We start from the raw sequence: 72,089 nt of genomic DNA on the forward strand, positions 1-72,089 counted from the left end.
GCCATGCGGGCGGTCGGTAGGACGCTTAGCAGGAAGGATGGCAATAGGCCAGATATCCAGGCAACTATTATTTTCAATTATGTAGATGATGGTAACAAATTTTAATGATAATTAAAAAATTAAAATGCACCATGCAAATGAAATCAAATCAAGTTGTATTTAGTTTGTACTTGAACAAATTTTGAATGCAAAAGGACGCTTATGACTTTATTATAGAAATAATCATTAAACTTTGTTTATTGTAACTCGCGTAGGGTTTGGGGATATTTTATTAAAAAGTAATTATCAGTGTTCTGATTTTGCAGCCATTCAACTACTCAAGTAAGTAACTGTTTTTTTAAAAAAGAAACATATATCTAGATTAAAATAATAAAGTTCTTGTTATAAATCGAATTCTAAGAGGTAAAAAACCAAAAAAGTACCACAAGTTTGCAAAAGTCTGAATATATAATTCGACTTCCCTTTGCTTTAGCTTTTTTTTAATAATAATTAAGTTCTCAAACATAAATATGTTGACAAAGTTTTTAAATCGAAAGATTTCATTGCACATTTGTTAATAGGTTGACGGGTTGTCCAAAAATTTGTTTAATATTTTGATTTTATTTCTAAAAAACAATAGGTTAAGATAAATAATTTTGGTTTTTATTGCCTTTTTTTTTTTTTTTTTTATCAATATTTAGTTCTACAGGACATATGTCCAGCATCTGATCTCTGTGTGAAAGGATTTATCCCGTTTTAAGAAAATTTGCTGGCTAAGGCTTCATTAGCCGAAAACTTCTTAATTGTTTCATTAATGCAATGCAATCCGTTTGCCTGCCACTTAATTTAATTTTATTCGCTGTCGCCGCTGTTCAAGTTGTTTTTGTTGTAGTTCTTTTTTAAATAATTGTGCGCAATTATTTCACCCAATTTAACAGTTTCTACTGCCTTTCCCTTACCCGATTCGCTTTGGTATACAACATTTAAATGACGTCATTTATATTCCAGCAGGATAAGCACTTTATGCAAAACGAGCTTGCCAGAATAAAAATAAAATATTCAATTAAACCCGTTTCACTTGTCCCTTCATTTTTTTTTTTTTTTTTTTTTTTTTTGTTTGTCGTTTCGCTGACAGCGTTTATTAATCTCCTGTCATCATTTTTCATTTCTCTGTATGTAAATTAATTAATATAATTGTCTTAACCACAAGTCCTGCGCTTCCCTTTAGTCCTAATAAAAAAAAAAAGCCCACTGGTATAGGGTAACATATACACACCGAAAAAAGGCTCCACTTTCGGTTAGGGGAGCCCTAAAAAAGTAATTCATTATTTTGCATAGAAAACATACTACAGACCCGTCTCTAGGGACGTAAGTGTGTTAGAGGAACTCTTCAACTGGTCGCTGAATATTTATGCAGTAGTTATATGTTTTTTTACAACCGCAGACATGCAATGCATCTTTATGGGGTAGGAAGGATAAAATACACAAATTCTATCACGAAATAAAATTATTACTCAATTTGTTTCCTGCCTACAAGAGGCACTCAAGAAATAGTACCTTATTGGGACAAATCTAAGCTAAAGTTCTGAAGGAAACACGAATGCATCACTATCACTCTATCAATAAGAAACCAACGAGTCAAAAATATTATAATAGTTAAGCTGGTATTTTCACTCTCATGTCTAAAACCTGTGAATTTACATACATATGTTGGGTTTCTATTACATTTGCTTAGCAAAACGTGAAATTTGCCAACAAAAGGTAATAAAAAAATGGTAATGCCATGAACAAATTTTGAGTGAATGAATGCAGCCAGCGGTTGCAGTGCCACTTCACCACTCGATGCCGAGAGATCGAAAAAAAGCCTTGCCTACTTTCCAGCTGAAGTGCTGCGGTATGCTGCCTTTTGGAGTGCGGCATTTTTTGCCAATTTCCCGCAGCTTTTGCAAATGGTTAAAGTCATTTATTTCGAACAAATCATTTGCCAAAGCCACAAGGAGAGAAAAAACGGGGGGAATACTCACAAGTTAAAGCAAGAAATGGCAAACTTAAAGCCGAAGGCAATTTTTCAAAATATAAGCAAAAGAAACTTTGACTGACGCTTGTCGTTGTCTCGTTGCGAGATAAACTTGGTTCAATGCTCAAAGTTATTGAGGCGCAAACAGTTGGCTTGGCTTAACTCCCCTCTCCGTTCGTTTCAGCCATTTCCTCCCTGCCTCTCAGACTCACACACACAAACATATACACATAGTGGCAAACAAATGTCTGTCGCTTTGTATGCAGACATAATAAGACTGCTGCCATCCAGCCTTTTGTTAAACAACTCACGCCCTCCTGCCCCCGTCCGCCACCGCTCATTCATCGTCTATCAGCCATAGCCCATCCTTCCATTCGACAACCAGCACGGAGTTTTACTGTGTTGTATGATAAACTTTTCTAATTGTCAGTTTCAGCAAGTGACAAACGACAGAAATTATGTTATCTTCTAGGAATATATACCAAAAAGTTGACGTTACTCTTCTTGCTGCTGCTTCTAATGCTGCTGCTGGTTGTTGCCATCAGCAAAAAGTTGGAGGAAAAAATTTAAGAAAATTATCTTTAAATATGTTTTGTTTTGTTAGCTATTTAACCATTTACTTATTAACATTACAAAGCGCATGTGATGACTGCTGGCAAAAAAGGAAACGGCAAGCAAGCAAGCCCACGAAGCAAAGGGAAAACAAAAATTGAGTTATATTAAATTGACTTTTAGCTAAAGTAACAACAAAAAATACTTATTACAAATGCAGACAGACTTCGGTTCGTTTCATGTTGTATAAGTGTCAGCTGGTTTAGTTCTCAGGCCTAAAAAGAGTCATTTACAATATTCAGCACTGAGGCACAGTGGTCAGGGAGACGGATACGGGCCCTAGCCTATGGGTTGACATGAAAAATGTTTTTTGATTGATAACCAACCTCTGACAATGTTTATTTAATAAATGAAATGCCATTTATACACACAATAAGACCTTTTGCTTTTGTCTTAAGACAGTATGTAGAGTGTCCCTTCGAAAGGCTTTTGCACTATTTAAAAGAACGACAGAGTAAACTGTGGTGACTGTGATTATCTAGATGCGACTTTCCCTAGCACATTTTTGACAATTTTTGTTTTCTAGAAAAGTAACACTGGCATTTGAACTATATAAGATGATATCATCTTTCGATTTGGTGACCATTTGCAGTTGCCGTTTTTAGAATTAAGCGAATTGCATTATTAATCGTAATTAATTTATGGCAAACTGCTTATGAAGTATAAAATGTTTATTTTCTTAATTAGGTTAAATGATCTGCAATTAACACGACTTATCTGTTTAACTTAAAACTGATAAATTATAAGGACGAGCAATGCTAAAAACAAGGCATGCTGCTGATATTTTCGTATTTGAGAGGATTAATTCTGTTTATTTACGTGTACCGAATTATCGAAAGTGGAATTAACCCGTCTTATCTAATCAATTTATTTAGAAATATTGGTAAAGCTCCCAACAGATTTATTATCTCTCAATATTCCTGTTAATTTTTCAGAACAGACCAATGGACTACCCGCATCACGGAAGCAGGTACCATCGCCTTCTTGGATTGGATACAACACACATTCGGGAATTTACAATCCCTTCAAATGTAACTCTGCATCTTTCGAAGCCCAAAACTGATGGTTCTCTTTGATATAGGTTGATGCGTTCTTCAAGCTAGCAAAGAAACAATTACAGCGCTGTAAACTTGAATCTTGGTATACACCTGACTTTCCGACCATACACTTAATAAACACGATACGCTTATTTCTGGGGGACTTTCGATCAAAGGCACTGGTTTCACAATTATCCAAGCCCGGCCATAACAAACACAGCAATATCGTTGTTCATCGTTTTAGGATCGTTTTTCGTGGGTTAGTCTGTCAATGCTACCAAAGTGACTTTCACTAGTAACATCAATGTAAAGTTTGGGATCCTTATAACCTACAGGATCTGTCGATTCTCTGTAGAATTCTGAGCTATTGAACCTATTAGTAATATACTCTGTTAATTTTCTCACACATAATAGCATTAAGCAGCTGATAAGATCCCGCCCACGGTGCCGGCACACACTTTCTCACTATCAAGGTTTTTTTTGTGCTGCTCCTGCCACGTCACCCAAGCGACGGAACATCCTTAATAGATACGGTATAGATGCCCGTAGACGTGTCATTCGAATGCATTCGTAGGAGTTTTTCCTACAAATAACAAACAAAATTACAACTGAAAATGAAAGCTATACGCCTACCACTTAACAAATCAACAGAATTAATTGGTCTATCAGAAAGTATGACAACAAATCCATTTTTATGATTTCAAAGAAGCATTCTTGAGACACTTTGAGAATTCGGTTACATCAACTTTTTATATTTTTACCATATTTATTGAACATTTTATACAGGAATGTTTATATTCATTTTTCACTCTTAAATACTCAATGAAACTTTGAAATAAATATATAAAGTTGACAAAAAAGACAATAACAATTTATAAGGTGCATAAAATTTTGTTTAATTATGATTGAAAAGTAAATAAAAGTGTTAGGTAATTTATACCAAAGCTAAAAATCTTCAACATAATTATCATGACCTTGAATAAAATCTATTAGTTACAGGTAGATAGCGATTAATCTTAGGATTTTGTTGAAGAGTTTATTGAATTTGCTTCATTTGGATTAAAAATGTCTCATTTAATTGGATTACTTTAGCAGCAGCAACGATATCAGTGCATTTGCTGCAGTTAATCATCTAGAAATGGAACGGATGCGGATGCTTACACACACACGAACATATATATATATATATATATATATATAAGTATACACATGCGCAACATTTCCTGCAGTAAGCTTAATGTTCCCTTCGCTTAAATGTATGTAGTATATATGTATACATACATATTGTATATATTTCGTGCGTTTTCTTTTTTTGACAAATTAAAAATTTAATTCGTAATTTCGCAAGAACATAAACTGCTTTCCAGGTAAATAAATGAAATTAAGCTGCTGGCACATACACGCACATAGAAACAAGCACACATGTACAAATGTCCTTGGAAAGGACACAAAAAGGACCAGGCGGAGAGCTGCAGTTGTGCGTAATTTTGGCATTGCCTTAACGTTTCCTTGCTCAATGTTGTCTGTGCGTTCTGTTGTTTTTGTTGTTGCTTATCCAAGCTTTGGCAACAGGAAGTTCCTCCTTAACTGTGTCGCTGTCGTTGTGCTATGTTTGCTTTTCCGGTTTGTTTAAGTTGCACGCGCCAGCTACAGCGCTCAGAGTGCAAGCGTTTTAAGTTTAAATTGCTTGGATTTTGTCGTAGTGGCTGAAGGATGGAAGCATTTGAGGCAGGAGGCAACAGTCAGCAGGCAACACCCATCCCCCTCCTGGTCCGCACTTTTTTCACTTTGGCGCTGATTGAATTATTCCGCTTCACGCCATAAAGACGCTGCCATACAACAACAACAACTACAACATGAAGTGAATGTCACCGAAGAAGATGAGTAAGCGGACAGAAGTTTATTTTATATATTATTACAACATCAGTTTTGTGCAGCTACGTGAGACCCTTTCCTTTCGTTTCGTAACGTCTTTTTTCGACACATCAGGCACCCAGGAAGGGTCCCCGCAGAGATATCCTTGCGATTGAAAGTTGAATTGGAATTTCAGAAAAGCTTGCATACTATATAGTATATGAATACGTCATGTGCATATGTATGCTCACAAGTGTAAGTGAGTTCAAAAAGCAACGCGCACCGTTGCTAAAAATCCAATAAATAATTTAAAATACACTTAAACATAATTATTACTTAAATTACTTAAAAATAATAAAGAATGGTTTAACAAATGTCTCGAATTGGTAACTGTTTTAATAATGATTGCTTAGATGCATGTATATCTAAATAGTTAAAGTGGATATGATGAAGACATCGAAGCACAAGTTGATTATATATAATTTATGATGACAGAATCTTTTAAGTAAATATTTTTCCTTTAAACATAATTTATATTCCCAGTTTTAGTTTTCTTTTCAGCAACATCCAATCACAAATAAATTGATTTTACCCTGTTTTGGTCTCATTTCTACTTCAGCACTTCTTTAGATGTTTTAAGATATTAAATTCTAAAGGTTTTTTTATTTCGGCGATTCTCATATGCCTTTTCCATTTTGTCGCTGCAGGGTATAATGAAATTCTTCATCTCACTGCGGCACCGTAAAGCTTTTCATCCAAAATCTATCAAAAGCCTTAGCTCTCCACTATCCGCATTACGGTTATATCCCTCCTAGAAAAAAAGCCTCTAAAATTTCCTCACGTTTTGCACGTGGAAACTGGCAGGGTCATAAAATCAAATCATGTCCGGGAGACTATTGCCCAGAAGTATAAGTCAACTCTGGGAAGGCTCTTTTATTGATGTGCAAAATGCATGAAATTAGAATTTAAAGTGCAGTAAAAACCAAAGATTTAAATTTATATATCGCCGTGGCCAGTTTGCGGTTTTCCGTCATCACGATCTGAAAGAATTTTCAATGTATTTACATACATACATATATTGTACATATAGAAAGCAAATTATGAGAGGCTAACTCAATTACTATGGGAATGTGTAAAGTCATAAAGGACATGCTAATTGGATGCCATTGCGGACAACATTTATTTATATTCCCTTTTTTTATTCGCCAAATCATTTTAAAATAATTAAATTGAAAAAAAAAAAAAAAACAGAGAAAGTAAAAAAGGCAGCAAAAGGAAATGCAACAAAAAGGGTCATATATAGAAATATATGGTAGAGAAGAGAGCTCAGCATCAAATAAAAACCATAATTCGTCTATAAAAATATCATAAAAAAGTCGGCACAGAAATGGGAACACACACACTCATGTACACACACACACACATACACCGGGGAGAAGAGGAAGCAGAGCACTTCTGTTTTTCATGTTGCGGCTGCTGTAAACCGAGCCACTTAATGACTTCCGCCATAAACTATTTTCGGTTCAGCTAAATTCCAACAACTTTATTGCCCAAGCGCGCTCACCAAACAGAAAAAAAGGCCAAAAGCCTTCAGAGTTCGGCGAGGAAACGACAAAAATTGGCAATGTATATAAGTATACATATATATAAAAATATATACAAATATATATATATATATATATATATACATATATATACGGTATGTAGGTAAGGAATGTATGTAGAGAATTTTATGTTTGCACAACATAAACAACATTATTTCTTATGGTCCACAACGAGTCAAGGAAAAAGGCAACAGAAAGGAAAGGCAAAGAAAAAAATGTGCCAAAAGTAGAAACTGTAACCTTTATTCCGGCCTGGCCTTTCTCTTCCCTTCCCACCCAATATCTTAGGCCCCCACCTACCCACACAAGCGTAAATTTGGGGCCCAAGAAGATTTAATGATGCAAAAGTCTTAAAGAAATATCAATCGCCGTCGTAAGCTTTATATTTCACTTATCCTCTCGGAGAAACTTATAAGTTAATTATATAATATAGAATATTGATTATAAATCATCTATGTATAAGACTAAATTGAATATTGGAATTTATAATGATAAGGTTGAACAATTTCTTCTGCACCGAATTATACATACCCTCTTGTGTTCGTCCCTCTAGTTCAGTGTAAGACTGCATTCGTGCGTTCTGTTATAGAAATATAGTCAAGCGGATAGATAGAAGCGGAATATTTGTATTCTCCCTGACAAAATAAGTGAAGTGCGTAAATTCCAGAGGTCTTTTCCTTTTTAAATAACACAAAGCTAAGATCAAACTACTCTTTCACTTCAAAAAAGATGAAATCAAATTTTAAAATGCGTTCAATCTACATGTTATACCTTTGCAAAAAGAGTATATTAAGTTTTATCAGAGGTGTGCAACGCATAGAAGCATCTTCGACCATATAAGGTATATATATTTTTGATCAGCTCGAGGAGACGAGTTCATTTAGCGTTGTCCCTCCGTCCGTCTGGATCAACGCAAACTCTTCCTAGACCGTCAAAACTACAGAGTTGAATTACGTAGGCGTGTGTATATTGCACAGTTTGTTTGAAGAGTCACAAAAAAGCTTGCAAGGGTATACCAACTTAGGCGCGGTCGAAGCTAGCCCCTGCTTAAAAAGTTCAAACATTGAATATTATTCCAATCAGACAACGATAAAGTTGTAGGTAAGGTAAGTTGACGTCAATGCAACATGAAAATTACAGAAAATATTTAGTTAAAACAACACATACATACATAACGTTAAGTATTTGTTTCCAGCAAAGATCGCATTACTCAAACAGTTTTTTTCTTAAATTTAACACTTGCAGAGTATGTGCATTCCGGTGCATCTTAACACGTTTGACTATATTTGCTACTATTATTGGTAATCAAAGTCGTGCATTAAATCATGATACGTTACACCTTAATGTACATACTAATATACAGAAGTGTATACTTCTTATGGTTAAAGATGCTACTCTCTTACATATTAAACATCCCCATTTTTTATCAGTATCTTGTGCTTTGACATTTAAAGAAAACTGACGCTTTAATTATTTTGCTTTAATTCCGCCTAAATTAATACATTTAAATGAGAAAATATAGCAAACTTACATAATCTGATGTCAAATCTAATTTCTAGTTGATAAAATATATGTTTCAAGTTTTCATAAACTAAGAATGGCAAATGTCAAACCAACTTGTCCAAATATAAATCAATCAACTCGTCACACAAAATTTTTGAACAAAGAAATAATAAGCGTCTTTCATAGACATAGACTTCAGCAAAGATTTATACATACACATAAATGTGTATACATACACCTAAAAGTAATTTACTTAAATAACCATGAAAAGCCATAAAAACGCAATTCTATGAGCAAAATTTGAACTCATGCTGAAATTATAGAGATTATATTTTGGCTGAAATTCAAGCAGGAGAGAAGAAGGGAGAAGGAGAAAATCTGATTGATAGCTCTAATTAAATCTGCTCCAGCATAAAAACTTTTATTGAAAGCCATAAAAGTCATAAACTTTACTGAGAACAACAAACAGGGCGATGGAATAGTAGGAGAAGCAAGCAAATGCAATCATTTATTTAAAGTGTAAACTCTCTACTTTTTAAAGTAATTAATCCCTTGGGATTGATTTTATATTTCCGGATTTTATTTATTTTCAAATTAAGTGCACATGCGGTCTTATTCACTATATTCAAGAGAGTGTGCCCGTACCCCGCCTTAGCGTATTATACCCTTTTAGTGTGCCCAAATTCGGTTATCGGGGAAATTCACTGAGACGAGGAGCGGGCTTATTTAAAATACTCCTAATGTTTACATTCGGCCAATCCTGACATTTGATCGACCTCGATCATACTATTCAACAAACATACAACATACAATATACATATATACAATACATACAATATACATATAAATACTGCTTATCAGATACATATTACAAACAGAAACTCACAGTTTTATCACACGCATGCATCCACGGCTTGAGTCGGGCTGATTCTAAGATACCTTTGTAGGGCAATTGAGTAAGTTGACAATCGTCAATATCGGTGACTTCGTAACGGTCATTTGGAAGAACTCGATTTATTTTATAAGGACCACGGTATTTAGGAGCGAACTTTTTGCACGACCCGGGAGTGACATCTACATTGCGAATGGCAACAAAATCATTGACTCTATAGGATAATGGTGCCCTATGCCTTAAGGCGTACCGCTTTTCATTGCGCTCCTGCGATAATTGAATTTTCGCACTTGCCTCTTGCCTAGTGGCCTCAAGGTTACAGGGGTTTTCTGAACTAAATTTCTCGTCAAGATACTCGGTTAATTCGTCTACTAAGGGGCCTCGCTGATCGCAACCAAACAACAACATTGACGGAGTTTTACCGGTACTACATTGCACTGAGTTATTAATAGCGAACTCGACACGATTAACTAATTTATACCAATCGGCTTGGGCTAAAGGTTCTGACAGCTTTCCCAACATTGGGGTCAACTGTAGTATATTCATGCAAATAATCATTCAGTACAATGAGCTCAACTTGTTACACTCTGTTGCAAGTATAAACAATTAAACATATACGCACTAAAATATAATTGTGCACTTGAATATGTTTATATATATACATTGATGTATGTACATAAACATATTCACATAAATCTACAGCTAAGCATGATCATATATGTATGTACATTTGTATATGCACATACATATATTCACATAAGCAATGTATGCACAAGCGTAACATGAGCTAGAGCCAGGCCAGCGTGTGAACGCTGACCAAGCACTTTGATGCAAGCGCTCCAACAATATGTATGTATGTACTGACACTCTCCCTCTCTTTTGTAGCTGTCGCATAAGTCGCAGCATAAGAATATGTATGTAAACTTAGCTTAAGCAAAATAATAATTTGGAATAAAGAATCATTCTAAAAACGACTATGCATGGACACTGACGTGTTCATCTTGGATATACTATTTTTTTATCAAAGGAACCCGGTCTTGGTATATATATAACATGGCGACCGTGACAGGACCCGCTATCTGCTAACAAAAACAACAACTGCAATCTGCAAACCAAATGCAAAAATCAAACCATCAATCAACGTTAATGTCAGAAGAACAACAACTGCAAATATTAACCACAACACAAAACATGAACATTTTATTTATTTAAATGAAAATTTTATTTTAAATCAATTGGAATAAATGCCCAGAAGAAAGCAGAAGCAGCGGTTGGAACCATTTATAAATCAAGCGAACCAAAAGAAAATCAACCAATCAATCAACAAGGAACACCAATGAACAGTGAAGATATTCCCTTTGCGGAATCTGCTCCTATCGAGCAAAGGGATGCGCCGACGCTAGAAGAAGCGTTAGAGTTGTATCCCAACGATGGACCGCGCCCACTCACAATAGCTGAGTACCGGGCCCGCAACACCAAATCAACAGAGTCAAAGAAGACAAAAAGAGGAGGCCAAGTAAGAAAGCTACTCCAGCAGAAGAGGCTGGAAGTAGACCTACTGGCCACTCTGAAGACGGAGGAAGACCGACAACGCTGCATAGAGCGTATTGACATACTGAAAGCTGAACTTCGCCAAAGAGCGAAGAAACGCAAGGGGGCCGCAGAAATGCGCAAGCCTTAACTTGCCTTTAATTTAATAATAGTCATAATAACCTTAATAGCAAGTTGAAGCACGAAAGTGCAACTTGCGACTTACTAACTGTCCGATAGGCTTTTACTAACAATGTGGTTGGAGATTTTTTTTTTTAACAATAAATGAAAATGAAATGTATACCTGAATTGTGAGCCAACCACATTTTCTATAATTTTTCCACGTCTCTGGCTCGCTGTGCAAGACACAGTTGAGATAAATTTTATTTCTCTCTTACTTTTTTTTTCTCTTCACAAATAATTAAAATAAAAACCAGAGGGCCGGGGCTAACTTCGACCGCGTCAAAGTTTGTATACCCTTGCAACTTTTTGGTAACTCTATCCTTACCTATTAGCCATCAATGTGGAAGAACGTTTTATCTAAAAGAGGATTATGCTTGCGAAAGAAAGGCCTACAATCATAGGAAATAACGAAGATATTGATCAAAGTCACTGTTTCCCACCGATCGTTCCTATGGGAGCTATATGATATAGTCACCCGAACTTTATCAAATTCGGCAGTCATTAACATATATATTAAATTAAGAAATGTTTAATTTAAAAGCAATCGCGTTAAAAGTAACGAAGTTATTTACAAAAGTCACTGTTTTCGACCAATCGTTCCTATGGGAGCTATATGATATAGTCACCTGATCTTGATCAAATTTGGCATAGTCGCTTATAGGCGTAGTAAACTCTCTAATATTAAGTTTCACGACAATAGCTCAGAAAATAACGAAGGTATTGAGAAAGTCACTGTTCGTGACTTGCTCGTTTGTATGGGAGCTATATTATATAGTCACCAGATCTTGATCAAATTTGGCTTAGTCGCTTATAGGCGTAGTAAACTCTCTAATATTAAGTTTCACGATAATAGCATAGAAAATAACGAAGTTATTGAGAAAAGTCACTGTTCGTCACTTTGGGGTTTGTATGGGAGCTATATGATATAGTGGTCCGATCCGGCTGAATCCGAGATATACAACGCCTGCAGTATATACAAGCCTACGTTCAAAATTTCAGCTCTGTAGCTCTTACGGTCTAGGAGGAGTTTGCGTTGATCCAGACGGACGGACGGACGGTCGGACGGACGGACGGACGGACGGACGGACGGACGGACGGACGGACATGGCTAGTTGAACTCGTCTCGTCGTGCTGATCAAGAATATATATACTTTGTATGGTCGGAGATGCTTCGTTCTATGCGTTGCACACTTCTGACCAAAATTAATATACCCTTTTTGCAAGGGTATAAAAATACGCATGAATCCATAACAATCTTATTTTAATATTTCAAATAGAAATCAAATTCAGACATTTTATGAAAAAAAATTAAAGTAATTGCTAAAAAAACAAGTTTTTAACCTGTCTTTATGAACTTTATTTCATATTTTTGAATACTTATAAAAAATAAAAACAAAAATCCCATACGTATGTTCGATAATAGTATAAGTAAATTTGATGATATATCCGTTATACCCACAATGGGGTTAATCGAAACAAAATCAGTGGACTCCACTGCAAATGTCATAAATAAAATTGAATCATCAAATGCTGATATGAGATTAACGAACATACTACTTTTAATAATTGTCATAATATTGTGCGCATATGTATTATATAAGGCTTACCTATTACACAATAAATGTGTAACAAAAAAGAGCTCTAAGCCAAGCTAACGATCTAGATAAGATCTAAAAATACATATGCACACAAGCAATTATAAATCAAAACCTTTTTAACAAAAGATAAAATATATATATATATAAAAAAAAAAAAAAAAAGAAAAAATGACCCATTGTGACAGGTACTTTGAAAAAATAAACAACAGGCACCCTAGCATAGTCCAAGACTTAATTGAGGTTTTTAGGAGCGAGGGAAGTACCTCACCTCAACGCTCCATAAACTTAGTACAAATTAGGTTAGCTTACCTTGACATAACGGGCGAAGATTTCCCAGTCAAAGGAGGCACTAGGGTACAGATGAGTTTCATTCTCACGGTACCATATGTATGCTGTTTTTCAAACGCAGCGGGCACACTGCGTTTCTACCTAATGGAGGAACAACAGCAGTAAAGAACTAAATACATCCATGATCAGTTTAATAGGTTTAGGCAGTTAGTGTAGAATATGGATAAAGCAGAAACAAAACAGCTCCAAAAATATTTACCTTTCCTTGATTTCCTGATACAATCAGGTGAAACAAATCACAAATACAAGGAAATAAGGTATTGGATAGCCCACAACTACAAATTTCAAAAAAATATTGTAGATCTTATGGAAAAATCCATAAAAGTAGCTTACAGTAGATTGTTAGCTAAGACTCCTTTAAGAAAAGACGTGCCCGGATGGGTCCACGAACTTTTCAAGGACTCAATTGCGCTGATAAACATATCAGAATCGAGTGCAGAACCAATAGATTTAACAGACTCAGATGTAGAAATAATAGACATAGAATAGTAAAACCTTACACATTTTCATTTTTTTTTTCTTTAATTAACAACAGGTCTAAACGACAAATTTCTTTTTTTTTTTGTAAAATGGGTTCTCAAGAATCCAAAATAGAAATAGAAATTAATCTTAGAAATTAATCTTAACAAACTATGGTTACTTGGGATGATATAATAGGAAAAGCTAGAATACACGCACAAGAATTAACTAAATCTTGTAAGTGCCTCTCGCAGAATAGAGAAACATCCCAAGACACAGTAACCAAACACACGAAGATAATAACCGAGAATCTTCAAGCTATTAGAGCAGTATTAACTGAACACTATAGCAAACTAAAGATATGGCAAAAAGCAGCCGCAAGTGCGTTCTACAGTGATTACAAACAAAAAGCAATAACTGTGTTTAACAGACACAATATTGAATTTAAACAAACATCAGATTTGGAAACTTCAATAGTACTGGAAGAAAAAACGCAACTAATGGCTGATGAAGAAATAAGTCAAGAAGAACCATCAGCAATAAGTCTTAACAAGCCAATAATTCCCAAAGAAAACAACAAAATGACACAAACAGTGGTAGAATTCATAAACACAGCCACCAGGCTGCTACCATACTTCGATGGTGATATTAAAAATCTACCTGGTTTCCTTGGAGCGCTTCGCGTACTTAACAGCATAAAAGAAACGCACGAAGCAGTAGCTATCGAAATCATAAAATCAAAATTAAAGGGTCAAGCGGGTAATACCCTAAGTTCTGAAACAACGATTGATGAAGTAATACGAAAACTATCAACAATCTTCAAGGGGGAATCAGTGGATCTTTTAACAGCAAAAATTAAAAATCTGCAAAGAAACCCCAATAACTGTGTTTCATACACAAAGGAGATTACTGAGTTGACCGACGCCCTTAAAGGCGCATATATTTCGGATGGTCTTCCAACTGAACAAGCAATAAAATACACCACCAAAGTGGCAGTAAATGCTATGGTAAGCCATACCAAAAGTCAAAGAGTCCAGCTATTAATGGAATCAGGAAACTTTGATTCGGCTAAAGAAGCCATTGCTAGATTCACTACTCTTTCAGTAGAGACGGGCTCCACAGAAGGTTTCCAAAATAATACCATTTTTTATGCCCAGCATAATGACCGCGGCAGACGCCGCTATAACAATAATGGTAACTGGAGAAACAACTCGAATTGGAACAATAACAACTCGAATTGGAGCAATAACGATGCCCACAGAGCCCAACGAGGCCGAAATTATTCACGCTACCGAAGAGGCGGCCGTGGAGGTGGACACAATAATAATAGACAAAATACAAATAACCAACAGAATGGTTACAACAACACAAATGTCCGAATTACCCAAAGCGACCAGGGAAACGGACAAGATCCTCCAAATGCTCAAAATTAAAAAATAAAGTCTATTCCATTAACCTAAGTCTTAATAATTTCGTATCATTTAAGAATGTTAAAACAAATAAGAAAATAACATTCTTAATTGATACCGGTGCAGACATTTCAATAATAAAAGAAAATTCGGATGTATTTCACGACACCCAAGTAAACAAAACTGTAGACATTCGAGGCATAGGAGAAGGAGTAATAAACTCCAAAGGCCTAGTCTCAATAGAATTGCAGACAGATAAATATATTATTCCATACGAATTTCACATGCTTCATTCAGATTTCGCAATCCCATGCGATGGAATAATAGGATTAGATTTCATAAAAACTTTTAATTGCAAATTAGATTACAGCAATTCAGAAGATTGGTTTATACTTAGACCACAAAAATTAACGTACCCAATTTATGTTCCAATAACATTCAATTCTGGTAACAACTCAACACTTCTACCAGCAAGATCCCAAGTGGTACGCAAAATAGAACTATCTTCAGCAGAAGATAACATTTTGATTCCGAATCAGGAAATTAAACCGGGCGTTTATGTCGCAAACACTATTGCAACAGCCCAAAGTACTTTTGTCCGATTCTTAAATACCACAGATAAATGCCAAATAGTAGGCGTTAACAATATAAAATTTGAGTCACTTTCGAACTACGATATAGTTCAAAATACCAGAGATATAAGAAAAGAATCTGTAATTCATAAATTGAAGAAAAATTTCCCAATACTATTCAAAGACAAACTCGAAAAGTTATGCACTGAGTATAGTGATGTGTTCGGACTTGACACCGAACCGATCACAACAAATAATTTTTATAAACAAAAATTAAGACTTAAGGATGATGAACCGGTATATGTGAAAAATTACCGGAGTCCGCATAGCCAAATAAACGAGATCCAGCGACAAGTTGGAAAGTTAATCGAACAGGGTATTGTTGAACCATCTGTTTCGCCTTATAATAGCCCACTCTTGCTAGTCCCAAAGAAAACACTTTCGGGATCTAAAGAAAAAAAACTGGCGATTAGTAATTGACTACCGTCAAATAAACAAAAAATTGCTGTCAGATAAGTTTCCGCTCCCCAGAATTGATTATATTCTTGATCAATTGGGAAGAGCAAAATATTTTTCTTGCCTTGACTTAATGTCAGGTTTTCATCAAATTGAACTAGAATAAAAATCAAGAGATATAACGTCTTTTTCAACAAGCAATGGCTCATATCGTTTTACACGATTACCTTTCGGTCTAAAAATAGCACCTAATTCTTTTCAGAGAATGATGACAATAGCATTCTCGGGGCTTGAGCCAAGTCAAGCTTTCCTCTATATGGATGATTTAATCGTTATTGGTTGTTCTGAACAACATTTGATTAAAAATTTAGTAGATGTTTTTAAACTCTGCAGAAAAAATAATCTAAAACTGCATCCAGAAAAATGTTCATTCTTTATGCATGAGGTGACATTCCTAGGTCACAAATGCACAGATAAAGGAATCTTGCCAGACGACACAAAATTTGACGTCATCAAGAATTATCCAGTCCCACATGATGCAGATAGTGCTAGACGTTTCGTTGCATTTTGCAATTACTATAGACGTTTCATAAAAAATTTCGCCGAATATTCCCGGCACATAACAAGATTATGTAAAAAGAATGTTCCATTCGAATGGACAGCAGAATGCGAAAATGCATTCCAATACTTCAAAGAAAAGCTCGTTCAACCTAATCTATTGCAGTACCCGGATTTTAGCAAAGAATTTTGCATAATCACAGATGCAAGCAAACAAGCATGTGGAGCAGTTTTAACACAAAACTATAATGGACTCCAGCTTCCAGTTTCATATGCATCAAGAGCATTCACTAAAGGTGAAAGCAACAAGAGTACTACAGAACAAGAGCTAGCAGCAATACACTGGGCAATAACATATTTTCGACCATATATATGTGGGAAATGGTATTGAGAGAGAGCAATCAAAAGTGATAGAAGATAGGAGACAAACGCGTAGTGGCCGAACATTCTAGTAGTAGTAGAGAGAGCAGGGCATAGGATCATTATATAAGTTGAGAGAGAGCTTGTAAAAGAGGCCGTGGTTCATTCGCAGAGAGACTGTCAACTGAGTCGCACGTCAAGGTCCATAATTCGTTTAGTGTTATTTCAATAAGTATGTTTAAATTCTATCAATATATTGAACTAAATTGTCATCAAGCAATTAAAATATTAATAAATAAATAAATACGTAACGATCGCTAAATAAACGCTACATTTTTGGGGGGCTCGTCCGGGATATTGTTTAAAGAAATTAACATACAAACATATAACACTGCGTGAGTGAAAGAGACAACAAATAAAGTTCTTCGAAGTGACAAAGGATAAACTTTTTGTGTCGGCATCATTGTGTAAGAGCAAGCGAGATAGGCTGTGCTAAATTTGTTGCATTAAATCGTTGGTGTCCAAATACGTTACGACGCAAAACTACACGCACGAGCATGTTTGGTAACGGACGGCGATCAGTGAATCTTTCTAGAACAGTCTAGAAATATTTGGACAGAGCGAATCAAGAGGTAAAACGTCAGCAGAGGCAGAGGCGACCCGTTGGCAGAGGCGAACCGTTGGCAGAGGCAACCCGTTGGCAGAGGCAAAGCTGGACGTAGCGTGAGGCAAAACGTCAGCAGAGGCAGAGGCAACCCGTTGGCAGAGGCGAACCGTTGGCAGAGGCAACCCGTTGGCAGAGGCAAAGCTGGACGTAGCGTGAGGCAAAACGTCAGCAGAGGCAACCCGTTGGCAGAGGCGAACCGTTGGCAGAGGCAACCCGTTGGCAGAGGCAAAGCTGGACGTAGCAGAGGCAAAACGTCAGCAGAGGCAGAGGCAACCCGTTGGCAGAGGCGACCCGTTGGCAGAGGCAGAAGCTGGACGCGGCAAGAGACAAAACGTTAGAAGAAGACAGACAACCTGCTGGCAGAAATTAAACGAAGACTTCGTGGGACAGGAGCGGACTTGGGTAAATTTTTTTGGGGACTATATGTATATACATAGTTCTAACCTTAATTGAATTTACTAAAACTAACCTTAGCATTAATTATTGGTATTGAACAAAGAAAATATTGTAATATGGAGCTTGACGAGGTTATGGCATTGCGAGTCGCAGATTTGCGAAATAAGTTGGCCGAATTGAACCTAAGCACAGTGGGAAGAAAACGTGATCTACAGAATAGACTTCTTACTCATTACGATATTCAAGACCAAGATAGCGAGGATGAAGAAGTAGAATCAGTAGTTACAGCTAGAGACGAATTGCCCATAAACAATTGTAGTCGATCTTGGTACACCTTAAAAGATGTTGAGGGCAGTGTATCCTATTTTTCCGGCACAGGTAGTCCCGACATTGATTCGTGGGTACAAGAGATAGAAGAGTGTGCTATTACAGTACAATGGGACAAGTTACAGACCTTTATATACGCCAAACAGTTGTTAGCTGCGGCAGCTAAATCATTTATTCGGAGTCAACATGGTATAAACAATTGGGAGATATTAAAAGCAGCACTGCGCAAAGAATTTGGTTCGAAACGATCAGCAGCTGAGATTCATAGAATATTATCGCAACGTTCTCAGAAAAGAGAGGAGACTTTGCATGAATATTTGTATGCGTTAATGGAAATTGCCAAACCAGTGAATTTGGACGATGAGAGCTTGATAGAATACTTTGTAAAGGGCATTCCAGACTCACAAGTAAATAAAGCTATTCTATTTCAAGCCAGGAATCTACAAGAACTGAAGTTTCAAATAGAAACGTATCAGAAAGTTCGTGTTTCACACAAGTCGTTAAACAAGTTTGAGGCTCAGTCAGGAGGAAAGATTAATCAGGGTAAAATAATTGATACATCTAAGAATCGGAAATGCTATAGTTGCGGTGATACATCACATATCAGACGAGACTGTCCGAAGAACGACCAAAAGTGTTTCAAATGTGGTAAAGTAGGACATCGAATGGCACAGTGCAAACTAGAAAATCCAATTAAATACGAGAGAAATACAAACGTGGTAGAAAATGAAGATGTAGTAATACAGCCGTCAAGCGAATTTACTCCGTCAGGGTTAGAACTTAAAAACATCGTATATTCTAACGTTATATTTAAAGGACTCGTAGATACTGGCGCTGGATTATGTCTTATGCGAAGAAATATTTATTTTATGATTGGATCGAAACCGTTATTAGGCGGAGCTAGACACTTAACAGGAATTGGCGACAGTAAAGTGTTGACTTTCGGTAGTTTTATCATACCAGTGAAAGTGGATGGTTTAGTTATGAACATAGAATTCCATGTAGTGCCAGATCAGGATATAAGTTTTGATGCTATACTGGGTCGAACGATATTGAACACTGTCAATATAAATGTAACAGCAAATGGATCTAGGTTTGCTATGCGCAACGATATAGAAGTTTGTCACACCCATAGTATGTCGAAGAGAGAACAAAATGAGTCAGATATTCAGTGGGCAGGAGATATTGGAAATATCTTCATCACAAATATTGAAGACAGGGATAAGAGTCCAGACATAAATCTTTCGCATTTAAACCATTTGATAAAAGGGGAAGTAGAGAAATTAATTCGGAACTACCAGCCAAAAAGAAATGCAAACGCACCAGTAAGCATGAAAATTATATTGAGCGACGAAATACCTGTGTATCAGCACCCGAGGCGTTTAGCCCTTTGTGATCAGGAAATTGTTGATAAACAAATTCAAGAATGGCTAGCAGAGAAAATAATTAAAACCAGTACTTCTGAGTACGCGTCGCCAGTTGTCTTAGTCTCGAAAAAGAATGGTCAAAAGCGTTTATGCTGTGACTACAGGAAATTAAACGAAAAGATTCTTCGTGATAACTTTCCCATGGCTCATATGGACAGCGTTTTAGAAAAGTTGCAAGGTGCCAATATGTTTTCAACTTTAGACTTAACAAACGGATTTTTCCATGTACCGGTAGTAGAAAGCTCTCAGAAATACACTTCTTTTGTTACTCAGAGTGGACAATATGAATTCCTGTATGTCCCTTTTGGTATTTCAAATTCACCAGCTGTATTTACAAGATTCATAATGGTTGTGTTACGAGATTTGATTAAAGCAAACGATTGTGTAGTATACATGGACGACATCATCATTCCAAGTACAGGTATCGATGATGGGTTGGCCAAGCTAAAACGCGTACTAGACGTGTCAGCCAAAAACGGTTTACGAATTAATTGGAGTAAATGTCAGATGCTACAACGAAAAGTCCTATTTTTAGGGTATGATGTGGAAAATGGTACCATAACGCCGAGCAAAGAAAAGATTAGAGCTGTTTCGAATTTTCCTATCCCAAATAGCAAAAAGGGGTTACAAAGATTTTTGGGTCTAACTTCCTATTTTAGAAAGTTTATTGAAAGGTATGCAGTAATTGCGAAACCGTTGTCCGATTTAATGCGTAAGGATTCTAAGTTTGAATTCAAAGATATACACAAACTCGCTTTCGAGGAACTAAGAGCTGCGTTGACTAAAGAACCTGTCCTTAAATTGTTTAACCCGAAATTGCAAACTGAAATACATGCGGACGCTTCAAAATACGGATTTGGGGCAGCTTTGTTACAAAAGCATCCAGAGGATAATTCATTTCATCCCGTTGAATATATGAGTCGTAAGACAAAATTGTGCGAAGAAAGGTATCATTCTTACGAACTCGAAGTGCTTGCTATAATTGGAGCACTAACCAAATGGCGTGTTTATGTCCTAGGATCTCGATTCACCATAGTTACTGATTGTAACGCATTTGCTATGACCATGAAAAAGAAAGATGTTCCTTTGAGAGTTGCTCGTTGGGCTATGTATCTTCAAGATTTCGATTATGTTATCGTACATCGATCAGGTACTCAAATGAGGCACGTCGATGCGTTGAGTCGTTTTGCATGTTGTATGCTTGTTGAGGACACTATTAAACATCGATTAAAAGAAGCTCAGTTGGAAGATGAGTGGACCAAGGCAGTAAGGACGCTAGTCGAAAAAGAAAGTTATAAAGACTTCTATATAGAGAACGAGATTCTCTTTAAAGACCCTAATTGTGAGTTGATTGTAGTGCCTTCGGCAATGGAACATGAGATTATTAGACTTGCACATACCCAGGGTCACTTTTCCGTCAAGAAAACGCAAGATTTAATCGAGAAATCATACTATATTCCAGAATTGAGAGATAAGGTTATTCGTGTGGTACATAGTTGTGTGGAGTGTATTGTTGTTAACGCAAAGGCTGGCAAAAGAGAGGGATATCTAACTTCGATAGAAAAGGGTGACAAACCACTTTGTTCTTACCATATTGATCACGTCGAACCAATGGAACTTACAAATAAACGGTATAATTACTTGTTGGTTATTATAGATGGTTTTTCTAAGTACGTTTGGTTGTATCCCACTAGGAGCACAGGCGTAGATGAAGTGATACGGTGTTTAGAAGTTCAAGCAACAAATTTTGGGAACCCAGTACGATTGATATCTGATAGAGGCGCGGCTTTTACATCGCATATTTTCAAAAAGTATTGCGAGGATCACGACATCGTGCATTTATTGATTACCACCGGAGTACCGCGAGGAAATGGGCAGGTTGAAAGGATTCACAAGATTGTTATTCCAATGCTAGCTAAAATGAGTTTAGATAATCCAGCTTCATGGTATAAATACGTTGGGAAAGTTCAGCAAATCATCAACGATACGGCACCTAGAAGTACTAAGATAGCTCCTTTTAGGATCCTAACCGGTATTGACATGCGTAGATCAGAGGATGTAAACCTTAAAGAACTACTCGATGATCTTCTAATCGAAGAACTAGCAGAACACAGAAAGAAAATACGAATGGAGGCAGTTGAAAATATAAAACAAATTCAGGAGGAGAACAAGAAGTCAGCTAATCTAAAGAGAAAAGAGGGAAAACGATTCAAAATAAATGATTTGGTTGCTATTAAGCGTACCCAATATGGCGTTGGTCTGAAACTCAAAGGAAAGTATTTAGGACCCTATAAAGTAACGGCAATTAAAAATCATGGTAGATATGAAGTAGAGAAAGTTGGACAGGCGGAAGGGCCTAATAGGACATCAACTGTATCGGAATATATGAAATTGTGGGGACCGTCATTCGGGTCGAATGTACAGTCAGGAGGGCCGAATGTGGGAAATGGTATTGAGAGAGAGCAATCAAAAGTGATAGAAGATAGGAGACAAACGCGTAGTGGCCGAACATTCTAGTAGTAGTAGAGAGAGCAGGGCATAGGATCATTATATAAGTTGAGAGAGAGCTTGTAAAAGAGGCCGTGGTTCATTCGCAGAGAGACTGTCAACTGAGTCGCACGTCAAGGTCCATAATTCGTTTAGTGTTATTTCAATAAGTATGTTTAAATTCTATCAATATATTGAACTAAATTGTCATCAAGCAATTAAAATATTAATAAATAAATAAATACGTAACGATCGCTAAATAAACGCTACATATATATGGAAAACATTTCACAGTGCGAACAGACCATAGACCATTAACATATTTGTTCTCCATGGTCAACCCGAGTTCAAAACTGACACGCATGCGGCTAGAATTGGAAGAGTACGACTTTACAGTAGAGTATTTGAGAGGTAAAGATAACTTTGTGGCAGACGCCCTATCAAGGATAACAATATCCGATCTAATTGACATGAACAAAAAAATCCTGAAAGTCACTACCAGGTACCAAAGTAGACAAAACAATTTCTGCGCAGAAAATAAACAAGAACTATTGCCAAGGCAAAATCTTGAAAAAGCTTCCGAGCCCAACGTATATGACGTTATTGTAAATGACGAAGTACGAAAAGTAGTGACCTTGCGAATAACTGATTCCTCGACCACATTCAAACATGGCAAGAAAGTTATAGCAAGAATTGACATTTGCGATATGTATACCAATGGAATTCTCGACTTAGGTCAGTTTTTTCAAAGGCTCGAAAAAGAAGCCGGTATACTTAGTATCACCAAAGTCAAAGTGGCACCGAGCGAAAAGATCTTTGAAACTATTTCAATAGAATCTTTCAAAAATATGGGCAATAGAATTTTACAATTTTTAAGAGTAGCGCTACTCAAGCCGGTGACCCAAGTAAATAATAAGAAAGAAAAAGAAGCTATATTGTCTACATTCCATGACGATCCCATTCAAGGAGGTCATACAGGCATAAATAAAACAATTACAAAAATAAAGAGACGATATTATTGGAAAAACATGACTAAATGTGTAAAAAAGTACATTAATAAATGTCAAAAATGCCTGACGTCGAAAACGACAAAACATGCAAGATCACCTATGATTATAACCGAAACACCACTATATGCTTTTGACAGAGTGATAGTAGACACGATCGGTCCACTACCACATTCGGAAAATGGGAATGAATACGCAATCACATTAATATGTGACCTGACAAAGTATTTAGTAGCAGTTCCTGTTGCAAATAAAAGTGCAACAACTGTAGCAAAAGCCATATTCGAATCTTTTATTCTGAAGTACGGTCCAATGAAGACGTTCATTACGGACATGGGAACAGAATATAAAAATTCCATTATTACTGAGCTGTGCAAATATTTGAAAATAGATAACATAACATCTACAGCACACCATCACCAGACATTAGGTACCGTTGAAAGAAGTCATAGGACCTTCAACGAGTACATTCGTTCATATATTTCAGTAGATAAAACTGATTGGGACATATGGTTACAGTATTTCGTGTATTGTTTTAACACAACACCATCAGTAACACATAATTATTGTCCATATGAACTTGTATTTGGTAGACAAAGTAACCTACCAATTCAATTTAATAGCGTTAATACTATAGATCCAATATATAATATAGAAGACTATTCTAAGGAAGTTAAGTTTAGATTAGAAAACGCGTATAAAAGAGCTAGAATAATTTTAGAAAACAATAAAATTAAGCAAAAAGAAATAAATGATAAAAAAGTATCGGGTTTTAAAATAGAAATAGGAGACAAGGTTTTCTTAAAAAACGAAACTGGTCATAAGCTTGATTCAGTGTATTTAGGACCCTTCGATGTTGTAGAAATAGGTAAAAATAACAATATAAAAATTAGAAACAATAAAGGTAGGATACAAAAAGTACATAAAGATAGATTAAAAAAAAAAAATAATAAAATAAATATATAATATCAAAGGTTAATAAAAAAAAAAAATATATATATATATGTTTATAAAATTTTTTTATGGATTCATCTATTATCAAAAATATATTCATATGATTTCGAAAAGAAAAGAGAGAAAGAAAATTTGTCTAAGCAGACACAATCTAAAACCAAAAAAAAAAAAAAAAAAATTTTTTTTTCCTAATATACACATTTACCTTACCCTTATTTTACCTTTAATTATAATTAATTAATATGATTATTAATAACTCCATAATATTACGTTATTCTCTAAAAAGGGGAGGTGTAGTATATTCATGCAAATAATCATTCAGTACAATGAGCTCAACTTGTAACACTCTGTTGCAAGTATAAACAATTAAACATATACGCACTAAAATATAATTGTGCACTTGAATATGTTTATATATATACATTGATGTATGTACATAAACATATTCACATAAATCTACAGCTAAGCATGATCATATATGTATGTACATTTGTATATGCACATACATATATTCACATAAGCAATGTATGCACAAGCGTAACATGAGCTAGAGCCAGGCCAGCGTGTGAACGCTGACCAAGCACTTTGATGCAAGCGCTCCAACAATATGTATGTATGTACTGACACTCTCCCTCTCTTTTGTAGCTGTCGCATAAGTCGCAGCATAAGAATATGTATGTAAACTTAGCTTAAGCAAAATAATAATTTGGAATAAAGAATCATTCTAAAAACGACTATGCATGGACACTGACGTGTTCATCTTGGATATACTATTTTTTTATCAAAGGAACCCGGTCTTGGTATATATATAACACAACACACGGTTCACACGTTCGACCTGCCCATTGGCTTAAGGGGCAGCAGTCGCTACTTTAATGTGGTCAATATTTCGATTTTCTACAAACTCAGCAAACTCAAACGACGTAAAACACGTACCTCTGTCGGATATAACTCTTCTTGGTCGGCTATAATAATCAAAATATTTTTCTAACGCGGCGGTTACTTCTTTGGTACTAGTGGAATTTACGGGATACAATTTGACAAACTTTGTAAATGCGTCAATCACTACCAAAAGGTGCTTTCTTTTTGATGTAACACTCGGTAAGGGACCTAAGTGGTCAACATGGATAGTATCAAATGGAATCGAACTTTTCGGAATACTATGCAAGGTTCTATTATGTATAGTTCTTGGAACACTATGTAGAATACACGGCAGACAATCTTTTATAAACGACTCAACCTTTGGATTCATTAATGGGAACCAGTACTTTTCTTTCAAACTGTTTACACATTTCTCAACGCCTAAATGACCTAGTTTCTCGTGACACCTTCTTATTAATTCCCTTTGCATGCGAGCCGGTGCATACAAACACAGTCTTTCCTTAGCATTTCTTTTGTACACTATACCATCTATTAACTCAAATCCAACATCATTGGATTTTTCTAACTTTTCTCTTAGTTTACGGATATCCGGATCTCTTATTTGTTCTGACTGCAATAATAAATCAACATCTTGCGGAGACGCACCCACTACACCAACCAGGTTTGCCGACTCATTTCGATCGAGCTGGTCACTTCTTTCGATTTGGTTACTCAATCTCGGATCAACAGAACTTTCATTTAAAGAAACGCAAGGTTTATTCTTAACCAGTTTTAGCCGACTTCTTTCTAAACATAGCTCACACGGTCTGAAACAACTCTTCGCTAAATGAACACACGGGTTTGTCCCAAACGGTCCTAAATAATTCTTCCCTAAAGGAGCACATGGTTCTATTTTACATGGGTTTATCTCACACGGGTCTATCTTACACGGGTTTTTCTCAAACGGGTCTATCTTACACGGGTTTTTCTCAAACGGGTCTATCTTACACGGGTGTTTCTCACACGGGTTTTTCTCACACAGGTCTATCTCACACGGTTTTGTCTCAAACGGTTTTATCTCACACGGGTCTATCTCACACGGTTTTACGCAACTTTCCTCAAAAGTAATATGCGGTTCACAAGGTTCAATTGGGGCATTCTGGTCTCTCTTCACTAATAAATCGCAAGGATCAAAATCACCTTCTACAATATTCTCTAACAACTCGGTTTGCCGACTTAATGCATCTACATGGCCCATGTTTGAACCGGGTCTGTGAGCAATGGTATAATCAAAGTTTTCCAATTCCAACGACCACCGCGCAATGCGGGGATTTATTGATTTTTTACTCAAGGTTTGGACCAATGAATTACAATCGGTAACGATCAAAAATGGTCTGTGTTCTAAATAAACGCGAAATCGGCGCACGGCATATATTATGGCCAAAGTTTCAAGCTCAAAACTGTGATAACGGGACTCGGCGGCTGTCGCCTTTCGGAAATAATAAGAGACTGGATGCATTTTGCCATCAGTCTGTCTTTGCATCAAAGAGGCACCGAAGCCATTTGAACTGGCGTCAGTATGCAACTCAGTTTCGTAGTTAGGGTTAAAGATAGCTAATACGGGCGGACTGGATAAGGCGGATCTTAATGTAAGAAATACATTTTTAGCGGTTTTGTTCATCGGAAATGGACCACCTTGTTTAAGCAACTCAGTTAACGGTTTAGCTATGCTGGAGAAATTCGGAACAAATTTGCGAAAATAAGAGAATAAGCCTAAGCACGAGTGTAACGCTTTGCTGTTAAGTGGTTCTGGGTATTCTTGAATAGCTTTTAAATGTGTATTATTTGGTAAAATTCCCTTTCCACTGACTTCATATCCTAAATAATCTATGCTCTTCTGTAGGAAAATGCTTTTCTTCAAATTGAGCTCTAAATTGTACTGAATAAAACGATCTAACAGTTTTGCTAACAACTTAAGATGCTGATCTACAGTGCGGGTGGCAAGAATAATGTCGTCCATATATACTACAAGTTCTCGATCTCTAATCATATCACTAAGTATGTTCGATATAAATCTCTGAAATACAGCTGGTCCGTTCTTTGGACCAAAAGGCATTCTCAGATATTCGAACTGCACATCGGGTGTAACGAATGCTGTGTATTTAATTGAATCCTCTTCCATGCCTACATGGTAAAAGCCACTTTTCAAATCTATGACGGAGAAAACGGTCTTGCTCTCCAGGTATTCTAGGCAATCTTCTATCAAAGGCAATGGAAAATTATCCCTCACAGTCTTCTTATTTAAACCTCGATAATCAACGCACATTCGTATATTGCCATCCTTTTTTCGCACTAGGACGATGGCGGACGCATAGGGGGAATTGCTTGGTCGGATTACATTATTGGCTAACAACTCACGAACCGTTTTAGAAACGATTCCTCTTTCATAATATGATAACCTTAATGTAATGTAATGCTCATGCACAATGTCTCGGCACTCACGCATCGCGGCTAATCCAAATTCACTGCCAACAGTAGTATTCCCGGTATCTGACAGCGTTGCACAAACAGTTTGCAACTCTGTTAGCCATTCTCGAAACGGGGATGCATTCGTGTTTACATTAGGGTTATTACAATTATTATCTAGATCAGTGGTGTTATTACTAATGGTATTATGCTTAGGATATTTAGTAAACAGGGATGCACAAAAGGATTTGTAAACAAAAGCAATGGTACTCTTTAATGATGCAGAATTCTTTTCATACTTTCTTACATTTTCAATCAATGAGAACTTAAGACCTATTTTATTCAAGGCGTCTCTACCAAGAAGTAGTTGCGTCGGCATAATATTATCGGGAATAACTAAAAATTGAATTTCATAATATTTTTTGCAAAACAGAACTAAACATTTGACTGTTTCAAAAGTCAGAATAGAGCCACCGCTCAGTCCATGAAAAGAACTTTTAACTAATTTATCGCAATCTAAATGCGGCATCAACGCTCTACTAGCAAAACTTACTGGGCTTCCGGAATCTAATAGGGCAAAAATATTATTAACATCAGTGCATCCCTCTTTACAAGATATTCTTAAACTTACTAATTGAATAAATGACTTATCATCAATGGTGTCCGGGTCTTCACTAGAGCTCATGGCGGCGATCTGGGTTCGCATTGGACAATTCCGGTACTGATGGCCCACTTTGAAGCACCGATAGCAACTTCCTTTTGGTCTCTCCGGGCGTGGACAGTCAAACATTAAGTGACCAATCTGGCGGCAATTGAAACATCTCTTATCCTTTGCAGCAGGCGTAATGGCCTGCAAACGGTCTGAAGTCTGACGAGCCTGAGGAACGTAGTTTTTGGCTGGTGGCTGAACTGATTGAAAACGCATCATCTTCTCTCGCAATTCATTCAGAGAAGTACAATAATACAAAGGAGCTGACAATCCGGTTCGATCTTGTAGTCCGTCAACAATGTATTTGACCACATCGGTGTCTTCAAAATTGCCCTGCTGAGCAATATTTCGCATAATGATGAAATACTGCAAGAGTGACTCTCCTTTGCCAATTGAGCGCTTCCTCATCTGGTTAGCAATCTCGTAGTTTGTCATTTGTAGGCCAAATACCTTCACAAGGGCATCCTTCAGCTCGCTCCAGGTTGTAGTCTTTTCATATGTCATGTATGCTTTAGCAGATCCCTCCAGCAGTCGGTTGCCCAACGACCAACATTGGGCATCACTCAGTACATACACTCTTGCTGCTTTCTCCAGCTCACGAATCCATACGTGAATGGACAGATCACCATCACCAGAGAATTTAGGTACAGTAGTTTCGACATCTTTCAAGTTCATGCGGCAATTATATTCCGGTCCGCCCAAGTTCTCCTCCAGCTCCATAACACGTGTTTTTAGCTCCGCCAGGTTTTTACGTGCTGTATACAATTCGATGCTACTAAGAATCGAAGACAATTCGTCGGTTTCGCTCGCTTGTGCGCTTTCACGAACATGCACGTTCGCGTCTGGTCCTACAGAGGTCTCACGAGACATCGTCGGCGACTGGTTAGCACCCACTTGATCCGGTGTACTTGGCTGCTCAATGTTTCCCACGCCGCGCTGCTCAATAAGAGGCTCCGGACCAACATCCACAAGTTGTCCGGCAAGCACATTTGCAGACACTGCTGGGCTGACTGCCTGCTCTTCGGGTACATCACTCTCTCCAGACTGATTCTGTGCCATGACTTGTTTTACCAATGCTCGCAATTGGTAAATTGACGCTTCTTTGTCGCAAGGTACTTCCTTGGCCGCTAGCAACTCAAACAATGCGGTTTTGTTTAATTTAATAATCTCGGTGTATTTCATGAAAATACGTTTTTTAGGGCAAACCCCACACCTGATTTGTAAACTCTCTACTTTTTAAAGTAATTAATCCCTTGGGATTGATTTTATATTTCCGGATTTTATTTATTTTCAAATTAAGTGCACATGCGGTCTTATTCACTATATTAAAGAGAGTGTGCCCGTACCCCGCCTTAGCGTATTATACCCTTTTAGTGTGCCCAAATTCGGTTATCGGGGAAATTCACTGAGACGAGGAGCGGGCTTATTTAAAATACTCCTAATGTTTACAAAAGTTCTCCTCTTTTTTTCTCTTTTCTGAGACTTTTGTTTTTTCTGAGTTTAAAGTTGTAGTTCAGAAGTAGGCCACAAACAATGAGATAACGGAGAGAGGGGAAGGTGGTGTGTGACTCTAGAGGATTTATAGGATCAGCTCAGTCAGCATAATCAATTCTTATAAATTATTGTTATTAGTTGGAGGTTGGCCAAAATGGGGAGTGAGCAGTGGGGGGGACGAGACAACGATTTTCCGTAAATGCGGGCATCTGCTGACAACATTAAACAAACCACATGAATTATGGCGAGCCCCTACCGACGCCTACAATCACACTGATACCCAAACTCGCCTGGTCACTCCCCTATTCTCATTCATGGCTTGAAAATTTATTTGCTGTTACGTTAAAATCAAATGTTTAACCCAGACAGCCATCCCCCAAAAAAAAAGAGAGAAGAAAAAACAATTTGGCCATAAACAAAGTCTGCCAATGGCGGAGAAAGATCAATGGACTCTATTGAAGTTCAATAAAATGTCCTTCGGCAGAGAGCAAAAGGAAAAAACGAATTCAGTTGCACCACCGCACCACATCAACAAACAAATGCCGCGAAAGGTGGTCACAAAAACGAACGAACCTATCTACGAATGATACGAACGTCCGACCGAATGCCAATAACTGCGGCAGACTCAAAGAGCATTGCATGCATAAATAATGCGACGACGCTCCAGTTCAGGCCAGAGCTGGTCCATTCCGTCCTGCTCTGCCTTGCCGTCGCCTGTCCTGCTTTGTCCCGGCTTGGCCTGGCCTTTGGGTATCCGCATCTGTCGTTGCACAGGCTGGGCAAAAGCATTCAATAACACGTTATGCTGGAAATAAAACATGAGCAATGCCCCAAGTCGCACTCACATATACTCTAACATTTTCATATTAATGCCAGTAATTAAGATTTTCAATGACTGTAGTACTCGGAAATTGTAATGCATTTAAAGTTTCTATACTAGATTTTCATATGAAATCTGATTTGTGGCACATCTTGTATACCCTTTACATTTGGAGAATCAAATGGATTATACCCTTGGCCAACACTGCGAAAGGATGACGACGACAATGCAAATAAAACATGGCGCAAAGGAAAGCCTTCTTTTCACCCTTACCCCTTTTTTTCTTTGCTTTTTCAACCATTCTGGAAAGGTAATTTTTTGTCAATGCCTTCCACTTCTTCGAATAGATAACCCATTGCCCGCCCCCTGTGGCTGTGGGTGACAGTCGAACAACTTTGCTTAGACCGATTTTTACTCAATTTATATACATATATATGTATATATACAGATCTATTGATTTCTATGTATTTAGGTTCTCTGACTTTGATTCTGTCATCTCGTGCCATCCTCCAGGCGAGTTTTGTGTAATTGCTCAAGCTGGAACGCACAGAAGTATGCTATATATTTTTAATGAAATATTGATAATTGAATTAACCACGGTAAATGTCAATTGTTTGCCACCTGATGACAATTTTAATTGAATTTATTTAAGCCCATGGCGGAGTCTTTACTCTTCTCGTTTTACTTTTTTCCCAAAGGCGAAGCACTCCAAATGTTTGGCAAATGCTGCGAGCGAGTTTGTTGTTCAATTAAAATTTGCCTAAAATCGAGAGTAATTGTGATGCAATTCTAACCGAAATCAGAAATAATCCTACAACAACCACAAATTTTGATCGTTTTTGATAACTATGAAAAATAATTTACTGGAAAGTTCGATATTCGTTGAGTATTGTGTGAATAAAACTGTTTCATAATTTATATTTACTTTTATTATTTTTTAAAACATGTCGAAATAACAGCTTCAATATTTTGAATAGAATGAACTGACAGTTTGGAAAGAGATTAGCAGACACATTTTGGTCAAAGTTTCTTATAATTTAACATCTCTTATGCATATATAATTTTTCTACTCTGGTCAATCTTTAACATCAGAGCAAAACAAAGTACATTAAATGTTTGTATTCTACCATATGGCTATAATAATCAACAAAATAGTGTGGCATAATTTGTTAAAGGCATTTTAATGACCAACATACGCAGCATACGACGGCTCGTGTGAACAGAACCTTAGCGAACAATATTCTGGTCAAAATCTGGTAATGGCACTGATGCATGATGGCCGGCGACCAGCATGTTTTACCTTTCCAAATAGCTGCCTAAACACCACCTACAGAGAGACACACAGCGAGTAAACATCTGTGGAAATCTATTAACACATTTTACTAGCAAATACTAAATGCCATAATAACAGGCATATATGCTATATACAAATACCATAAACTGACTTGTAGGTCATAAATACAGGGAAAGAAAGAGAGAGAGAGAAATATTACACTGACCAGAGCTAGAAGGTCCTAGTATAAATTTGCTAAGGATGATAGATGCTTGATGAAATCGTATCTGTGTGTATTGTCATAACTGATTTCTTTCACCTACAACTTTTTAAATGGAAATTAATTTGAGCAAATAATCTTTGTTTTAGGTCAATAAAAGCCATTATGCCTAAGTAAGCAGGACAAACTGTTGGTAAACGTACAAGCTTAATTGTTGGTTTGTTTCGAAAGGACCAACTAGTGAGGAGTACATCGATTACACGGACAACTATAGCGCATATATCATCCGATTTGGTAATAGAAATACTATATTTACTCGTTATTGCAAGCCAATTTTTAAAGCTTGTTGTGTTTTCTTCCCTTAAAAAAAATCTATTAATGTTTGCGGTCACGATGGTATAAAGTAATTACCTAGTACATATTCAACCACCCATCCACAACTGTGACTTTGAGTTTTAGTAACAAAATGTATCTGCATATAATTCATAAAATCTGAATTCAATATCTACTTGTAATCAGAATGTCAGCATGCCATCTTATCTATTTGTTTGTAATTCTATTTCTCAAGCTTAAAGTCATTTTTATATTTACCCCATGTAAAAGTAAGTCAGATGCAAAAACTGAGCCAGACAACCAAAAGTGTTTGTCTTGGTCTGCATATTAGATACACGTGCCAAGAGCCAGGGAAACAACAAATGCTATAGTTAAGGGCAAAATTACTGATATACGAAATCCATTTTCTAGGCTATCAATCAAAGAGGAGCAACCCACTTGAGCCATATATGAGTTAAGTTTCTTCTATTCTCCCAACTAATAGACATGTGTATTGCTTCCCTCTTCCAGTCATGCCCTCCACACATTTCGGAATACTCTGATTAACTGGCTAGCACCCATATTTCATTTTAGCCAACTAAATTTTGTGTATTGATAAATTTACTAAGTGACATGCGTGAAATCCGCGTGAAAGAACTTTCACACACACTCACAAACTTATATGTAGATATATGAATGTTGTTATTCGTGCGAGTGTTGAGTCCTTCAAAATCTCAAATGTCACATAACTAAAACATCAAACGGTCGTCGAGTGGATGATGCCCATCCAAAGCTTTACAAATCAACTGGGGCTTAGCCAAGGTTTGCGGCTTGGTCATGTGGTTCGCTGCACAAAGAAGTGTCAGGACACGCAACGCATCTGACAATGATTATAACTATGTACTCATTCATAGATGAGGACGAGAACGACAACGACCACGACGACGACGGCAACGAGAACTATGACTACGACGACCTCGATGTGTATGAAATGCATAAATGATAAATGCCTTTGTATTACAAGAGGGAAGATAGTGGATGAAGTAACTGTTCGGGTCAAAGGAAACTACGCACACCCATACACACACACACTTATGTACATTTACACAGACATTCACTTTAGGACAATGCAGGCCAGGTCCTGAAAGTGGCCCAAGAAAGTATGCCGCGTTTTGCATTGCGCCTTGTCGGCTTTATTATAAACTTGAAGCATAATCGCTGCGCATTTGGCTCTGAGTCGAGTCGAAGTTGTGATGTTTCCCTTGCATTTTGTTCCTTCAACTTGTCAGGGAGTTGCTTAGCCGCTGGCTCGTTATTAAGCAAGTAAGAAGTTTAACTTATCACTGAAAGAAAAAATCATAAAAATGTGTTGAGCATTTTAAATGGCCACATAGAAAGACATCACAAATAACATTTGTATTTTCAAAGCAAAATATAAAATTTGTAAACGAAATGAATCGTGTTCGTAAAAGTTAAAATGTTTTAGTTTGCTTTTAATACATATATGTATCTTGCAGTAAAAATCCTAGTTTTTGTAGAGAATTTGTGACAAAATTTTTAAAATAATTGTATTAAAAAACATCTGGTTGAGGCATATAAGGGATGATTTTTTCCGGTGTTGGCAGTTTGTCATCTTTTTTATTGTATGCAAAATATGATTAATGTGGCCCAGACGGTTACAACCAAAGGGTCTCTGTCTACGTCTACCTTTTTATAGAGTTTCATCATCTTCTTGATTTTTTCTTTTCTGCTTTATGCATATTTTGCGAGGAGGTTGGACCGGGAAACTTGCCAACTTGTTGCCAGCCCAGTTAATTGAGCGCTTGAAGAGCTTGGTTACATTTTTTTCCCACCTTTTTTTGGATTTTTATGACAACGCCTATTCGATGGCTTTCAATTGCAGTGAAGCCATAAAAATAGAGAGTAAAATGCTCAAGAAGAATAAGAAGTACATATATACAAAAATAAAACGAAGAACCATGTCAAAAAGTCAACGAATGGTAGCCAAAACTTCATTAAAAACCTCCACGCCCCGTTGTTCGGTCCATCATCTAGATTCCTAGACAATGGCATGAGGGATGAGGAAGAAAGACAGGGAGAAAAAAAAGAGAGGTCATGGAGGCAAAAGTCTCAGCCCCCAACCCTGTGACTGCAATGCACTTGTGTTTTTCTGGGTTATAACAATGCGGCAAGCAAGAACTTGACTTTTAATGTTTCCTCAATTAGAAAGCACACAAAGGCCAGCAGCCAAAAAGGTAAAAGAGTGTACGAGAGTGAGAGAGAGAGAGTCAGCGAGAGGAAAACGAAAAGAAAAACTTAAATGCGCATTAATAACAAAGTGGAAAGAACTCGGGACTAAAATACTTGCAAAATAGATGCAGAGCAAAAACCAGGCAGAGTCAACGACTGTCGACGAGTAGGTACCAAAACAACTCATAAAAAAAAGATGTAGAAAAAAGGACGACAAAATTGTGAGTCAAGGAGTGCCAGGTTCTTCAGGAAATGGCAGCACGTTCGGTACACAAAACTGCTTCTGCCAAATAGCAACCCACTCTGCACACTCCCAGTGCGGCTGTCTAAGAAGATTGATGATGTGCAACACCAGCAGAAGCAGCACCACAACCAGGTCCAGTAGCAGTCGCAAAGGTGCATTTGCCTCCTGCCTCTATGCAGGCAACACAGAGAGGGAGATGAGGAGAGTAACCCACTCGAGTAGCCTGGCATCTGCTTAGCTCCGGCTTAACTTTATGCTGACAGTCGCCTTGGCACTAGGTTTAGCTCCTGCTCCTGCTTCTACTCCTTCTGTTGCTTAGCTGATTTGCTGCATGTTTGCTTACCGCAAAAAAGCAGTGCCGGCTTCAAACGCAGGAGTTTGTAAGTGAAAAAGTGGGATTGGAAGAGATAAAATTGCATTTATTGTTGCTGATTTTGAGTTTGCACTTTTGCCCATCCCACTTAAGGCTTTGGACATCCATATATCATTCTAGTTGGAGTTGGCATTTAGAATAGCCTTTTCGGAAATGACACAATTGGAGTTGTAGAGTGTGGAGTTGTTTATATGTATGTACGTGTATCTCATGACGTGACCAAGTCTCTCTTTATAACTTGCTTTCGATTTGTGGTTAAGTTGTAAATACGATTCAAAGACAATCAATTTTCAATGGCAATTGCATCAACTATAAAGGCAAACATAAAGTCAACTTTTCCACTTCGTGTGGGTAAACAATGAGACCGCAGCTGACATTTTTTGGTTAAAGCTATAAATGAGAAAACTTTACAAACAGCTGTAATAAATGGAAATTGGCATCGAAATCGGATTTACAAGAACTGCATTGCATTTTGTCATAAAAATAGGAAATCAAATCAGCATATGCCATGACCTAGCAACTGCTCTGCAATCTAAATTAATAAACAATTTTAATCTGCGTGCTTTGCCGCAATCCATGGTTAGCCCTTGTGTAAAATGGGATTATCAAACCAAGAGGAAAACTTAAATGGAAATTAAAATGTAATTGCTTACTTTTTTTGATTCGGCTGATATAAAAGAAGAGCTAGGCATGATAATGGCAAAATATATCAAACATTCTTATCGCATACGTTCAATAAATTTAGATGTCATAATTTTGGAAATTTTTACAATTAATTTAGCCCAGAAAATGTCCTTTTCCCTTTAGAAGTAAAAATAAATTGAACAAACTAGGCCAATTCCTGTCGACCAAAAATGAAACTAAACTAATGTAGCATGTTGTGGAATAACACATTAATAACAATATAAACATATTGTAGCAATTAGTTACAATATTTATGTGCGCAACATTCAAGTGCATTGGCCTCTTAAGTAACATGACCACCCATGAGTGCATGGTGCTGGACAATTGCTGTGTCGGCAAATATAACACGCGCGGCCGCGTTGGCCCAATATGCAATATGATACATCCTCACTCTACCGACATACATACATACTCTTATGTAAACATTTATACATTTATACATAAGTATGTTTATACATAAGCATACCGCTCCTCTGCCTGCATGACTAGCAGCGCAGCTACGCGGTCTTAGCTATAGTCGACAATTGTTATAGAATTAAGAATTATTCAATAAACTGAGCTCAGACCAAAAGGGACGATTGGTGTTCTTACTGCGAACCTACTACATGGCGACCGTGACAGTGGTCACCAACTGAGGCGTGACCAAAAGGAGCAGACCAAATCACAGTAAGTAGAGTGATGGGAAAAAAATCTGGTGTGGTCAAAAAGTTAAAAGCCAGAAAGGCACAGAAATTGAGGCTACTAAATAGCCCGCAGACTAATTGGAATACCTCGGTAGAATTACACGCCGAGGTAGAGTTTATAAAAACCCAATTAGAAGAAAGAAAAAATAAAACCACAACAACCAGAATCCCATACTCTACGATTCAAAACGTGGCAAAACCAAAAATAAAAATAAGTCCACAAACTGTGAAGGAACTACCGGAATTAAAAAAGGTCTGCCCAAACGACTGCGAGGGCCCATTATACTCGGCATACTGCGAGTATACATGCAAACATTGCATGTAAAACAAAGAATCAACAAATCTGGTGCGATGACCTGCACCGGAATCGCCTGAGCTCAGAGGCCCCGGACATCAGCAGCTGAGACTACAAGTGTGAAAAGCAGGCCGCTTTTTACGCCATCGATGGAGCATCAGCGTGCCAACCGGCGACGACCAGCTGATGCTAGAGGCTAGCCGAAAAAGATATAAATAAACTAATTATGCGCTGCGTCGCACATTTTTTTTGAGTGTACTGCGATGCACATTTTTTTTTATAGAATTAAAATAATCAATGTAAAATTGTGCGGCATTAAAAGCTGTCCAATTAGAGTGTGGCCTAAAAACCATACAGAAAATAGGCAGGGATACATGTAAAAAAAAAAAAGGAGCCTTCAGCAAAGAAAAAAAAAAAAAATTTTTTTTGAATAAATACTAATTAACTAAATTACAAGAAAAAAAAATTTTAAAAAACCAAATTCCAAATTTTTTTTTAACGATGGAATGTTAGATAACAAAATAAGCAAGTTTGATGATACATTTGATACACCCAATATGGGATTAATAGATACTAAAACAGTGGACTCCACTGCAAATGTAATCAATAAAATAGAGTCATCAAATGTAGATTTGAAACCAACAAATGCACTTTTATTAATAATTGTGGTAATAATGAGCGCATATGTGTTATATAAAGCATATAAACTACACAATAAATGTGTAACAAAAAGAGCCTTAAGCCATGCTAATGATCTCGATAAGATCTAAATAACATATGCAACAATTGTAATAAAAATGCATTTCACAAAAAATTATTATCAAAAGGAAAAAATATATACATCAATATCCAAATAAAAAAAAAAAAAAAACAAATTTTTAAGCTGAATAACATATACGGTGAATAACATATATATTGGTTGATTAAAATGAGTAAAATAGATGATTATTTTAGGAAGATAGTAGATAGGCATCCCAGAATAGTTTCCCATTTAATTGAGGTTTTTAGAAGCGAGCAAAGTAATTCTCCTCAACGCTCGATTTGTTTAATACAGATTAGGTTAGCCTATCTAGATATAACGGGAGAAGAATTCCCAGTAAAAGGTTGCACTTGGGTACAGATGAGTTTCATCCTCACAGTACCATATGTGTGTTGTTACACAAATGCCACAGGCACATTTTGCTTCTACCTGATGGATGAAGCTCAATAATAAGTTGTTGCAAAAATCAAGAAAAATATAAGAATAGAACAGATGGCCTAGATATAATATACAAATGGATCTAGTAGAACTTAAATATTTGAACAAGTATGTTCCATTCTTAGATTTCCTCACCAACAGAGGTGAAACCAATCCAAAATATAAAGAAATTAAATACTGGATTGTGAATAATAAAAAATTCAAATCAAGGATAGCCAACTTGATAGAAAGATCCATAGTAGAAGCGTATAATCGCCTAAAGCAAAAAAATAGAATTCTACCCAACTGGGTACATAAACTGTTTGAAGAACCGATAGAGATAATCGATCTCTCACGTGATTAAAAAAAAAAAAGAGAAAGACCACAAAAATAAACTTTGAAGCATGGAATGGGAAGAATTATTTCTCCATATCCAAAATATTAAAGAGAATTTCAAGAAATCATATAAATGCGTTACACAAAATAGAAACATCCAAACTGAAACAATAAACAAGCACGCAAAAATTCTAGTTGATTCATTCAATGAAGCAAGAAATTTAGTGCATGTTAATAGAAAGAGCATAAGTAAAGCAAATTGGTCAAAGATTTCCAATCTACTGATCAAGTTACGTACAAACCTAATCTCTATAAAGACAAAATACAATCTTGATATATTTGTACCTACTGTCCTTAATTCACCCCTGAGCATAGACACCTGTAAAAAGGAAACAGAGCAAGAAGGTGAAGAATCTGAAACAAGCGAGGAAGAAATAGAAGAGAAAGATCTAAACGATCTAACAATTCCTGCGCTATTAACATTACCTGATATAGAAGCGTTGTCTGAACAAGACAACGAATCAGATTTGGACACCAATACAAGTGTAATAAACAAAACTGACAGGATGGCAGAATTAAATGCCCGAAGGGCATATATGAAAGATATAAACATAGCCATACCTGAATTTAATGGCACGAAAATGCAACTCAAAAGATTCGTAACAGCTCTGAGGTTGGTAGATATGATGAAAGGCGACTACGAAAGTATAGCAGTTGAGGTAATAAAATCAAAAATTATTGGCCCAACACTATATGAAGTCGAAGAAGAAACTTCAATAGAAGCAATAATACAAAAATTGCAAGGCTTTGTAATTGGTGAAACATCTAAAGTTATAAAAGCCAGATTGAAGAATACAACTCAGAAAGGTAAAACCCCTGACGAATTTACTTCGCAGATAGATAACTTACGCAAAACACTTCAATCTGCATATATCGAAGAAGGTATGCCTGCAGCACTTGCTCTTAAGAATAGCACAGACGATGCTATAGAAGCAATGATTATAAATTGCGAACACAACAAAATTAAAAATATACTTGACTCTGGTAACTTCAAAACCATGGACGAAGCTATAGCAAAGTACCTACAAAAAAGTACTGAGATAGCAGGTAATACAAATACGGTTCTATTTGCTCAAAGAAACCGTGGTAATTACACTAACAAATATAATTATCGTGGTAGAGGCAATGGTCGTGGTTATTACAACAACTATAACAAAAACAATAACGGCCAAAACAGCAGAGGTTACGGCAGAAATAATAACAGAGGGAATAGAGGAAATAACCGACAAAACAGAGGTTATAACTCTAATAATAGCAACGTTAGGGTAGCCCAGAATAATTCGGGAAACTCCCAACAACCTTTAGATACTCAAAAATAAACAATTACAAGGTTTACACCATCAGTCTCAGTCAAAGCACATTTGCAAGTTTCACTAACGTAGCAACAGGAAAAGAGTTAGTATTTTTAATAGACACAGGTGCTGACATATCCATACTAAAAGAAACTTCCGACAACTTCCAATATATTGAAACCAATCAAATAATAAATATACAAGGAATAAGTCAAGAAATAACAAAATCAAAAGGACTTACTTCCATAGAAATACAAACCTCTAAATACATAATTCCACACGATTTTCATATCGTAAATTTACAATTCGCTATTCCTTGTGATGGAATACTAGGTATCGATTTCATAAGAAAATATAACTGTCAATTAGATTTCAAGCCGACTGAAGATTGGCTTATAATTAGACCAAACAATTTACAATATCCCATATATGTACCAATAGCATACAGTTCTGGCAACAACTCCGTAGTTCTGCCAGCAAGATCACAAGTTGTCCGAAAAATTGAAATAATCTCAGTGGAAGACAGTATATTAATTCCGAACCAAGAAATCCAGCAGGGTATTTACATAGCAAATACCATAGCATCTTCTCAAAACGCATACATAAAATTTCTAAATACAACAAACACAAATCAAATAGTCAATATAAATAACTTGCAGTACGAATCACTTTCGAACTACGAAGTAGTTAAAACAAGTTCAGAAGATAGAGAGAAAACGGTATTATCGACACTCTCGAAGAATTTTCCACCACAGTTCAATAGCCAACTAACCAAATTATGCACACAGTATAGTGATGTGTTCGGTTTGGAAACTGAATCTATAACTACCAATAATTTTTATAAACAAAAACTGAGACTGAAAGATGATGAACCAATATACATAAAGAACTACAGAAATCCTCATAGTCAAAAAGACGAGATACAAAAACAAGTCCAAAAGTTAATAGATGACAAAATAGTTGAACCATCGGTATCAGCTTATAACAGCCCACTGTTACTTGTACCAAAGAAATCACTGCCTAATTCCGAAAAGAAAAAATGGCGATTAGTAATTGACTATCGTCAGATCAATAAAAAATTGTTGTCCGATAAATTCCCACTCCCGAGGATTGATGATATTCTAGATCAACTGGGAAGAGCAAAGTACTTTTCGTGCCTGGATTTAATGTCAGGTTTTCATCAGATAGAACTCGAAGAAGAATCACGAAATGTTACATCCTTTTCAACAAACAATGGTTCATATCGCTTCACGCGATTACCATTTGGTTTAAAGATAGCGCCAAATTCATTCCAGAGAATGATGACTATAGCATTCACTGGACTTGAACCTTCTCAAGCATTCCTTTATATGGACGATTTAATAGTCATTGGTTGTTCTGAAAAACATATGCTCAATAACTTAACAGATGTATTTGAGAAATGTAGGCAACACAACCTAAAACTACATCCCGAAAAATGTTCATTTTTTATGCATGAAGTCACCTTTTTGGGGCATAAATGCACAGACAAAGGAATCTTGCCTGATGACACAAAATACGAAGTCATCCAAAATTATCCAGTCCCCCACGATGCGGACAGCGCTAGAAGATTCATTGCATTTTGCAATTATTACAGAAGATTCATAAAGAATTTTGCCGACTACTCTCGTCACATAACAAGATTATGTAAAAAAGATGTAAAATTTGAATGGACAGCTGACTGTCAAAATGCTTTTGAACATTTAAAATCGGCATTAATGAATCCAACTCTATTGCAATACCCAGATTTCAGCAAAGAATTTTGCATAATCACTGATGCGAGTAAGTACGCATGTGGAGCAGCCTTAACACAAAACAAAGAAGGACTCCAGCTACCAGTTGCATACGCATCAAGAGCCTTTACAAAAGGTGAGAGCAACAAAAGTACAACAGAACAAGAATTAGCAGCTATTCATTGGGCAATAACACATTTCAGACCATACATTTATGGTAGACATTTCACCGTCAAAACTGATCACAGGGCACTTACTTATCTATTTTCAATGATAAATCCAAGTTCGAAACTAACGCGAATGAGACTTGAATTAGAGGAATATGATTTCACAGTAGAGTATCTAAAGGGTAAAGATAATTATGTAGCAGATGCCCTCTCAAGAATAACAATCAAAGACTTACAAAATATACAAAACGATAATAAAATTCTGAAAGTCACTACCAGAAACCAAAGTAAACAGTTAAATTCCTGCGCAGGGAACGAAAAAGAAAAAGAAGATTTGCAAAAACAATCTCTTAATGCTTCTAAGCCCAATGTATATGACGTCATTGTAAATGACGAAGTACGAAAAAGTAGTGACCTTGCGAATAACTGATTCTTTAACCACATTCAAACATGGCAAGAAAGTTATAGCAAGAATTGACATTTGCCATATGTATACCAATGGAATTCTCGACTTAGGTCAATTTTTCCAAAGGCTCGAAAAAGAAGCCGGTATACTCAACATAAGTCAAGTCAAAGTGGCACCGAGCGAAAAGATCTTTGAAACTGTTTCAATAGAATCTTTTAAAAATATGGGCAATCAAATTTTACAATCATTAAGAGTAGCGCTACTCAAGCCGGTGACCCTATTATTAAATAATGATAAACAAAAAGAAGCAATACTGTTTACGTTCCACGATGACCCAATACAAGGAGGTCATACTGGAATATTGAGAACTATGGCCAAAATAAAAAGGCATTATTATTGGAAAAATATGACACGAGATATATCTAAATATATAAAAAAATGTAATAGGTGTCAAAAAGCAAAGATAACAAAGCATACAAAAACACCGTTAATCATAACTGAAACGCCACAACAGGCTTTCGATAGGGTTATTGTGGATACGATCGGTCCACTCCCAACATCAGAACACGGAAATGAATACGCAGTAACTTTAATCTGCGACCTAACAAAATACCTTGTAATAATACCAATTAAAGACAAAAGTGCAAAAACAGTAGCGAAAGCTATATTTGAAGATTTCATTCTGCGGTACGGTCCAATGAAGACGTTCATTACGGACATGGGAACAGAATATAGAAACTCAATAATTGAAGATTTATGCAAAAACTTGCAAGTAAAAAAGATTACTTCAACTGCACATCATCACCAGACTGTAGGCACTGTGGAGCGAAGCCACCGAACACTCAATGAATATTTACGATCATACATTTCAGTTGACAAAACTGACTGGGATGTATGGATACGGTACTTCGCATATTGTTTTAATACAACACCCTCTATGGCACATGATTATTGTCCATATGAGTTGGTGTTCGGTAAAACTTCAAATTTGCCACAACAATTTAATAGTGTTGATAGGATAAATCCACTATATAACATAGAAGATTATGCTAAGGAATCAAAATTTAGATTAGAACAGGCTTATAAAAGAGCAAGAATTATGTTAGAACAGCACAAAGCAAAGAATAAGGAAATATATGATAGGAAGGTAAAAAATATTGAATTAGAAATAGGAGATAAGGTTTTATTACGTAATGATACGGGTCATAAGCTAGAATCTAAATATTTAGGCCCATACATCATAGAAGAAATAAAAGATAGGGATAACATTTTAATTACAGATACAAAGAATAAGAAACAATTAGTGCATAAAGATAGGTTAAAAATTTTAATCAATTAATATATATACATATATAAAACAAAAAAAAAATTTTTTCAAACAATAAATATAAAACAAGAGAAAGAAATTTAAACAAATAAATTACCAACATTTAATGACACTATACATATACAAATATAATTTTACCACATGTATCATTAAACAAACACTCGAACATTCGAAAAAAAAAAAATAAAAAAAAAAAAAAATCTTTTTAGAAAATAACTCCATATAATTACGTTATTTTTCTAAAGAGGGGGGATGTAGCATGTTGTGGAATAACACATTAATAACAATATAAACATATTGTAGCAATTAGTTACAATATTTATGTGCGCAACATTCAAGTGCATTGGCCTCTTAAGTAACATGACCACCCATGAGTGCATGGTGCTGGACAATTGCTGTGTCGGCAAATATAACACGCGAGTTATGCCATTAGCAACACTTCCTATAACAGCCGACCCAAGAGGTCTACACTCCACATTAATGTAAACATAAACAATACCATTCCATTAAACATAGAGTGTCACAAGATAAGTGACAGTTCCCTAAACATAGAGTGTCACAAGATAAGTGACAGTTTCCTAAACATAGAGTGTCACAAGAAAAGTGACCAGAAGAAAACATTATAAACACTTAGATGTAAGCCAAACCAATATATGATTTTATTCAATAAACCAGTCTTGATTTAACACTCAACCAGAACAGACTCAATCTTAATTGGCGCAGTCGGTACTCGAGTTCACAGCTAAAATATTGTGGAAACTTTGAACGCAATCAAAGATAACGAAACAATATAATACTGTGGAAAACAAAACATTTAGTGACAAAATAAAATATATATATTGTGGAAACCTTGGAGAAAATCTAGGCCAACGAAACAATATAATATTATAAAAACATTTTGTGACAAATAACGAAACAATATAATATTGTAAAAACACTTTGTGCAAACAAACAGAATTATTGTGGAAACTTAAAAAAAAAAAAAAAAAAGTTAACGAAACAATAAAACATACACCATTAAAATGGCACAAATTAACGAAATACAACAATGCATTCAAATGCTAACATCAATAATAATATCCAATCAAGAGATGCATTCTAATCCAACAACAAGGGAGAGAAACAGCATCGAGAAGGAAACAAGGTACTTGCCGGTGTTCACTGGACAGGAGGGAACGTTACATGGCTTCATTTCGGCAGTCAACCAAATCATGGAGGAGTATGATGATAACGACCAGGTCTTCACTGTTATATTCAACACCAAAATTCAAGGTCAGGCAAGAACTATGCTTAATATTAACCCCCTACATCTTGGGCTGATTGCAAAACTCGTCTTCGACATCATTATCGCCCAAGAACGGATCAAATGGGTCTAACCAGAAAAATTAATAACTTAAGGGTAACTACCGTTCGAGATCTTGATTTTAAAGTAAGAGCAATTGTTGAGGAAATTACTGATTTTTCGGTCTTTGAAAACAATAGCAGATTAGTTGACATATTAAGTGGTCTCTTAATTCAAAGAGTAAAAGAATTATCTTGTGGTCCAATGGCCATTGCCTTAATGAATAAAACAACATTAACAGATATAAGAATTGAACTTGCAAATTATATTGGTCTGAATTATGGAAATTTAAATAAAAAACTATTATTAACCAAAAATGACAATGACCATAGTACATATAACAAACAGACAACCAATAAAAATACAAACCAAAATACTGAACAGAGTCAAAATGTAAAACAGTCTCAAAATCCCAATAGACAACAGAGTCAAAATATTAGACAGTATCAAAATCCGAATAGACAACAGAGTCAGAACGTAAGACAAAATCAAAATTATCAGCAACCACAAAATTATCAGCAACCACCAGCAGAAGCAATGAGTGTAGATAATATAAATGAGGAAGTAGTAAACAGCACAGATAATCAAGAGTTTTTTACCAACTAGCCTCGGATGAAAAAAATTTTTATAAAAGGAACAATAGAGGAAGATACTTATATTATTTTGGTAGATACAGGATCAACCATAAGCATTTTAAACACAACTAATGTACATAATTCCAAATACAAAATAATTGAAAAATATTCAAAAACCATACATACGATAAAGGGAAAAATAGAAAGTGACAGTTACTTAGTGAAAACAAAAGTGCCAAGGGAGTTTAAATATATAAATTATGCAAGAACAAAATGGGTGGCTATGCCCCTGGAAAAATCATATGATTTTCTATTGGGCATGGACTTCATTCAAAGGAATTTTGCAAATATTGATTTTCAAAACAAAATTATTAAACTTAACAATGGGGTCGAAATTCCATTCCTTTCCAAACAATCAGAAGATGTTGTAATGGAAGTAAGTGAAATTGATGATCTTAAGTTAAAAGAACTCAATACTGAGGAAGAACAAATAATAAGAAAGCTTTCAAAAAAGTACGAAAAGTTATGTTTCAAAGAAGGGGATCACTTAACCAATACTAACACTATAGTTCATAGCATAAAAACTACTACAGACCAACCTATTAATTCAAAACTCTATCGGGTCTCCCCAAAATATGAAGAAGAAATAAAGAAACAAATAATTTACATGGAAAACAATGGAATTATAAGAAAAAGCAAAAGCAAATATAGTTCTCCAATATGTGTCATACCTAAAAAAGAGATAGCTCTGGAATTCAAAAGTATCGTATTTGTGTAGACTATAGGCGTTTAAACCAAGTAACCGTTCCAGATAAGTACCCAATACCTATCATGGACGCTGTATTAGACAAACTCGGTAAAGCTCAATATTTTACTACATTAGATTTAGCAAAAGGCTATCACCAAATTTTAATGGCAGAAGAAGATATAGAGAAAACAGCATTCATTTCACCAATGGGTTTATATGAATATGTTAGAATGCCTTTGGGTTAAAAAATGCCCCAGCCACATTTCAACGTTTAATGAATGAAATACTGAGGGATTATATAAACAAAAATTGTGTTGTATACATGGACGATATTTTGATATTTTCAACAACACTTGAGGAACATAAGATTGCTTTGGAGAACATTTTCAAAGTACTTAGAAAGCATAACTTAAAAAATTCAACCAGACAAATGTTCCTTCATGAAACAATATACTGAATATTTAGGACACATTCTCACAAAGGAAGGGATTAAACCCAATCCACATAAAATAGAAGCAATAAAAGCAATGCAGCTACCTAAAACAGAAAAGCAATTGAAAGGATTTCTTGGTATGACAGGATTTTACAGAAAATTTATTAAGGACTATGCCAAAATAGCTTACCCAATGATCAGATATTTACAAAAAGGCACACAAATTAATACAAATGACCCACAGTTTATAGATGCCTTTGAAAACCTTAAAACACTTATAAGCTCACATCCAATCTTAAAATATCCAGAGTTTGATAAACCATTTACCATTACAACAGATGCCAGTGACTTCGCAATAGGTGCAGTATTGTCTCAACAAGAGCAACCAGTTGCATTCCTTTCAAGAACTTTAAATAAACATGAAAAAATTACAGTACAATTGATAAAGAATTTTTATCCATTATACATGCAGTAAACTATTTTAGACACTATTTGATAGGTAATAAATTCCAAATTAGAACAGATCATGCTCCGATAAAATATCTAAACTCAAAATACAAAGGGAAAGAAATGACAGCAAGACACCAAAGATGGATTTTAAAATTACAAGAATTCGATTATGACATAATATATTTGAAAGGAAAAGACAATAAAGTGGCAGACTTTTTTAAGTAGACAGGAAACAGCTGAACTAATAAACAAGGATAAAACAAATGAGTCAAACTTTGAACTATCAGATACACAGCATTCAGCAGAGGAAGGAGGATTTACAAATTTCTATATAAAAGACGATATTGTAAACAAATATAAAACTCAGATAATAGTAACTTATACAACAACGGACAATATTAATATTCAGCATGGTAGAAAAATAATAGAAGTAAGCCCAGCAGAAACAGAAATTGAAATCGAAATCAAAATGCAAAATAATATAAATAAAGGAACAGTAGGAATTTTTTCAGAAGTTCCAGACTCAGAATATTATAAGATACAATGTATCTTAATGAACATTTTTTCACACTGTAATAATATAAAATTTTTTAAATGTACTAAGAGAGCTCAGGAAATTTCAAGCGAGGAAGAGTTACACAAACAAATAGCTATTTACCACACCAAAGATTCATTACATAGCGGAATAAATGAAGCTTTTAATTCGTTAAAGAACAAAATATATTTTCCAAAGCTAAGAGACCATATTCAGTTGATAATTTCAAATTGTAAAAAATGTAAGGAAATTAAATATGACAGAAAACCAATCAAACCTAAGTTTCAATTCACAGAAACACCGGATGTTAAAAAATCAAATTATACATTTAGACATATTTCATATAAAACATAAATCGTTTGTTACAATCATAGACAAGCTCACAAAATTCGCAGTCGCTTATAATATAACAGATAGAAACTGGAAAACTAAAATGGAAATTATGATTGAACACTTTGCCAAATTCAATAAGCCACATAAAATAATAATGGATAATGAATTTCGATCAGAACAGATAAAACAATACTTAAACCAAGAACAAATAGAAATCCATTATACAAAGCCAAATTCACATACAGGAAATGCAGACATAGAAAGACTACATTCTACTCTCATTGAAATAATAGCAGGAATAGATGATGATTTATCAATTTCATCCAAAATGCAATTAGCAATAACAGCTTATAATAACCGTTATCACTCTACAATAAAATGTACACCAAATTATGCAAAAAACATAGAAGATGAGGAAAAACTAAAAAACACTATTATCAAGCACAAAGAAAAAATTTTAAGCAAACAAAATAATACAAGAGAAGATTATGAGGAGGAAAGACAGGAAGGACCAATTAAAAACTATAAACGAGTTAGGCATAAGGATGAACCTTATTTTAGAATTACAACATTAAATAATATTCATCCATGTAATATAAAAAAAGACCGTCAAAGCAGGAAAAAATTAATTTCCAACAAAATACAGATTGACATCCTTGAAACAAAAAATTTTTTTTCTCTTATCCTCAGATTTTCATAATTTTTACGTTATAATGTGTGTTCAAGGCAGATTACAAATTGAACCAATTCAATCAAATGCAGGATATGCACCTATACAAACTTATTCCACGGAAATAGTTAATGAAACAGTAATTATACTACACATTATTAATATCGACCCTTTAAATATTATAATAAATCAAATGGAGACAAACATTAAACATTTTAACATCACAGGAAAAAAAGGAGCTATTAGCCGAAATAAATCTAATTAGAGCTAAAATAAAATCCATAACCCCAAACAACAGAATAAAAAGAGGAATGTTAAATATTGTAGGAACAACATACAAATGGCTTTTTGGAATTATGGATGATGAAGATAGAACAGATATTTTAGATCACCTTAACAATATTGACCAAAACAACCATAATATTATACAAGACATGAACCAACAAATTGTTATAAATACACATTTTAATAAAACAATACACAACTTAGCAGAAACAATTAAACAAGACAGAACAATAATCAAGGACATACTTACAAGCATGGACAATCAAAATCAAGAAATAGAAATGAAAATACTTCATAATGACCAAATGGGGAAATTAAAAAATATAGAATTCAAAATAAATTATATTCAGGAAAACATAGCATCAGCAAAAAATAATATAATCGTACCAGAAATTTTTATCAGAAGAGGAAATAAATAAATTTGACATTGATTTTTATAAATTAAAGCTAATCCGTATGGGCATTTTAAAATATAAGAATAATTGCATCATAATCGCAATTAAAATCCCAAAATCATTTATAACCATAGATGTCAAGTTAATTATTCCTATACCAAATATAGATTATATACAAATAGACCAAGAAAATCAGTTAATTGTAGAAATAAATAATAAAACATTTACATATGAACCCAACAAAATTTTAAAAAGAATTAAAATTAAGTAAAAGTTGTACCATTAATAATAATTGCAAATTTATATTCAACAATATAACGAGTATCGAAGAAATTGACGATGATACAATTATAATCAAAAATGCCAAGAATACAAAAATATATCAAAATTGCGATAAAAGAAATATTATACTTAAGGGAAGTAACTTAATTCAATTCGGTAACTGTAAAATTCAAATTCTAAATGAAATATTTTTTTAACGAAAAAACAGAATTTCACGAAAAATTTTTTTATCCAACAGAACTATTGAATCAAACCTATAAAAACACAATTAACTTTGATCATGTAACAATAGATAATTTTGACAATTTAAAAGAAATCACAGAACTTAAATACGAAAAGAAAATGACAAATGGCATATTTTTTAACACTTTTTATTATTATTATTATATGTTTATCCATTTATATACATATATACTGTAAAAAGAAAAATATAAACATTAATGTAAACAGAATTCAGGAGAATTCATACTCTCAGAGGGGAGGAGTTATGCCATTAGCAACACTTCCTATAACAGCCGACCCAAGAGGTCTACACTCCACATTAATGTAAACATAAACAATACCATTCCATTAAACATAGAGTGTCACAAGATAAGTGACAGTTCCCTAAACATAGAGTGTCACAAGATAAGTGACAGTTTCCCTAAACATAGAGTGTCACAAGAAAAGTGACCAGAAGAAAACATTATAAACACTTAGATGTAAGCCAAACCAATATATGATTTTATTCAATAAACCAGTCTTGATTTAACACTCAACCAGAACAGACTCAATCTTAATTCGCGCGGCCGCGTTGGCCTAATATGCAATATGATACATCCTCACTCTACCGACATACATACATACTCTTATGTAAACATTTATACATTTATACATAAGTATGTTTATACATAAGCATACCGCTCCTCTGCCTGCATGACTAGCAGCGCAGCTACGCGGTCTTAGCTATAGTCGACAATTGTTATAGAATTAAGAATTATTCAATAAACTGAGCTCAGACCAAAAGGGACGATTGGTGTTCTTACTGCGAACCTACTACACTAAACTTCAAAAGCCAACAAACTATCTAACAAAAAAAATGTACAACGACGTGAATGTGAGAAAGGGCGAGAGAGAGAAAGCTGTAGAGAAAAGAGCAGCAGCAAGATGCATTTACAGAAAACCAATAAACTTAAATGGAAAATCCGTAAACTATAAATCATGGTTAGTTTATTTTTCTAGTTCTGTCCCTAGCACAACACGCATCAGGCATCGTGTTACCTTTTACCGGCACATTTGTTAACGAAAAATCGAAAGAAACAGGGCAAAGGGCAATGGATAGGGGTATCATATAGTGGAGAAAGGGCACACATGTGCCGACTGCTTTACATTTTTTTGGCATGTCCATTTGCAAAGTCATTTACCCTCACACACACACACACACACTCATTCACTGACTGACTGCAGTAGCAACAACAGCGGCACTCACTCAATTTCCAAGTCAAACGTTCAAAAGTAGTTCGCCATCGTCCTTTACGTCCAGTGACAGTGCCTACTGACTGTCAGTCAATATATTTGCTGGCTAGCTGGGCCTGCTGCTCTGCTTTGGCTCTGTGGTATGGCAGCATTTTCGACAACTTATTTTATTAGGACTGCACACACACACACACACACACACACACACACACACACACACACACACACACTTACACTTGAGGGATACACGTCGCTGGTCGTCGCTCTCTGTTTTTGGTCGCGTTTAAACCCGTCTTTTATCCTACAAAAGAGTTTTTCAGTGGTATTTCCATTAAAAGTGCAGCGCTACTCACGGTGCTACTGTTACCCATCCCTCCTGGTCTCTGTGATCTGGAATCTTTTGCTGTTTTCGGTCGGTCTCAAGAATCCCCGCTGTCGTTGGTGGCCAGAGGGGAGCGGTGGACGTCCCCTCCGTTTCCCGACTTTCGCCGTTGCCTGCGTAGTGGTGAGGTGTTTGTAGCAAAGAGGAGCAGGAACAGGAATCACACACAAGGAAAAATAAAACTAAAAGTGGTGTGGTTACCAGCTGACTGCCGGCCCTGCCAAGCCGCTCTTTGAGACCCATCATCAGCGAGCAGAGCTTTTGCACCGCAACAACCCGAGCTTTTAAGCTCCCCTCTTCCCCTAAGCCAAGCTCCAGCAGTATATAGCAGACTTTTCAGCCTCGCGGCGAACAACTGATTGTGGGATATTATTTATCTATTATTCTATACTTGCCACACCCCCCCTGCCAATCTTTTCGACCTTGAAGACAATACAGGCGAGGTTGCTCAGCCACAGGTGGTGCGTGTTACGCTCCCCCCCGCAAAAGGGGGGGGGGGCGTTGCCCCAAAGGGCCCCCCCCCGGGGGGGCCTAAAAAGAGAGGCAAAAGGGGAGAAAAAAAAAAGGGATTGTGGGGGGGCAAAGAGGGGGGGTAGCACCCCCCCCCCCGGCGGCCACAAAACCTCTGGGGGGGGGCCCCAAATTTTTTAACCCCAAAAAAAAGGGGGGGGAGGGGGGGGGAAAAAAAAAAAAAAAAAGAAAAAGCAAAGCGGGGGGGGAAAAAAAAGAGAAAAAAAGGAAGGGCACAAAAAAAAAAAACCCCCCCCCCCCCCCCAGAGAGAGGGGGAAAAAAAAAAAAAAAAGGAGAAGAAAAAAAAGGAAAAGGAGGGGGGGGGGGAAAGAAAAAAAAAAAAAAAAAAAAAAAAAGGGGGAGAAGGAAAAAAAAAAAAACACAAAAAAAAAAAGAGAAGGGGGGGAGGGGAAAGGGAGAAGGGGGAAGAAAAAAAAAAAAAAAAAAAAAAAAAAAAGGGGGGGGGGGGGGGGGGGGGGCGGGGGGGGAGAAGAAGGGGGAAAGGGAGGAAAAGGGAAAAAAAAAAAAGGAAAAAAACAAAAAAAAAAAGCGGCGAAAAAAAAAGGGGGGGGGAAGGGGGGGGGGAAGGGGAGGGGAAAAGGGGGGGGGGGGGGGAGGGGGAAGAGGAGGGGGGAGGGGGGGAGAAGAGGGAAAAAGGAAGGAAGAAAAAAGAAAAAAAAAAAAAGCAAGAAATATGCCATGCAGTATTGACGCAGCTAAGTCTAAAGGTGACAGAGGATGATGTCAACAGCTTGCGTCCTTCCTATGGCGGATCCCAAAAGGCAATTCTATGCCTTCCGGCAAACGTGGCTGAACCAATTTTGAAAGCGGGGCAGCTAAAGATCGGCTACTCAGTATGCAGAGTTAGACTCAACCAGGACGCAACCAGATGCTACAGATGCCTGGCATTTGGCGACGTAGCGGCTCGATGTCAAGACCCGATTGACAGGACGAATTGGTGTTTAAAATGTGGCAGCAAGGACCACAAAATAAGAGACTGGATAATGCCAACTGTTGCCTTGCCGGCTCCCGCATATAGCTGGAGCCTTGTGTCCATCCGAAACAAGAAGCTGCGGCCCCACGAAAAAGCCATGTTCATGTTTAATTTTATCCAATTAAACTTGAATCACTGCGAAGCGGCTCACGAGTTGCTGAAGCAACGGGTGCGCGAAACGAGGTCTGACGTGGCAATCATAAGTGAGCCTTTTCGTAGGATGTCCGCTGAGAATTGGATATGCAGTAATTCCGGCAAGGCAGTGCTTTGGGCATGTGGCAATCCCAATGTACAACTGCGTTCGAGGCTAGCAGGCGGGCATTTTGTCAGAGCCTTAATAAACGGCAAGTGGATCTACAGCTGCTATTTCCCGCCTAGTCTTGACTATCTGGACTTCTGCGAATCGCTGGACGAACTAGCGGCGGACGCGAGAGCGCACATCCCGTTCGTAATAGCTGGAGACTTCAATGCGTGGGCCCAAGAATGGGGCAGCAGCATAACAAATGCTCGCGGGCGCGCCGTTCTAGAGTCGCTAGCCTCATTAGACGTCGCACTTCTAAACTGCGGCTCTCGCAACACGTTCAACAGCGCAGGCAGAGGATCAATAATCGACCTTACCTTCGTCAGCAACAGCTTGGCGAGATTTGCTGCATGGCGGCTGGATGACAACTACACAGCCAGCGACCATGAGGCCATCATTTTTTCCTTTGGACAGGCAGCTCGACCACAACAGACGCGTACCCAGGCAGTGGAATTACCATATAAAGCTGACACGCTTAACACCCAGGCATTTACAACTGCAATTTACGATGCGACGCTGGCTGCGGGATCTGACGTAGCATCCTCCTACAGGCCGATTTGTCTAATAGACACAGTCGGCAAAGTCCTGGAAGGACTAATCAACACTAGGTTAAACGAGCTAATCAGCAGGAGCAATGGCCTCTCGGAAAACCAATTCGGCTTTCGGAAGGCAAGGTCGACGATAGATGCAATCAGCAAAGTAGTCAATATTGCTGCAAATGCAATCGAGGGCTCCCGGTGGAAGGGCGGCTCTAAAAAATACTGCCTGGTCGTCACAATAGACGTTAAGAACGCCTTCAACACAGCGGACTGGGGCTGCATCCTGAGCTCGGTGTGTAGGCTGAAAGCGCCGGTATACCTGCAAGCCATCATACGGAGTTATTTTGAAGGGAGAGTGCTGCGATTCAACACAGATGAGGGCTGCGACAGTCGCCACATTTCCGCCGGGGTTCCACAAGGGTCCGTATTGGGCCCGCTACTGTGGAACATAATGTACGACGGCATTCTGAGGATCCCTCTACCACCAGGATGCGAAACAATCGGATACGCAGATGACGTGGCGTTAGTGATCGTAGCCAAGGATCTTGCGACGACTGAAGCGTTTGCATCCTGCGCGATTGAAAAAATTACGAACTGGCTTCACTCAGTCGGTCTCTCACTGGCAGTGCACAAAACGGAGGCGGTGCTTATTAGTAGTAGGAAGACAGTGGAAGTGGCGAGGATACTAGTAGAGGGATCTGCGATTGTCTCAAAGCGGGCCATACGTTACCTGGGAGTATGGATAGACACTCGTCTTTGCTTTCGGGAACATCTGAATCACGTACATACCAAGGCGGCGAGTACTGGGCAGGCCTTGTCCCGAATCATCCCAATCGACCTACTTGCCGATGAAGACAAGGCGATCGCCGTAGCTGTCAGCCGCGGCACACCCAAAAAAGAGGCCAGCTCTGAGGCGAGAATTCGGAGTCTTGTGAACTGGCAAAGACGCTGGGATGCCTCTACCAAGGGAAGGTGGACTGATCCCCAACGTAACGGAGTGGACGGAGAGAAAACATGGGCAAGTTTCCTTCCAACTCACACAACTGCTTTCAGGTCACGGTTGCTGCAGATCATATCTGCACCGGTTTGGGCATGAGCATGTACCCTTCTGCTCGGTCTGCGGCAGCAGCACAGTCGAAGACGCAAGACATATCCTGTTTGAATGCGTCAGGTTCAACAACGAGCGACAAAGGGTGGCAGACCTGATCAACACTGCCCTTCACCTGACAACTTGGTCACAGCTATGCTGGCCAAATCGGCGAACTGGGACGCAGTATGCGGCTTTGCGGGTGTGGTCTGTCAAGTCCTTAGACAAGAGGAACGCGCAAGAAACGGATAAGTATGCTAGCAACACGTTTTTGCGAAGCAATTCCCCCTGGGACGTTCCGCAAAAATTTGTTTCGTATTATGCCTGCAGTCCGATAGAAAACATTGTATATTCTTATGTTATTGTTTTTATGTTATAAATAAAGGAATTAAAAAAAAACACTTACACGACGATTGATAGACAGATGCACTCGTCGGCGTCGCTTGCACGTTTGCGGTCAACCCTACAAAAATTGATGTGACTTTTTGCCCTTAGTTCTCCCTTTCCCCCTCTCGCTTTTTTCTCTGGGGTGTAGGAGAGGAATGAAAAAGCGATGAGCTATGTTTCTTGATTTCTCTTCTTTGTTTGATGTGTTGATGGGCATTGAACACATTGTTGCACTCCTTGTTGTACTATAAGAAAATGAAAATACGAAACAAAAATTGAGATTAAGGCAAGCCCCAAAAAGTAGGCAATGTTTTGTGAGTTTACTTTAAGCCAAGTTCTATTATTTGGGTTATTATTATGGCTTATCTCAGTTTAAAAATCATCTTGTGGGTGCTTGCTTTTGTTGGTATTTTGATAATTTATAATACTTTTTCATTTTCCTCTTGTCCTGGATGTTGATAAATTGTTATATGCCAAGGGTTAACTTTGCCTGGGGGGGCAGTTCCTACGATTATTCTCCTCTTCTTTTTTTCCTGTATGTGTGTGTGTGTTTGTCAAGGTGGGCTTTGTGTGTCTGCGTCCGTGTCTGAGTGTGATGTGTGCAGATAGATAATCTACAATAATAAATTTATTGGCAACAATTTTTGATTTATTATGTGTAGGAAAGTGTGTGCATAATATAAATAGCTTCTAGCTCTCGTTCTCTCTTTTTTCATCTTTTGGGCACACTGAATTTCACCTTAAAGTGACACTAATGATGTGGCATCAGAAGCAAAAGAATTCACCTACTTAGGGAGAGATGGAGAGGAGGCAAACCTCAAGGATTTACCCTTTTTTCGTTTTCATCTTGAGCTTTGTTAATATTATTAACATGGATTTTTACAAGCCATAAACCTATATTTGGCCTGGGCCAAGCCTTTTGTGTCCATGTGCCACATAAAATGCCAAAAGGCGCCGAATATCTACCTATACCCTGCGCAAAATAAGGGTACATTTCCTTTCAAGAGTGGAATAATGAAACATAGTTTTCTATAATATTGAATACTAGAAAGATTCTTTTTAATTATTGACTACTTATGACACTTTTTTTACCATTTGGTCTAAATAAACTCTTTTGTCTGTCTTACCCTCTTTGCTTTAGTGTGTCAAGTTTGCCTTTCTTTTCATGACATTGCCGTCGCCGTTTGGACTTAAGTGGCCACGAGTTGGGTTCTTCCCTTTTAGGACTTTCAGTTTGGGTCACGGTTTTAGTTCTCTCTTTCCCTCGTTTATGCACGTTTTCAATATATATCTCATATTGTTTGGCCGTGAGCTGCGCGTGTTTATTTGCTTTTGTGGTATTTAGGCACGAACTGGGCCTCAACCGGACTCTTTTGGCCAAAAAAAGCTGAGCATAATTTGGCGGCTTATGCATAAGATATTGAAATGGCACACACGAAAAAAAGATTTGCCGAGTGTTACTAATAACTAGCAGCATTTTTATACCCTTGCAAAAAGGGTATATTAATTGTGCAACGCATAGAACGAAGCATCTCCGACCATACAAAGTATATATATTCTTGATCAGCACGACGAGACGAGTTCAAATAGTCCATGTCCGTCCGTCCGTCCGTCCGTCCGTCCGTCTGGATCAACGCAAACTCCTCCTAGACCGTAAGAGCTACAGAGCTGAAATTTCGCACCTAGGCTTGTATATACCGCAGGCGTTGTATATCTCGGATTCAGCCGGATCGGACCACTATATCATATAGCTCCCATACAAACCCCAAAGTCACGAACAGTGACTTTTCTCAATAACTTCGTTATTTTCTATGTTATTATCGTGAAAATTAATATTAGAGAGTTTATTACGCTTGTAAACGACTGTGCCAAATTTGATCAAGATCGGATGACTATATCATATAGCTCCTATAGGAACGATCGGTCGAAAACAGTGACTTTTGTAAATAACTTCGTTACTTTTACCGCGATTGCTTTCAAATTAAACATTTGTTTGTTTAGTATATCTGTTAATGACTGTGCCGAATTTGATAAAGATCGGGTGACTATATCATATAGCTCCTATAGGAACGATCGGGCGAAAACAGTGACTTTTGTAAATAACTTCGTTACTTTTAACGTGATTGTTTTCAAATTAAACATTTCTTAATTTAATATATCTGTTAATGACTGTGTCGAACTGTGACTTTGGTCAATATCTTCGTTATTTCCTACGATTGAAGGCCATTCTTTCGCAAACATAAGCCTTTTTAGATAAAACGTTCTTCCACATTGATGGCTAATTGGTAAGGAAAGAGTTACCAAAAAGTTGCAAGGGTATACAAACTTTGACGCGGTCAAACTTAGCCCCGGCCCTCTGGTTATTATCATTATTATGTATATTAAGGTGTGAGGAGTGTGTGTGTTTGCCACTTAATAAGCCGAGGCTTTTACTTTAGCCCAAATACCAAAGGGAATGGACTGACAGATGTAAATCTTTAATGTCTTTTCGAATATATATGTTTGTTTGTATTTATTTTTTTGTAGTTTCTGACAGTCATAAAGAATCAGTTTACCATAATTTATGCATCACGAATATGCCCCACACCTTTACCTCCAACCAATATTCCTTGTCCATTGACTGAGAGTGAATTATGACTTAGGGTGAGGTCTCTGATTGGAACTTTAGGATTGAGCTAGAAATGGGCTTGCCACATATTTGATTTTCGAAATGCATAATTTATACGTTTTTGGCATGTAGCTGAAATGATTATAATTAGATTACGATGACAATTCAATTAAACGAAACGAAATCATAAAAAACATAAAAACATTTATAAGTTTATTAAAATATACGAAATGCAGAAAAATTAGAACCTCTCACTAATTAATAACATGCTAAAATACTGTATGCAATATAGTCGATGTTAGCAACTAATTAACAAAGGTTTTTATATTGTTATTCTTCATTAGTATTAGCAGCAGAATATTCAATTAGTTTAATGAAAATTAGTAAATTTATTTTTTATTTCCATTTTTCAATTGACATGTAAACTACACAGCATTCTCTAATTGTTATCCACAATATAAAGAAATCACCATCAGTAACTAATTAATTTGGCTAAAAAATTAAAGCTAATTCAAAAACAATCAAAAGCATTTAAAACAATCAAAAGCAGTTAAGAAACAGTTTTCATTTAACAATTAAAACGAGTTCCAAAGTAAACTATCTTTAATTTAAAATTTCAGAAGTATTCTTGGTTCTAAGTTAGCCATTTTTCTTATCAGCAGTGTAAGGAATGTGCGTAGATGTGACCCTGAAAACTTGAATTCCTAACTGCCCCGATTTCAAAGTTAACAGCATCTATTGACATACAAGATTCTCAGTTACATTCTGGCATACTTGTCTGAAGAATAAAGTATCACGTCGTCATTTCGATCTTTTCGGACGAAGTTGTTAACATTTACCTCGATTTCCTTTGCACAACAACCGCAAAAACATTGAAAAGCCGCTGACAATAAGGTCTCCTCATGATGGCAAAAATTAAAATTAAAAATTTCAAGTCGTCGTCTGGTTAGGCGTTCAGGTATTTCTAGCACATGACCAATTTCGAGGCCTTGTGGCCAACTCTGATAAAAACAAGCTTAAAAAGTTCAAAGGAAGAGTTTTGACAATTCGAAAATAGTTTTTCAATTATGTTGGTTACACAGCCTTAAAAAGAACGTTTATTGAATTTTATTTTGTTTGGTTTAATATATTTATTTTGATACAAAATAAAGGAAGTAAGTCCTTGCACCGAATTTGTTATACCTATAATCAGATGATACAACTATTTATTTGTATTTAAGTTCATCTTGGTTTAGATTGAAGTTTATGAGCCAAGACACTAATTCAGGAGGACTCATTATAAATCGTATTTTAATTTACAATGTCCTAAATATGATTATACACGGTCTGATATAAATAAGTACATAAAAAAATGAATTATCGAATATATGAATAATTCTATGGTTATAGTTTCATTGTCTAATAAAAGTTGTGTTATTAGGTTGGGTTTCGGTGTTCTTAAAGCTATCGCTTAGCTAACCCGACAATTTATTTCAGTCGCTCATCTTACAAACTTTTCTCCTTCCAGTCCTTGATTTTGTGATGCGCATTTATCGTTCGCTTATTTAGTCGTTCGCTCTCGATGCTCTTGCATTGTCATTACATAATCAAAGGCAAATTAACGCGGCATCGCCTGACATGGTTTAGTTTCACTTCCTTTTTTGTTCTGTGATGTATTTTTTTTCACTGTTTTTGTTGTGGTTGTAGAGCAAAACCCGCACATAGCTCCTGCTGGTGCTTCACTCATTTTGTTTCCCCATGGCCCTCTCCCTGCTGCCGAATTGCAACTGTTGACAAATCTCTTTTTAAGAGCGCGCTTAAAACGTCGTTTGAGCGTCTTTTTTTTGTCCTGTTGTTGTGTATGCTCCACAAATGGGAAATCGTGGGGAGGTCGTCATCGTTGTCGTCGTCGACGAGCTAAACCAATCAATATTTAACACATTTAACCCTTTTTGCGCTAAGGCGGCTTTGATGCCAACATCGCCTACTCCTCCTACTCTCTTTCATCTAACGCACATAGACTGAGGTAGAGAATGCGTGTGAGGGAGGAAGAAACGGGTGAGGTAGAGGGTCGCTGCTGATCGTTTTGCGTAAAATTAGCATAAAATTTGAATTTTACAGCCAAGTGAAGCGTATGCAGCGCGTGATTGACAGCAGTCAAATTCAATTGAAGTACAGAAATACAAAAAAACCCACCGAGAAAAAGATGGGGGCAGAGCAAGAGAGTTTCACTCACAGAAAAAGCGAGGGCAAAAATGAAATAAAATAAAATTTAATTCAAATAAAACCAATTTTGCAGCAGGCGGCTAACCTTTTGGCCCTCTTCTCCGTCCCTGCCAATCTGTCTAGGTTTTTGCGACCTTGTGGTGAAAACTTTTCGCAGGGTGCAAAGTTTTTCCCTTCAAAAATTTTGAATGTGCGTTGCTTGTGTGTGTTTCTCTTTTTTTATGCTCAGGCAAAAAGGATGCGCGTTGGCAACGTGTCGCTGGCTGACAGTTTGGCTAAAATGATGTCAGCTATAGAGATGGGAGTAGGGGATGCGGAACCTTTCCACTCAGGTCTCGGAGTTTTGATTTGGCGCGTGGCATGGCGCGAAATTGGCTAGATGAGGGTTAGACTGAAAGCGGTTTGGAGGCGCAAATCAATGATGCTTGCTTTTGAAGATTTTTCGTGCCAGGAAAATTCGATTTTGGCATGGCAATTGCGATAAAAATATATATACAATATTTGTTTTCTTGTTTTGCTTTTCTACTTCGAATAAACTTGCAGAATGAATTATTCTGCTTGGAACAATCATTTATAAGGTATTTTTAGTTTATGCTTAAAAATTATCATTTTGCAGAACATTTTATCTCTTATAAAAGCGATCGACATAAACTATTGTCAATAGCTTAGAATTTTCAATTATTGTATTAATTATTTCCTTTTTATAAAATATCTTTGGACTTGGTGATCAGATCGACTAGCATGTAGGATGTACTATAATTTAATTGGATTTTAGCTTTCGATGGGTAAATGCACATCCTTGGACTGAATCTAAACAATCTTGTGAGCTTTGTAGAGCATCTAATCTTCGGTGCGTTAATTTAACTTGTTGGGATATTGCGCAGGCCAAAATTTATTTATTTGTTCACCATGAACTAGAAAGTACGTTTTTTTTTTTCATCAATATTCATATTTATATTAAATTCTTTTAAGTCGCATTCGCTTTTGTTCTTTGATTATTCAATTTATTAAATTCTTTCGAAGCAACAGGCTGTCATCATAACAATGAACATGAAAACGAAAATGAAGATAAAAAATAATCATATAATATAAGTTGAACGAATTGCAGAGAAGTCCCAACTACAAATAATTTGCTTTGGCTTTTATTTGAAACGAGTTGAGTTGAGTGTTCCATCGACTGAAGCTGCAGGGACAGCAGAGAAGCTGTATGATGACAGGGCGTACGGGTAACAGAGCCCACCGCAGCAGTTGACGTTTATAGTCGACATGACGCAGTGAGCCATTTTATTTTTTATTTGTCTTGTTAGTCTTTTCTTCGTAACTGATATGCACAACACTGCGTATGAACAATCATATTCAACTGCTGTTTGTGCCCGAGTATGAGGGCTAAAGGTGCGTGTATGTATGTACATATGTGCAGGGGGTCGCATTTGTTTTAACAACAATTTCATTTACCACTTTAAATTAAAGTACTCAGGCTCTGACACATAAATCCTATTGTAAATGGGGAAATAAAACAGCAGCAGCATTAATTTTATATTCATTTGAATAATATGCAATTACCGTAGCATTGTACCCAAGCCTTCAACAAATAACATAAAGCATTCATAAATAAATATTTATTTATAATGTTATAAACGTCGCCTCAAAATAAGGCGAGTTTAAACTAAAAATAATCTATTGAAATAGAAATTATTTTATATTATTGAATTAATGACAAAAAGGACTAACGCGGCAATGTTTCCTGTATACGTAGAAAGAGGACAAGAAGTATAAGAAAAAACTGATGTTACCAACCCCATCGATCCGTCCTTCTATGAAAATTCACATGTATTAGGCATTATATAATACTTTTAAATTACATGTAAACTAAATACCTTAAAACTTATATATCTTGACCTTTTTTTTGCATGATTTTCAGTTTACTGATGTCTTTCTGAACATAAAGTTTTGTTTTTTAGTTTGGAATACTATAAAAATGCTGATAATTTGTTTAACTTTAAAACACTTTATTGCTTATCATTTTTTGGGTATATACTTTCAATCTTAATTATCAAAACCAACAAAGCTTACCGACCAGAATTACATTTTACAATTTGATCAATTTTCCACCTTATCACAGTTCTTAAAGTATTAATTGTATAGCTTTCCGATCTTAAAAAATCGTTTGAACCACATTATTATTATTTTAAATATAATATAATTTTCTCATATTATTGATAATATTTATTTAAGCGATGTTAAATTAAAGCATTTCAACTAAATTGTTAAGCTAATAAAGTCTTGTTTTCTTTTTTTTTTTAATGGGCGGGTAGTCGGCAGGGTAGCTGTTTGCCCGGTGGTTGGCAGACAGCCACCAAAATAAGCCATAATTCATTTTAGCCTTTGGCCATAGCTCGCATACTCGCATTAGCGCATGTTTTTCCGCACATTTTTGCACACTTTCAATTTTTACATTTGTGCAAAAATTACAAAAAAAAAAAAAAAACAAAATGAAAATAAAGAAATGCCAAAACAAAAGTGAAAAATACAATAACCAACCAACGTGTTTTGCCTTTTATGCATTTGTAAACCCTTTCATTTCGGTATATGGTGTGATAGGAAGTGCTAGAGTGTGTGTGTGTGTGTGAGTAGGTGGGCGGGGGAGACATTATAAAAATGCTTAAAGCAGAAAATTGGATTCTTCTTTTTTTCTGTTGAGAACAACACCAACAACAATAAGAGCAATAACAGTAAAGCTGAGGCAACAAAAAATAATAAGCGTTAAACATCACCGAAAACAGGGAAAGAAACATTTTTTTAGATATGCTGACAAAGGTATAATACAATAAATACGAAATGTTGCCGTTCCCCCACCAACAGAACATTGAACACAAAACATTCAGACAGAAATTTTCAAAATTGCCGCTGTTAGTGTGAAATGTTCATGTAGCATACTTTTTGGGGGTGTTACTTTTCTCTTTCTTGGCACATTTTCGCACTGGCAGCTATTGTTATTTATTTAACATTAGTTTTTATTTCATGGGCCTTAACAATGGCCAACAATTGAAAAATGTAACTAGTCGACAAGTTAATAGTAAAAAAAATATTTATTTTTCAAAGGAAAAAATATTTTCAGTTTAGTTACACAGTTTGAAGTTACACGTGTCAAAAAAGAAACTTCTCTACAAACAATCTATATTTCAGCAATTTTGATTGTAAAACTAATTAAATGATCTCAGACAGAAATCTCGTTATTTGTATAAACTTTTTTGTAGCTTTCAATTTCTAAATAAGCTTTGAAAATCCCTCAAACCTTGAAAATCCCTGTAACCTTATAACCAAGTTTTATCTACAAGGATTACTGACATTACTCATAATATGATGACATTATGTGTGTACTTAATAGAGAGCTGCTCGGCTTCACTCAATACATATAAAGAAATGAATGGACTCGAATTGAATTGAATTGAGTGAGTGCTTGCTAACACTGGAGTGAATGTGTGTGAGTGTGAATGTATATTGCTTCTCATAACTCACAGCATCCAACGAAAAAAGTTCGAATGAATGAAGTATAAAACCGAATGAAAAATTTGGCTAACACAATTCGAATTCGAATTCATTCGAGTTATAGCTTACAAATTTTATACAGTCATTCCGTTTGTGTCGCTGAAAAGATTTTGACCCATTGGCTTGGTGGAATTTGCATGCAAATTTTTTTCTCTGCTTTATAAGACAAGTTGCAAAATATTGTGTATTCCAGCGAGCAGCGCAGCTTCGGAGCGAACATTTTCCAACGCTAGAAATTTGATTTCAGAAAAGCGTTGTCTTATTTCTAGTAACTCAGAAAATATAAATAAAATTATATTCTTGCATTTCAATATAAAATAGAAATAATAAAATAAAATATATGCAAAAAAAAATAACAGTTTACATTTCATTGGTTTTTGTCTCTTTCTCTCTTTCTTTTCTATTATACAAATAAATGAAATGAAAAACTACTTGGCAACTCGAATCCATTCGAAACCAACTCACTTTTTTTTACCTGTCACAATTCATTCAATTCTCTTTTGTGTTTTAGCTTTGTGTGTATGAGTCCTGTGCTAGAGCACTCACTCACTCATAATACATTAAGTCCGATCGTATAAGAGCCAATGAGAGAGACCGGTCGAACATGGCCGATCGAACCCCACGCAACCGCTGGCGATTTCGTACAAGCGGGAAGATGCGTGGGAGGCATAACGAAAAACCAATATACATGCACAGGCGATGGGCAACCAAGTCCAACATGGCTCGATCGAACCGAATCGAACCACATGCAACCGTTTGGCGATTTCGTACAAGCGGGAAGATGCGTGGGAAGCATAATAATATGAGTGGCTGTATAAGAGTAAATGAAGCCGGGCTTGAGGGCACAATTGCATGTAAAAAGAGGCATTGGCCTCATTAGATAAATTAAGAGCATGGAGAGGCAAATAAATGCATGCATTAGCATACATATAGGTCACACGTACACTATGCGTGAGTGACGGCAAGGGAGAATACCGGTGGCCAATGGGCCGCGCTATGCATACGTCACGCTCATGAGAGCGAAAGCAGTAAATTGCAAGCACCAAAAGAATTTCGTGAACGAGAGAAAACAAAAGTGAGGGCCAAGCAAGCCCGAAAGACGGGTGCGGGGGACGCTTGGTACCGAAATGAAACCAAGTGAGGGCTATGCTTATGAAACGGGGAGTAGGGGGGAGAGTAAAGAAATTGTAAAACGAAAATGGTTTGTGGATTTGTGAGGGGAATATGCAAGCCGAAGGGGGAGGGATGAGCCATGGGGAAGCCCTCTATCTAATAGATACGAGATGCGTATGAAAGTGTTTTGCGTGGGGAATTAAATATTGTTATATATTAAAGTAATCAAGCTAATTATGTTTAAACGTTAATTTAGTTAATACAATTAGCATATATGTATGTAGATAATAATATTGAGTAAATGTGGGTGAATTTGGGTATGACGAGTGGATCAAAGGGAGCGACGGGCGACGGCAGCGTTGGCAGAGAAAGCAGAGAGGTCAACGGGATACGGAGGGCGGCCAATAGAAAGGCGACGCCAATGTGTGAAAGTGATGCAAGTCAAGACGTACAAACAAGAAAGACAAGGACAAGGCGTAAATGGGCGCTCAGCCACAAAGAAAGTGGTCATATGCGCCAAGGATTTACGGGACTTTCACCACGCATAGCAACAAGTGGATGCGTGGGTGAAAGCAGAGGGTCGATGGAAATGTACCAGCTGTATAGCGGTACTACACCAAGATATTCCTGAGGCCGGGGGATCTGCCTATATAAAGGCAATGCCCATCAAGCAAATCATCAAGTCAACAAGTCGTGATCAAGTAACAAGTAATTAAGGCCTTACGAGTAACCTTAAGAAACTTATCAAGGAAACACAAGGAACAACAGCAAAACTAAGAACTATACAGGCCTTACGAGTAACCTGTACAGCTTCATTCAATAATAACAAGTCCTTAAACAAGGATAACAAACACCGTACCCAAGCTAAAGTAAATTTGAGAGAAGCCAAGCAATCTCCAGGAGCGTCCAAAGTCAGTGGTAGGCACGAGGATATATCCTACTGCCGAAATTCCAGGATCTATATATCCTGATGAGTACCAATTTCTGAGGAACATCCTGCGTCGTGATAACAGCCTTAAAGCGAAAGCAATCTCAACAAATTTAGCGAAAAGGGTGCAGAGGTGTATCGCAAATCAAGCACACAGTACAGATCGAGGCAGTAGCCAGCAACGGCTACAGAAGCAAGAGGAAGACAGGAAAGGACGACGAGGGATTCGAAGTGACTCACCAACGCTGTCCAAGCCCAGAACTACCATCGAGAAACCGTCATATCCAACCAACTCCATTAACGATTTGAATAAACATACAATTAAACATTAGCAACTGAAATCGAACGTGTTTTAATTTCACCGGGGCACAAAATAAATTTGTTGTGCCGAACCTAGCCCAAGAGATATTGTAAATATCCCGAAGGACGAAAAAGGATCGTTACAACTGGCGCCCAACGTGCTATACTGGTGAAATTTTAACAAAACAAAAGTTTGAAAATTGTAAAGAAAACATTCAAAATGGGGAAAGGATGGATTTACCACATGAAGAAGGAGGATCTGTTACAGACAGGCCAAAGGATTGGGATCGAGATGACCGGCACAGTGGAGGAAATGAGGAAACAGCTAGGCGAGTGGGTAGAAAGGAACGAAACGGACCCAGACTGGAAGGAGGAAATAAATAGATTGGAGACAAAGTACTCGAAAAATCTAAAAATGAAAACAATAGCAAGCACATCAAAAACATGCGAAAATGGCGTAGACAAGGAGGCCGATGAATTCCAGAAAATAAACATCGCCACACTAGCAATTCCTCCATATTACCACCAAGATGGGGAAGCGAAGGAGCCCTAGATAGCGCAGAAACAAAGAGGGATATAAGGAGACAAACGATAGACCCCAAGAAAACGGTACCACATGCAACAAACAGGACCACCGAATACGCCAAGGTGGCAAAACAAGTGAGGGAATGGACATTCAGATTCGACGGCAATTCCAGACCGCTAGAGTTCATAGAACAGATCGAGTGGTCAGCAGACATGTATGGCATCGAGCTGGACATGATCCCAAGAGCAATGCCAGAACTACTGAAAGACAAAGCACTCAAGTGGTACGTCGCAAACAACAAGCAGTGGCGATCGTGGAAGGAGTTCGTTGAGGGCTTCAAGAAATACTTCCTGCCAAGAGGATTCTTCAACAAATTGGCGGATCAAGTGAAAAATCGCAAACAAAACAGAAACGAGTATTTTAAGGACTATATGATCGACATGCAAACAATGATGAGACCCCTCAAAATACCAGAGTACGAACAATTGGAGGTTATATTAGAAAATATAAGAGTCAGAAACCTAGATGAGCTGATGCAGTTGGCGGATGAACATGAGATGCTTGAACAAGAACGAGCAGATTTCCATCGCCCAAACAATGCTCAAAGAACACACAACAACCAATCAAGCCACAGAGGAGAAAATAATTACGGGCCAGCAGTCACACAGTGCCGAAGATGCCAAGACAACAGCATGGAGAACAATTCAAGACCAAGCCAAGAAAATAAAAACATCCAAGATGGAAAAGTTCTGAACCCAAACCAGGCATGCCGCAGATGCGGAGGAGCCGGACACTGGGCAAGGGAGTGCAACAATCAGAGACTCATTTTCTGTTGGCAGTGTGGAAGGATTGGGAAAAGAACAAAAGAATGTTGTTGGAGTTCGGGAAACGAAAGGCGGTTCCAGCCTATCAGGGGCGAGCAGGGACCCAGCCAACAAGCTCCTCACCACTAATAGGACAACTAATAGAAGAAGAGGATCAATTGTCGGCAATCATCGAAGTAGCAGGAGTCCAGATGAAAGCGACAATTGACTCCGGAGCCACGAGTAGTTTCATCAGCAAGCAAATGTTAGAAACAGTGAGGAATAAAGGAAAATGGGAGAACACACACAAACAGGTATACATGGCAGACGGAAAGGTGCGAGACATTGAAGAGCAATGGACAGGATACGTGAGATTTGGGGTCAAGGAAATCCACATGCCATTCCTGGTCATGCCAGAAGGAATGGATGCGCTGATACTAGGTTGGAATTTCCTCCGGATGATGAACACAGAGATATCGTGTGGAGGCCACAAAGTGCTAATACCGACAGTCAAGCGAATACAGGGCAGGCTGGTAGAAAGAATATCCATCATGGTCACTCAGAATAGTGATCAACAAGAAATACAAAGTTTCCTAAATCAGGAGTTGAAGGAATTAGGGAAAGTGAAGGGACTGTCAAAGGTGGGGATACATCGCATAACGATGAAGGATGATATCCCAATAAAGCAAAGGTATTACCCGAAGAATCCAAAAATACAGGGAGAAATCAACACAAAGGTCGATGAACTGTTGACAATGGGATGCATCGAACCATCACAAAGCCCTTATAGCTCACCCATAGTGATGGTGAGAAAGAAACAGACGGGAAAATGGAGATTATGCGTAGATTTTAGACAGATTATCGCAAAATCTATAAAAGATGCATACCCAATGCCACGCATCGACTACATTTTAAACCAACTACGTGAAGCGAAATTTATAAGCAGGCTAGACCTGAAGGACGGCTATTGGCAAATTCCATTGGAAGAAAACAGCAGGCCAATGACAGCATTCACAGTCCCAGGGAAAGGTTTATTCCAATGGAAAGTGATGCCTTTCGGGTTACACTCTGCATCAGCAACGTTCCAACGGGCACTGGACCAAGTCATCGGCCCAGAAATTATACCAAACGCGTTCGCCTATCAAGACGACATAGTGGTGGTAAGCAAAACAATCTCAGAACACATGGTCCACCTGCAAGAAGTGTTCAGGAGATTGAAAGAAGCAAACCTAAGAATAAATGCCAATTCTTCAGAAAATAGCTAAAGTTTCTAGGACACTTGGTAACAGAAAACGGTATTGCAACGGACCCAGACAAGGTGGCAGCAATAGCCCAATTGAAGCCGCCCACGTGCACACAAGAATTACGGCAATACCTAGGGGTGGCCTCGTGGTACAGACGATTTGTACCAAATTTTGCTATGATAACACATCCGTTAAACGCACTGCTCAAGAAAAAAACCAAATGGCATTGGAGCGAGGAGCATCAAGCAGCATTCGAATCGGTAAAAGAAAAACTCACGAGTGACCCAGTATTGGCATGCCCAGATTTCACAAAAACGTTCGTACTCCAGACAGATGCAAGCAACATAGGATTAGGGGCCATACTAGTACAAAACACCGAGGAGGGGGAAAGAGTGGTTTCATATCTGTCGAGAGAATTGAATCAAGCAGAGAAGAACTATTCGGCAACAGAAAAGGAATGCCTAGCAATAGTGTGGGCAGTACGCAAGCTGAGACCATATCTCGAGGGATACCGATTTAAGGTGGTGACAGACCACATGGCGTTGAAGTGGTTGAATAGCATAGAAAGTCCCACGGGCCGCATAGCTCGATGGGCACTGGAATTACAACAATACGATTTCGAAATAGCATATCGAAAGGGCAAACTAAACATTGTCGCCGATGCACTATCGAGGCAACCGATGGAAGGGTGCAAAAGAATAGTAGACAATGGCGCCCGATTACGACAAGCAAACAAAGAATGTGAGTGGATTCAAGAAGTAATAAATAAAATACAACAACAACCACAGAAGTATCCAGATTACATAGTAGAAAACAGCCAGGTGTACAGAAATATTCCGCATAGAGCAGGTCAAGAAGAAGTAATATCATGGAAATTGTGTGTGCCCAAGACGCTACGAAACCAAGTGATGGAAGAAAACCACACTTCCATAACGGCAGGGCATAAAGGAAGCAGGCGAACAATTTGCAGAACTGCGTCAAGATATTATTGGCCAGAAATGCAACGAGATATCAGGAAATTCGTAGGAAAATGCACGACATGTCAGCAATACAAACCCAACCAGCAGCAAGCAGCAGGGAAAATGCTGACGCAAATACCTGATGAACCATGGGCCACTGTTTGTGCTGATTTCGTCGGACCATTACCACGGTCGAAACATGGAAACTCAATGTTACTGGTAATCATTGACCGATTCTCAAAATGGACAGAACTAATACCCATGCGAAAGGCAACTGCGGAGAATCTAATCAAGGCCTTTAGGGAAAGAATTTTGTCGGGATTTGGAGTTCCTAAAGTGGTAATAACTGACAATGGGGTCCAATTCACTAGCAGAACATTTAAGAAAATGCTAGAGGAATGGGGATGCCAACACCAATTGACGGCACCATACATACCACAAGAAAACCCAACCGAAAGGGCAAACAGAACGGTGAAAACAATGATTGCTCAGTTTACCGGTGAAAATCAACGGAATTGGGATGAGAACTGGCCGGAAATAACACTGGCTGTAAATACCAGTCAATCAGAGTCAACTGTATTTACGCCAGCATACGTGATACAAGGACGCGAACCTAGAATGCCAGGCGCGATATACGATAGTGTCACGACAGGCACAGGAAAGCAAAGCGTACCACCAGAGGCAAAGGCAAAACAAGTGCAAGAGCTTTTCGAGCTGATAAGACGTAATCTGGAGACGGCGGCACAGGATCAGGCACGTCACTACAACCTAAGAAGGAGAGAGTGGAGACCAACAATTGAAACAACAGTAAGGGCAAAAGAACACCATCTCTCGAATGTGGTCGAAGGATTTGCAGCAAAGTTGGCACCAAGATTTGGAGGCCCTTATGAAGTGACAGGTTTTTTGTCTCCAGTTATATGTAAATTACGGCACAAAGAAACAGGAAAAACCAGGCAAGCACATATCAGCCAGATGAAACAACAAATATGTGAACAGACAGATGTCAATAAACTAAATGAACAATGAGTATGGACGATTCTGATGACATGGCAGCGAGAAATCTGCACAGACCGGCCGGCTGGGCAAAAATCTCAAAGACATGGCACAGAGCCGAAAATCTCAAAGTGCATCGAAATTGTACAAAATCACATAAAACAAAAAAAAAAAATCACAAAGTGCGTAAATAAGAACAAGCAGAATAGCAAAGTCGCAAACCGTATACCGGAACAAGATAAATATATGCGGACATCATATACATACAGTCAGGCAAATATGCATGAACAAATAGAAAATAGCAAAACAAAAACAAGGATAAACAAAAAAAAAAAAAAAACCGATCACACAATCAAGGAGAGCCAATACCTACACATGCGCACGATATTACACATGTAATAGTATGAGTGCACAAAGAGAAAAACAAAAGGAAAGAGAGGGGAACACACATACACATGCGCATAAGAGTGAGCATGTAATCGTGCAGCATCGCGACATACACACACATGCGCGCGTTAATACAGTAGTATTAGTGGAGCATTGCAGGGGCATTAAAATACTCGGCATCGGTAGTTAGAATAGAGAATCCAAAGTTTTGAATAACGGTAAGAATCTAACAAATATCAAAGATGCGAGGTTTCCTGCATGCAGAAATCATAAGAGTCACTCAAAGTTTAACACTCAGCGAGTAAAGCCCACCAGAAAAAAAAAAAAACCCCCCAAAATAATGAATGCGTTCAACGTAGAGTTTGGCCAGGTGGAGGCGTAGTTCGACGAGGTGCGGCACCGCGGGCCAATATGGAACGCGGTGACTGGCACTGGTCCGATGAGGAGTCCGACGACGATGAGCCGGATATGATGGATCCGGTAATCGCCGCCTCATCGGACGAGGAGAACGATGAGGACGTAGAGGACAGTGGATACGGGTCAGAAGAGAGCGAAGCAGAGTCGGCGATAAATCAGGGCCACCAGGAGGAGGATGAAGACGACGAGATGTGGAGAGAGCTGGGCGAGGCGATAGCCATGATGGAGGACGAAGTGGCGGAGGAAGCAAGCAGCGGCCGAAGTAGCCCAGAGGAGTATGCGCCGTGGGAGCAGAATGAGATCTACGAGCCGCCGGCAAGATTGTGGGAGCCAGCGCGGCCACCAACGCCGTTTCGTATGGTGGACTCAAGGTCAGAGGCCAGCGAAACGGCGGAGGTGGCCGTGGCTGATGAAGGTGCGGCTGATGGAGTAGCCAGCCCACCTCCCACTCGAGCCAGAGGGGATAGATTGGGAGTCCGAACGGGCTATGCTGGAGAACCAGCAATGGATGAGTTGGTGGCGTCAGCAGATCCTGCAGCAGCAGGAGGCGGAGAGGGATCTGATCCTGCAGCAGCAGGAGGCGGAGAGGGATCTGCTGGCGTGGGAAAGGCACCAGCAAGACGAGCTAGCAAGGGCCAGGGAAAGGCTGGCGGACGCAGTAAAGCAGCAGCAGCAGCAACAGCAACAACAACAACAGCAGCAGCAACAGCAACAACAGCAGCAGCAGCAACAACAACAGCAGCAGCAACAGCAACAGCAACAACAGCAGCAGCAACAACAGCAACAGCAACAACATCAGCAGCAGCAGCAACGACAGCAACAGCAACAACAGCAGCAGCAACAGCAACAACAGCAGCAGCAACAGCAACAGCAACACGAACTAGAATATCAAGAGTGCCCATGGGTGTGTATGAAAA

General features: G+C 37.5%; 2 protein-coding genes across 2 annotated transcripts in view; both read left to right on the top strand.

The window, feature by feature from the left end:
* Window positions 1–33,289: 33,289 nt before the first annotated feature.
* Window positions 33,290–54,762, top strand: LOC137573243 (uncharacterized). The gene is made up of 3 exons (XM_068285120.1): window positions 33,290–33,375; window positions 52,872–54,638; window positions 54,720–54,762. The coding sequence occupies exons 1-3, from the start codon at window positions 33,290–33,292 to the stop codon at window positions 54,760–54,762; spliced, it is 1,896 nt and encodes a 631-aa protein (XP_068141221.1).
* Window positions 54,763–71,166: 16,404 nt separating this feature from the next.
* The window catches only part of LOC137573252 (uncharacterized), a 3,340-nt gene continuing 2,417 nt past the window's right edge, over window positions 71,167–72,089 (top strand). The window contains exon 1 of the mRNA XM_068285131.1: window positions 71,167–71,830. Coding sequence (XP_068141232.1) covers window positions 71,167–71,830 — 664 coding nt within the window. The remainder of the gene's footprint in view (window positions 71,831–72,089) is intronic.

Source organism: Drosophila tropicalis, unplaced genomic scaffold (genome assembly GCF_018151085.1).
Source record: "Drosophila tropicalis isolate 14030-0801.00 unplaced genomic scaffold, ASM1815108v1 contig_1095, whole genome shotgun sequence".
NCBI lineage: Eukaryota > Metazoa > Arthropoda > Insecta > Diptera > Drosophilidae > Drosophila > Drosophila tropicalis.

Excerpts from the sequence above, each read along its gene's own strand:
- LOC137573243 (XM_068285120.1), top strand. The coding sequence starts at position 33,290 with ATGTACTCATTCATAGATGAGGACGAGAACGACAACGACCACGACGAC. Across the intron at positions 33,376-52,871 it reads GACTACGACGACCTCGATGT|CTGGAGCCTTGTGTCCATCC; the intron begins GTATGAAATGCA and ends TCCCGCATATAG. Across the intron at positions 54,639-54,719 it reads GATGCCTCTACCAAGGGAAG|GTCACGGTTGCTGCAGATCA; the intron begins GTGGACTGATCC and ends AACTGCTTTCAG.